This window comes from Lolium perenne, chromosome 5 (assembly GCF_019359855.2).
Source record: "Lolium perenne isolate Kyuss_39 chromosome 5, Kyuss_2.0, whole genome shotgun sequence".
In the NCBI taxonomy this organism is placed as follows: Eukaryota; Viridiplantae; Streptophyta; class Magnoliopsida; order Poales; family Poaceae; genus Lolium; species Lolium perenne.
Window position 1 is genome coordinate 252,850,363 of NC_067248.2, and position 71,586 is coordinate 252,921,948.

Consider the following 71,586-nt stretch of genomic DNA (forward strand, 5'->3'; position numbering starts at 1 on the left):
CGATCCCACTCTTTTTACTAAGAAGGTCAATGGGGAGCTTTTCGTATGCCAACTCTATGTAGATGACATCATATTTGGCTCTACTAACACAAAATTCAATGATGAGTTTGCTATGTTGATGACAAATAGGTTTGAGATGTCAATGATGGGTGAACTCAAGTACTTTCTTGGGTTCGAGATCAAGCAAATGCGACAAGGCACCTTCATCAATCAAGCGAAGTACCTCCAAGACATGCTCAAGCGCTTTGATATGAAGGATGCAAAGGGGATTGGAACTCCGATGCAACTCAAGTGTCAACTCACCCTTGATGAGGCCGGCAAGGCGGTGGATACCAAGCTCTATCGTTCGATGATAGGTTCGCTTCTTTACCTTTGTGCCTCTCGCCCGGATATAATGTTAAGCGTTGGTATGTGTGCACGGTTTCAAGCAAGTCCGAAAGAAAGCCACCTTGTGGCGGTCAAAGGGATCCTTCGATATTTAATTGATACCCCACACTTCGGACTATGGTACCCAAGGGACACGGATTTTGCTTTGGTTGGTTTCACCGACTCCGATTGGGCGGGCGACAAGATTGATAGGAAGTCTACCTCCGGAGCATGTCACTTTCTTGGAAGATCTTTGGTGTGTTGGTCCTCGAAGAAGCAAAATTGTGTCTCCGTCTCCACCGCGGAAGCCGAGTATATTGCCGCGGCAAGTAGTTGTGCTCAAATCTTATGGATGAGGCAAACCTTGCGGGATTATGGACTCGAGTATAGCAAGGTGCCTCTTTTGTGTGACAATGAGAGCGCAATCAAGATCGCCTACAATCCGGTTCTTCATGGCAAGACGAAGCACATTGAGATACGGAACCACTTCATCCGGGATCACATTGCTCGTGGAGATATTGTACTATCCTATATTGGCACCAAGGAGCAATTGGCGGACATCTTCACGAAGCCCTTGGATGAGAAGCGCTTTATTGAGTTGAGGCATGAGCTAAATATCATTGATCCATCGAACTTTGCTTGACCGTCGTGCGCACACACCAATCTTACCGTCATATCTAGATGAAAGGCACGCATAGACATAGGGGGAGTGCGGTTTAAATCCATTGAGCTATCCCTCCCCCCATAATGCATAAAGAAATCCAAAACATTTGCTATTTGTCAACTAAGTGACTTATGAGCTTCATGTTGAGTTGTAGTCCGTGAGTCCTAGATACATCTACGCGACCTCACAACTACTATACTCTTACACGGTGGCTTCGGCCACCAACAACCCCTCTTTGAGGTTTTTCGGTTCTTCGTGACCTTGTTTTGTCTTTCTTCTTTGCTTTCTTCTTCTTGTTTTTGAGAACCTCTTTCAAGCTTGTTTTTCTCGTGTTTTTTGCAAGCTTGGTTGTATGTTCTTTTTCTCCATCTCTCTAGTTTCTTTACCCTCCTTTTTGGTGTTCTGATGCCAAAGGGGGAGAAGTTCCTAGGTAGATGGAGAACTTTGTTGTGTGTAGCCGTTTGGTTCTAGTTGCTTATGTTGTCTTATGGCTACATCAACAACCCTATGGAGGCATCTTATAGTGAGTTTGGGTATTTTCAAGGCTATGGTATGATAACTTCACCCAAATCTCTATGCATGACCTTATGTTGCCTCCATTTTGTGCATGTGCTACTTGAACATGTCATCTATCTATGTTGCATATGTGCTTGGTTTGTAAAAACTAGGGGGAGCGTTGTCTCTATAACATGTGTATTTGTATTCAATCACATACTCATGATATGCACATGTGTAGGGGGAGCTCCATCGCGTTTTTGCAAATCTAATGATCTCATCATAATATCATATGTTATTGTCAACTCTTGTGTTGTCATCAAACACCAAAAAGGGGGAGATTGTAACAGCAAAATTCACACCCCAAGTTTTGTGTGTTTGATGACAACACTTGAGTAATCTCACCGTGTGCCTTGAGTATCATTGTTAGATTTGCAAGTATACGGTGACCTCGCCGGACGCGTCAAGATCAGAAGACTGAAGCGTAGTTGATAGGTTTTCTGGTTTTGTGTGTGTTTAGCGAGGTAACATGGTTGGAGAGAAAAAGGGAAGAAAACCAGATTTAGCCAGGCCGGTACTACCGGTACCTGTAGCGGTAGTACCGCTACCCCTATAGGTACCGCCCTCGGTACCGCTCTGAGTCTGAGCTGAATTCGTCCCCCAGAACTCGTTGCGGTACCCTTGCAGTACCTGGGGCGGTAGTACCGCTCACGAGCGGTAGTACCGCTCACGGTACCGCTTAGGTACCGTAACTGAGTTACGGTCGTACCGCCCTGGTACCGCTTCGAGTCCAGTAAGGTTTGCACCCTGTTGCGGTACCTCGAGCGGTACCTCGAGCGGTACCTCGAGCGGTAGTACTGCTCTACGTCCTTTTACCAGATCTGGGAGGATTTCGAACTCAGAGCGGTAGTACCGCTTGCCCCAAGCGGTAGTACCACTTAGGCCAAATCTGGACATAACGGTTGGATTTGGAGGAGCCTATTTAAGGGCCCCTTCTTCCCCAACACGATTTTATCTCTTCCCCTTCTCTCTCCTCCATTGTTGCTGAGCTTAATTCTTGTGGATCTCCTTCCCCATCCAACCAATCTTGTCCAAACTTTGAGGATAGGTGGAGGAGACCCCGATCTATAGTTCTACCAAGAGAGATTTCACCAATACTATCTATTCCTTAGTGGATCTTGGTGGTAGGGTTCCTTTGGTGGATCTTGGAGAAGAGTTCCTTTGGTGGAGCATTGGAAGAGTTCCTTGGTGGGGCATTGGAGAAGAGTTCCTTTGGTGGAGCATTGGGAGAGTTCATTTGGTGGAGCATTGGTGATGGGTTCCTATGGTGGAGCATTGGAGATGTGCAGCTATGGAGTCTAGCTTGGTGTTGTACTAGATCCATAGGGTGTTGGGAGCATCCTTGTGTGTGGAGCTCACCCCAACCTTGTGAAGGAATCACCGCCTCGACCGGTGCCTTAGTGGAAGAGGGAGAGCACCTTCGTGGAGCTCTCTCGAGGAAGAAGGTGAGGCTTTCCTTCGTGGTGTGGCCGCCTAGTCTCTTGTGTGAGACTAGCACCTCCTCAACGCAGACGTACTTCCTTTAGTGGAAGGAATTGCGGGAAACAAACCTCGACTCGCCTCGCGCCCCCCGGTTGTCCCGCTCCTTACTCTCTTTATCTTGTTGATTCCTTTACTTGTTGCACTCGCCCAATATTCATTGTAGGATCACCCCTATTGCTAAAGCTCACACCTTTACCTTCCGTTGCATAAAAAATTGGAAAAGACTAAAACTTGCCGTAGCGCCATTCACCCCCCCTCTTGTTCGCTACGATCCATTCACCTTTTCTCCCAACCTTGCGATGAATCTGCTCAAAGCTACTACTCGCCTAGTCAGTTGCTGTATTTCCTTGAGCTTAGTTGGTTTCCTCATCGCCACGATGGATTGTATTTTTTTCTGGGTTGGCCTCGATTCCCCTGGCTGATACCAAGTATCCGAGAAGTTCTCCCACAGGGACTCCAAAGGAACATTTCGTCGGGTTTAGCTTGAGCCGGAATTTGTCTAGGTTGTCGAAGGTTTCTCGCAGGTCATCGATGAGAGAGGACCCTGTATTTGTTGTGATGACGATGTCGTCGATGTATACTTAAACGTTCTTCCCATTCTGCGTGGCGAGACATTTCTGCATCATCCTATGATATGTGGCTCCCGCATTTTTCAACCCGAAGGGCATTGTCCTGTAGCATAACACGCCATAAGGGGTTATGAAAACTGTTTTGACTTCATCTTCTTCTTTTAAGCGAATCTGATTGTAACCAGAATATGCGTCCAGGAAGGAAAGATGTTCATAACCCGCTCTGGAGTCGAGATAACTTGATTGATCCTCGGGAGGGGAAAGTGATCCTTTGGACAATGTTTATTGAGACACGTGAAGTCGACGCACATGCGAAGGACCTCAGCGTTTTTCTTCGGGACCAGCACTGGGTTGGCAACCCATATGGCCTCGGTGTGTAGCTCCTTGATGAAACCCGCTTCTTTGAGTCGACGGATCTCAGATAGCATAGCTTTGCCGTTTGGCTCGAAAAACGCCGCAAAGGTTGTCAAATTGGTCTGGCTCTTGGATCCAGATTAAGTGGGTACTCGGCAAGTTCCCTGGGTACTCCTGGCATGTCAGCTGGACACCATGCAAAGATTTCCCAGCGCTCACAGAGGAACTCGATGAGCGCGCTTTCCTATGCGCTTTCCTTAGAGTTCTTGGAGGTGTCGAAAGCTTGCTCCTACAAGGATATTCCTCCGTCAGGTAACACGTAATAGTTGGTGGTGAGCTTGGATGCTTCGTACTCAGCCTGCATCTCGAAGGTCTCGGAGAGCCTATGGAAATCCTTCTCGCATTTATCTGCCAGCACAAAGCTTCTTTTCACCGTGATTGGGCCCTTGGGTCCAGGGATCCTCCATAACATGTATGTATAATGCGGCACGGCCATGAATCTGGCATACGTGGGTCGTCCCAAGAGAGCATGGTACTGTGATGGAAAATCAATATCTTCAAACTCCAGCTTCTCCCTTCTGAAATTTTCTCAAGTTCCAAACTGTATGTCGAGATTGATCTTTCCCAGAGGATAGTTCGGCTTCTTAGGTGTAATGCCATGGAAACGCGTGTCCGTTGGTGTCAAGTTTGCCAGAGAAATATTCATCTTCCTCAACGTATCCGCGTACATGAGGTTCAGACTGCTTCCACCGTCGATGAATATATGCGAGACCTCGAATCCCGCAATCATTGCTGGTAAAATCATAACTGATTGTCCTGGTCGTGGAACTTGAGGCGGGTGGTCCGCTTGAGTGAATCCTATGTCCTGTGCTGACCAATTAAGGTACTCGATGGTTGGTGGAGGCATCTTCTCTGCCATGTATACTTGTCGCGAAATTAACTTCTGAGCCCTATTCGAGGGTCTGCCTTTCTGAATCATCGACACCGTCCCTGTGTCAATGTAGTCGCCATTGTTGACTAGAGGTGCCGCCAATTGCAACTGATGTTGGTTTGCATTGGTAATCGCGGGTGGTGGTGGCAGGTGAATTTCGCTCCTTGGCCCCTGTACATTCCCCCTGTTTACCGCTTGTGTATTGGCGCTCTCCGCATATCTGTGCAAAGCTTGGAAAGTTCGACAGTCCTTCTGAAGATGGCCTGACTGTCTTTTCCCCTCGCTGTCGAGGAAGAAATGCATCTGACACGTCCCATTCAGAAGATCTTCGAGTGATATATTGTGCGGCCTCGGAAACCGTGGTCGATTATTTTGTCTGATGGAGCCAGGCGCATCTCTATGATCATTGCGCTGGTCATTGCCTCTCTGATAGTCATCTCGATGATTTCCCCCACTATTTCCGCGGAAGCCAGCCGCCACTTGGCTGGGACCGTCATTATTTGAAAAGTGGCGATAATGCCGCCTATTTTGATTGTTGTTTCTGTTCCGATCCTCTTCGGGTGATCTCTGTCATTTGTTTTGAATAGCGTCTTTGCCATCCGCCCATCGATTCGCTATCTCCATGAGTTCCGCTATTGTCCTCGGGTTGGATCTACCCAAGTCCTTGATCAAATGTCTTCTTCGGATCCCTGCGACATATGCATCGATTGCCCTTTCATCGGATACATTTTCTACTGAGTTTTTTATGATGCTCCATCGCTGGATATATGCCCTCATCGACTCATCATACTTCTGCTTGCAGGCCCTTAGCTGCTCTATTGATGCAGGCTTCTTGAAAGTGGAACGGAAATTTTTCACGAACATGTCCTCAAAAGTCTCCCAGGTGTTGATGGATCCTCCTGGTAACTTCTTCATCCAAGATCTTGCGGCTCCACTAAGGTGAACTTGGATGCTTTGCATGGCTGTCGCCCTAGTTCCGCCCATCAACTTCACTGTTTCCAGGTAGTCGACCAACCAGTCCTCTGGATCTTGCAATCCATCGAACTTTTTGTAATTATCGGGTAGCTTGAAGCCAGAGGGAACCCGAGTTTTGCGAACCCGTCAGGGTAAAGCAAGGGGGTCCACACATGTCTTCCTCGCTAACTTCTGGCGAGTGCCGTCACTCTCTTCTATTTTCACGGCCCCTTTCATGTCATGCTCTATCGACTCGTGCTTGCGTCACTGTATTTATTGTGTCACCATCTCGCGGAGGGTCTCGCGCCGCTGTAGTTGGTCGAGGACTATTTTGTCTTGGAGCGCTCTCGGGTTGCGGCGTACCTGATCCTTGTAGTGCTGTCCCCGTGATTCCTACTCCTGCCATGGCCATATTATAAAATGCTTCCCTGGGATCTCCCGCAGGTGGTTTGGATGCTAGCATGAAAGCATGTGTCGCAAAATATCCTGCTTCCGGCATTTTTGGGATGATGTGCCCCCTCGTGTCTATTGACATAAAGGACATGTCGAGGTTCTGAATCAGGTTCTCTCTTTCATGTTCAGGCACGTTTGCTAACCGAGCTCTTCCTCTTGCACAGCCGTCTCTATGATTGTCTCCCGGCGTTCCTGATTGTCGGCTCAGTTCTGCCCTACACGCACTTGACGCAGAAGCTGCGGCTTTCCTTGCTTCGAGTACTCTTCTTTGTTTCTCTAACTCTCATTCGGGGCGTGAACGAGTTTATATTGGTATGCTTGCAATACTTCTGGTGCAGCCGTGGTGGTCATCGGCTCCGTGCCATCCATAGCCGTCTAAGCTCTATCCCAAGCTGCTTGCGACAGCTGTACCTTCTCTCGCGGCGTGGGGCCGATGTATTTGGGGCATGTTTCGCGCGTAAGATCTGCAGGGTCGATGTACGGGTTGCCCAAGTCATCGAAATCTTCCGACGCTTCGTCCTCTGGTCGGCTTGATTCCCCGATTACGTAGACTTGATGGTATATTGCAATTGTATTTTCATCATCTTCAGCATCGGTGACACCGTCGTATCGATCGGCGAAGACCTCCCGAATAGAAGTAGATCTGTTGATGAAGTCGAAGTTGTCGACGCTGTCCGAGTCCCTACTCAGATAGGAGCCCGTGAGCGACCCGAAAGACATGCTGCCGAGCAGATCGGCCAGTTCTCCGCCGATGGTGGGCTTGATGAAGCTTGGCGGCGAAACCTCCTCGTCGCCTGACTCGATTGATGATGATGATGATCCCGAGAAATCGGAATCGGCCGCTAACGGTCCCGAAAAAATCGGTGCCGCCAGGCGATGCGATCCTTCTTTCCCGACGCGCAAGTGGAAACTCCCGAATGTCATCTCCATCGATTCCTCCAGATCGGCATATGCATGCAAACGGGCGGGAGGGTGAGGAACAAAATCGATGAGATTAGGTTTGGCATGTTTACCTCCGTCCATCACATTGCTTGTTGTCGACGATGTTGACGATGCCATCGAGATCACCTCCTTGTCGTCTCTAATTCCCACAGACGGCGCCAATTGACAAGGGATTAACTTGTCAATGCCTACAGATTGTAGACTTGGGTTTTCGCATAAAGTAGAGGGCAAGTAGATCTCGAAGGTTCAACCGAAAAAGGTGCTCGACTATGAAAAACTAGGGTTCTGTTGACAATGGATTCGATCCTTTTCTTTCACAAGTTACAAACTCCGAGGGACTATCAAAGTCCTTCCCGTACAATTACATGACTCCTTATTCCTAATCTAGCTCTATCTTCCATATCGACAATTATTGGGCTTCCGGGCCTTGAAAGCTTCGGGTCATAGGCCTCCAAACATCCTCGGGTACCTTATTCGGCAGGCCCATTTGGGGATGCCTATGTCACCGGTAGGCCAACCGGCTCTACCGGCCGGCCTTTCTTGTCCAGCATCCCACCTGCCCCGCTCCTCCCCTGCTCCGCTCTGGGCCGCCGCCCGCAGAGCCCAACGGTGTCCCAGGTCGGCCTGCCCCGCGCGGCTGCAAGGCCACCTCACCCGCTGCCAGCCCAGTTCTCCAGGTCGCCTGGCCCAGCTCGCCGCCATCCCGCCCCACACGCGCTGCGGCCTTGCTCGCGAGGAGAGCAAGAGCTCGACGCGCTCTTCCCAGCCACACGTGCCCCCTCGCTATGTCATCCTTGCGGGCATCACCTCGTCGATATGCGCTCGGATGGCGGGGACGATCGTGGCGCCATTTGCGATCCCATGCGTTACCAAGCTGCAGGAGTGCGGCGTTACGATCATGGAGAAGGAGTCGCCGGCGAGCCAGATCCATGTGACCTTAAGGAGCGGCACAATGGAGATCCCGCTCCTGGTCATCAACGACGGTACAAAAACTCTCAGGCGTGCTCTCTTTGCAGCCCCGGTCTCTCACCAGGATGCTCTTCAGTCTCTCGAGAATGGACTCTTCGTCAGGTTGATGTGAGTAATGCATTTCTTCACGGTTTTTTGTCAGAGGATGTCTATATGGAGCAACCTCCTGGTTTTGAGGATGCTAGGTATCCTACACATGTCTGCAAGTTGCAGCGTGCTATCTACGTATCTACGTTCTTAAGAAGTCTCCTCGAGCTTGGTATGCTCGCTTGAGTGCTGAGTTGCTTCAGCTTGGTTTTGTTCCTTCCAAAGCTGATACGTCCCTGTTCACCTTCAATCAGACTAGTGTCTAAGTGTTCATGTTGGTCTATGTGGACGACATAGCTATTGCTGGCTCTACTTCGGTGGCAGTTGAGGGTTTGGTTCGATCTCTCTCGAACACTTTTCCTATCAAGGATTTGGGTACTCTGGAATATTTTCTCGTCGTACAATTCACGGGGCATGAAACTTATGCACCGAAAATATGTGCTTGATTTGTTACATCGGGTAAACATGGAGAATTGTAACACCACTTCCACTCCTATGGTCCCCACCGAGCGGCTTGCTCGAGATACAGGTGCCCTTCTCGGAACAGAAGATTCTTTCTGGTATTGCAGTGTTGTTGGTAGCCTGCATTATTTGACCCTCACTCGTCCGGATATTTTCTTTGCGGTGAATAAGGTGTGGTAATTTCTCTCTCAACCAATTGAAGTTTATTGGGAGGCTGTCAAACGTATTATGTGTTATGTGAAAGGAACATTGAATACTAGTCTGCGTATTCGCAAGTCACCGCAGCAGTATATTAGTATATTCACCGATGCAGATTGGGCTGGACGCGTTGATGATAGACGCTCTACTATTGGTTTTCCAGGTTTTTTTGGGTCCGAATCTTATTTCACGGAGTTCGAAGAAGCAGCCCACGGTTTTAAGATCCAGCACCGAGGCAAAATACAACACACTCGCAAACGGAGCAGCTGAAGCTACGTGGGTAGTTCTTTGCTTACATAACTAGGTGTTTCAAAATAGCATAGTCCAGTTTTACGCTCGAACTAAGTACATTAAGATTGGTTTTCATTTGATGCGAGAACAAGTTGCTGATGGTGCTTTGGAGGTGAGATTTATTCTTCTAGTGATCTGTTGGCTGATGTCTTCACCAAGTTAGCTACACACGATAGATGTTAGACCGGTTTAATTAGAACCAATCTAATAGCGGTTTAGATTGAGAGGGAGTGTAAAGAATCCGTCACCGTGTTGTATACGTGTTGTATTGTGTAACGTATACACACCTGTATGTGTACATATGCCAAGTGTGAACCGAGGCATAGCCTGGATGGTTGCCGGGTGCTGATACCTGTGCTACCCGTGAGATCTCGAGTTCGAGTGCTAGCGCCCGCTCTCTCATTGTACACACCAATATATCATCTATTGAATTGTTTGGAGGGCTTCTTACCCCCAAATCGTATTTTTTTTTGTACATATGCCAAGTATATAGTAGAAGAGGTGCCACGAAAACCCTAATCGCTGTTTTAACTTGCTGAACGATGATGAGGCATCCCATACTCCTGGTACTGGGCAACATTATGTTACGTATATCACCACTCCATGTAGGTAATCAGTTTGAGCAGGCCCGCTCCAAAATAAGTAAGCAACATCTGAGTAGTACCGTGCAGGTTATACACAGAAATCATGTGAAAATGTACAAATGTATCCTGATTTGATCAGGAGCAACCGTGTCGATAACGGCAGATGGTGTAACCGGCCGACAAAACCGAAACGCCGAGCAACATCGCTGCCACGAGGAGGTTGATGATGGAGCACGGTGACCGGAGGTGGTCGCGTTTGAACAAGCCGACGTATCGGTTCCAGCGGGAATCGCAGTATTCATTTGTGTCCTTAAACAGCCGCGCGTAGCGGTGCGTCTTGGGGTCGAAGAGTGCGCAGTCGCCGAGCCGGTTGAAGAACGCCGCCGCGTCGTCGTCGCTGGAGAGCATGTTGTCGAAGATGCCGTGGCGCCGGAGCAGAGCGACATCGGCGGCCGTGCTAACCAGCGCGTTCATCAGCACGACGTATCCTGTGACGACGCCCTCCTTCCAGTTCTTGGTCTGCTCCAGCGCAAACACGTTCGCCATAAGGATCCTCGTGCCGGCGTTGATGGCCTGGCGCGGGATGACTATCGTGCCGTCCTGGAACGTCACGTCGAACTGGCCCGCCGGCGAGGCATTCTCCCTGAACGTGACGCCGAGCTCCATCAGCGCGGTTGCACAAGGGATCGCCAGCGGCGTCGTGGTGGCCATCCCGACCATCCGGGCGCGTATGGACGAGAAGATGCGGGAGAGGGTCGCGCTCATCTGCCTCGTTAGCTGTGCGCTCTGGCCAAGCTTCGGCCGCTCCGGGGGCATGACCATCCTCTGGTGCTGGAGATGGAGGAGGTGGTAGATAACGGTGAACTGGCCCGGAGCCGGATCCTGGCCCGGAGGATCGTGCAGGGAGAAGAACTTGAAGATGAGACGAAGAAGCCGCCGCCGATCCACAGCAGCGTCGACGGTCCCCATGGAAAGGCTGAACAGCTTGGCGAGGACGAAGAATGGCAGCTGGTTTTCCACGAGAAGCAGGTCGTAGTAGATGTAAATCCATACCCACTGCATGTACGCGTCGAGCACCGCTGCGTCGTACTTGAGCATGAACTCCAGGATGAAGCACCCGTCGAGCACCAACATCTGTACGAAGTCGTCGCTCCCGAGCTGATCCAGGGGCTCGCCGTAGCAGCGCCGCGCACGCGCCTCCACCTTGCGAACCTCCCGGATGTAGACGGCGAGCCGCGCGAGGCGGCGGCCTTCAGCGCCGTCGCGGTGGTGGTCCCCCCGGAGCAAGAAGTCGCGGAGGAAGCGCCACTTGTGGACCTGCATGGCGCGGGTGCTGGCTCTGGAGGAATGGTAAGGGCCGATGGAGACGAGGCGCGGCTCGTAGAGGCCCTTGTTGGTCTCGTGGATGTGGGACGGCAGGCGCACAATGGTGAAGGCCTCATCTTCCCTGCCGGCGCCGCCGCCTGCCGGAAGCAATGGGTTGTTAATCCCTTTCTCCATCCGAGAAAGCAGGACCTCATCGCTCATGGTCGGCATCATGGCGTCCATGTATACGGAGTACGAGCTAGCCGGTTTTATAGCGACTTTTGTTGTCTTTCCGGGCATGCATGCGCCAACGTGGCGGCTCTTCGTTTCATGAATGGGACGTAGTAGCTCCCCGCCATGGTCATGCTCAACGATGAGGCATCTCATACTACTGGTAATGGCAAGATCCTGCTCCTGCACGGTATTAAAAGTGCAAATAATAATAACCTACTAAAAGATAACATTGATAACAGGACTAAGATTCCAATTTTTCTTCAACGTCTTGTATTTTCTAATTAGTGAGCAAGGCGGTAAAATAATGAAAACCAGAATCTTCAACGCGTTGGCCGAGAAGCGCCAATCCTGGTCGTAGAGATTCGCTGCCGGATACTCCGATCCGTACTTTTTTTGTTACAGAAATGGCAGCCAGTGCATGTACGTATAGCCGGCATCATACGTGGCACCTACATGTGGGGGTCCAGTTTGCGGGATGGCACCCCTAGTGTATGGGTATGAGTAGAGTAATAATTTTATATCGTACTCGTCACCTTCAATCTTACCCATTATCCGAACCCATATCCGTTAAAGGGTATAAATTTTTCTCATATCTATCATCCGGCATGATAAATAGATACCCGCAGGTAAAAGCATTCGCGCTTACAACAAATCGAATTGATCAAAAAATATGAAATAAGGTGAAGTTATTCTAAATAGGGGACTAATCCTCACTAACCTACCAGCAATTGTGAGACCGTAAAGCGTGAAGTTCAACCTAGCAACATAAAGGTGTTATTAGGAGAAAATTAAGTATTTTAAACGCCTACTTGGCAAATTTAGATGAGTACATGTGTATGTGGGTATGAATGAGTTCTATGATCTCATACCCATACTTGCCATAGCCGATGGCTATGATATTTTCCATTTACGAACCCATGGGCAATATTACTACGCCTTCCCCGTTGAGGTGACCACCCCTCCCCAGCAAGAAGTCATAAGAGGAAGCGCCACTTGTGGACTTGCATGGCGCGGGTGCTAGCGCTGGAGAAATGGTAAGGGCCGACGGAGACGAGGCGTGGCTCATACCATGGTGTGGGACGACAGGCGCACAATGGTGAAGGTCTCATGATCATGCTTGCAGCTTGCCGCCGCACGCCGGAGGCCAATGGATGTTAATCCCTTCCTTCATGCGAATAAGGAGCACCACATCATCCATGGGCGGCATGATGCATGGGGTAGATCTTCTTATGTAGCTTGAGCGATTCAGTTTTATGGTGGAGTGTGTCTAGAGAGTTTGTCTTCTTTTTTTCTTTTAATAGAGATTTGCTAGTTAAGTTCGTGCTTAGTTAATTCCTACATCGTTTGATTACATCGTGATTCGTGCATATAGGTCGTAAGTTGGAGTGATGCAACTAAAAAGTTACCGATATGTGAATTTGATAATTATCTGGCAGTGTAGTTGACTAAAGAATAATCACATGTTTTTTACAAGATGGGTTAAGGTAGAGAGTTGTCTCTTCAGGATGTGCATGCGCCAAGGTTGGGACGCAGGTTTTTATTTCCCTTTTTGGGTTCATGAATAGGCATAGTACTTCTCTGCCACAGCCATGCCGATGATAATACATCTTATATACAGTACTATGCTATTAGTACTACTAGCTAGCTGTAAAACAAAATACTAGTACTATCTAGCTCGCTAGATCCTGCACGGCAACTAAAAGTGCCGGTATGATAGTACTAGCATGTTAAAAATATAACATTGACAACATGAACTATGCTTCCAAGTTCCAACTTCCCTTCAAGGTCTTGTATTTTCTAATGGATTAATGGAAAGCACCTGAAATAACAAATGAGAATCTTCAACGCTTTGGCTGCGTAGCGCCAATCTTGTTGCGGATACCCACCTGGACTGTAATACTGTATGTAGGAAGATCAACGCAAAGATGGAGCTATGGAAGCTTGCCAAGTTGTGCGGGGATGGGTTGTTCTTAGAGTGCAATGGTATTGACTGCTGCGTGTTTGCGGGAAGATGGTGAAAGATCCAGCCGCTTGAAGGGTGGGATGGCACTGGCCTCGGATCCAGCGTTGAAGAGGCTTGGAGGGTTCTTCTGTTTTTTATCGAGCTAGATCCAATTTAACGGGGCTGGTGGCTATCGCGGCTCGTTAATGCTTTATGGCTAGGAGTTTCTTCAGCGTCAAAGTATGGACCAACTGCTGGTGCTCTTCTTCTCCGGCGACGGCGAAGGACGTGCGTGCTTGGTAGTTGCGGCGACGACAGTTTGCAACAGTACAACCGTTTGTATCCTTCACGTGCTATGTTGCTCGTATACATACCAACTTTGTATCGTTATGTCTATGAATACAAGTATTGTGCGGGCCATCGAGAGGAATAAAGTAGAATTTCTTTTTCTCGTGGTCGTGGGACTTCTCTAGTTATAGCTTATCATTTGGATTTTTTTACGGAACCTCGTCAGAGGTTGGGGAGCTCCGACATTGCATTATCAGAAGAGAAAAAATGATCCAGTTAATAAGAGCAACCGGACCCAAAGACCATGCATGCACGATTAATAAAGAAAAACCGGCTAAAACTGCACGCTACAATAAGGATTTTTGGTGAGTGTTTTTCTATCATTTTAATAACATTAAGAGGAGCTTGTTGAAAAAAAATCAAGGAAGCACTACACACAATTTTGTGCACTGTCTGAAATTTCATACATAACAAATACCTTTTTTAAACAGTACATTAGTGCAGGTATTTATTTTAAAATGTAACGAAGAACTTTCTGTGCACGTTGTCCCATTTTTTTCATAAAAACCCGAAGAATGATTATTCGCGGAAGGCTATTGGCCCTTGTTCGCTCGGTGGGTTGCTCTGTAATGAGATGCGTGCTTGCGTATGCTATGACAGTACGCGGTGTGTTGTCCAGCCAGACACTAACCCCACGTCGAGGCTATGAGTCAGATAGGCAGACACCAACCCCCTGTGGAACACCGATAACCTATATCTTCCACATGATACGAACAGTTCCGAGTGATGAATATACTGATACTAACTTCAAGATGTTCCTATATATACGGCAGGAAAAGGAGAATTGGTGTCTATCTTTGTTTTCCAAGGGAAAAAAGAAAGGTTTGACAATGCACATTAGTATTCGACAAATGATCTACATAATAGCTTGACGAGGTTTCGTTGGTTTTTTTATTAGATTGACCAGGGTTTCAGGACTAGGGAGTGGACTATACGGAACAAACACTGCTTCAACACTCATCACGGCTGCCGGGTCCATCCTAGTGCGGCATACAGCTTTGATTTCGATATTCCAACCACTTTGATTTGTTCAGAGGCTTCTTGATCTCGTCTTCAGGTTTTTTAGCCGGTGGGTGTGGTCTACCACCACCTGCTCTATCTCCATTACCAGAGGATCGAGCGGCGCAAACTCATCCGGCATCTCTCCGGGCATCACCTCGTCCGCCTGGTCATCAAAGGTGGTACCACTACCCTCTTGGCGAACCTGTTCGCGCTTGAGGAGGCCCAGGACTGCAATGAGTGCACCGTCCCGGACTAGCTTCTGCTGATGAAGCACACGAGCGTGGACGTTGCCGTGCTCCGGCGCCGCGGTGTCCTCGACAACTTGCTCTCAAACGACGACGAGGCGGCGACCTTCTTCAACCAGCTCGGCGGCATCGCGCTCTTCAGGGACACCAACGAGTACTGCAACTGCCGGTGGAACCGGTACATGGCACTGTTCAAGCGCGACCACCTCCGGACCCCATGCTCCATCATCAAACTCATCGTTGCGTCTATTCTGCTATGTGCTTCCGTCATGTCCGTCTGCTACATCATTTGCCGTTATCACCATGCTTGCTCCTGATCAAAGCTGGTGTTTCCACACGGTACAAACAAGGGTTCTTCTATTCCCTGGCGGCCTGGGGTTCTTTTCTAGTACTACCTCTGTTCTTGTTTAATCGGCGCGGAGTAAAGCTAGCTTGTAGAGCTTGTATGCATGTCCGGCATCAATTAAACACGAACAGAGGAAGTGCACGGTTAAAACTAGATCTAGAGACCCAAATCAGATACTCCAGAATGCTGCTGTTGTGAACCGGACTTTTAATTTGGTCATTTCTGTAGTCTTGGAATTTTTTTAAAAAAATATCTACTTGCCTTCAAAATGTTTACAAAGCGAGGCTTTGGTTTATCATGTCTTTTGGCCTCTAAGATGTACAGAGTTGGTCTTTGTTTACTACATTTTGGGCTTTGTGTGTTAGATTGTGAAGTGATATATTTCCAAGTCACCCATAGTGTTAAGGCTGGTGCCAACCCAACGCCCCACTCCCGCCCCGCCACGTCAGCTTTTGGGCCACTCTCACCCCACTCTCACCCCACTCTCACCACACGGTGCCAATGCATGGGCTATAGTCCCCACTCTCACTTCTCTCCCCTCCACATCACCATTTCTTTTCCACATTAAGTTATTTCACTCGATTTTGTTTAGACTCTCACCCCACTCCCGCCCCACTCCCGCCCTGCTCCCGCCCGCTCCCGCCCGCCTCCAGCCCGCCTCCCGCCCGCCTCCAGCCCGCCTCCCGCCCGCCTACCGCCCGCCTGCCTCCCGCCCGGCCCGCCAACGCGCCGCCCGCCTCCCGCCCCGCTCCCGCCTCCATCTCGCCGCCTACGCGGGCGACACCCGGGCGGTAGCGGGCGCTACCGCCGGGCGAGCCAGCCGGCGCCCGCCGCTCCACTCCCGCCCGCCTACCGCCCCTCTCCCGCCCCATCGCCGCCGCTACCGCCTCCCCTCCAGCCTGCGCTGGCACCGGCCTAAGAAGAAGGACAAGTAACCTACTCACTCTGTACCGAACTACTTGTCACATATTTCACGTGTTTTAGTATATAGATAGATACATGCGAATCTATACAAATCTATGACATCTATTTGGGGAAAGAGGGAGTATTTCAGATTGGATTGAGTTGACTCTGTAAGTTTCTTTCCATTTTGAACTCTCGGTTCCTCTTATGTATAGCCATGTAAATAACTCTCTTTAGAATAGAAAATGTACTTAGGGGATTGCCCTACTGTCCCCTCTAGAGGATTGCGCTAGAGGAAAAAAACGTGTCAATTTGTACTTCATAATGGGCAATGCTGTTCTGTTTGAATCTGCACTATGAAGATAACCACATGCTCTCAGGAAAAATTACCCATGCTCGTATGTGTCATACTGTACTTAATAACTCAGCTACCACTACTTGCTGAAAGAAAAACAAATTGTCTGATAGCGGCTGCTCACTATATATATTATAGCAATCAGAGGTAAAAATAGAAAACAAGGTAGATGCATAGAACGTGATATTTATGCGTATAATCAGCAACATCAATGGTACAACCCAGCGATTTCGTAAGTTTGGGATAAGCTCAACAACAGATCAGCTTCACAGTGTACAAGTAGGAAGGCAGATTTCATAAGATGTCCATAAGCATGAAAGACATTAATCAGAAACCCCAGTACTACGCAAACAAGAAATTACAAGTTTAGAACTGAAACCAACAACAAGGAATAGCAAACAGTATATTCATGACATTATGACATCACCAATCAATAAAAGTCAGGTTTCTAATTAATATACAGCTTAAGACAGATCTTGAATTGCGAGGATTGATTGCGCTTATGCAGCAAGTAGATTAGTGACACAGTGTACTAAGCCAGCACAATTAAGTCAAATGTATTGTCTAATAGGTTTAGTGTTACGAAATCTCAAGCAGACAGGTGCAGAAGACAATATCAGCTAAAGCTTAACAACAGATTAGCAATAACAGTGTACAAATAAGAAGTCAGATTTCATGAGATGCCAATAAAACTGGAAGACATTAATCAAAAAAGCCTTTCCCAGGACTACAAAGGCAAGCAATTACAAGTTCAAAGCTGAAGCCTACACCAGGGAATATCAAACATTAAGTTCATGACATCCACTATCAATAAAAGAAGCCAGGTTTCTGATTAATACAGCTTATAAGACGCATCTTGAACTATCAGGGCTGATTACACTTATGACATACAGCAAGTTGATTAGCAACATAGTGTACAACAGCAGCACGTTTTCAAGTCAAATGTAGTGTTGAATAGATTTAGTGTTACAAAATCTCAAACAGTCAGTCGCAGAAGACAACATTAGCTAAAGCTTACAACATGCAATTCTTGCTATTGCATAAACTGGATACACATGGAAACACAGGAACGATGGGATGGGCAACTTACAAAAGCATTAATCCTCATCATCTTCGTCTGAGCTCCCAACATCGCTACTGTACTCATCGCTGCTAGAACTATTTGCAATGTCAAGGCTCACAGCTGCCACCTGTATTGGCTGGTCCCTTGGCAGCATTGGCCAAACAGGCATTGGCACACCTAGTCGTGGTTCATCAGGCTTGACACCAGGCAAAATCCCACCCGGCAGTAGCTCGATCGGGTCCCCGGGCTTCCATCCAGGCGGCGGCAATGGAATGTCAGGAAGCAGATCTTTAGGCAACCCTTTCGACCACCCTGCTGGAACAGTAATTGGGAGCATAGATGGCCGAGGCTCATCCGGCGGTGGCACGAACAGCGGTGCAGACTCCGTCTCGGCTGTGCCCCCCTCCTTCGATTCAAGAAGCTTCTTGGGCACTCCAACATCCAAATCAGCAAACTGATACAGCTGCGACATCCGCATCTCGTTATCCTGCGGCGCAGGCGGCAGCGCACCACGCAGAGGCAGCCCAGCACCATGCTCCGGCGGCGCAAAGGTCGTGTAGCTTATGCGATGCGCATAGGTCAGGATGTCATCCAGCTTGAGCTTGGAGTGGAGGGACGCACCGAAGTCCCCGTTTGACGCCGGCTCGGGCTCGTCGACCGCGGCGGCACCGCGTGGGCGCTTGGCATCGCGGCGGTAGTCGTCGTAGTCGTCGACGAGGCGGTCGAGCACGTGGTGGGCCTCGCGCAGCTTCTTGGCGAAGGCGAGGAGCGCCGCGTCCTTGGCGCGCGCCTCCCGGGCGAGGCGGGTGCGCGCGTCCTGCAGGTCGAGCGTCTCCTTCAGCTCGGCGACGGTCTCGAAGAGCTGCGTCTGGAGCGAGGTGAGCATGGACATCGCCTCCTTGGTGGTGGAGACCGGCGCCGGGAGCGGCGGAGGCGGCGCTGTGGCCGACGACGGCGCGAGGAAGTTGGGGAGCGATCCCCGGTACGCCGAGATCCAGGCGGCGCGGTTGGGCGAGAGCTCGAAGAGGTTGGAGGCGAGGGAGGACATGAGGTGGAGCAGCGACTGCGCGCGCGGTAGCGGCGGCAGGAGCGGCAGCAGCGACGCCGAGGTGGTTAGGGTTGGCGCCGCGGCTCCGGATGCCGCTGCGGCAGCGCTGGAGGGCGGGTTGTTGGCTTGCGGCGGCGAGGAGGTGGGGTTCGCCGGGGACTGGTTGGGCGGGAGCGACGGCGACGAGACGGTCATCCCCAGCCTCGCCGGCGACGGCATGTGCGACTGCATCATCCCGGCGGCGGATTGGGGAATCGCGGCGAGTAGCTTGTTTTTTTTTCAGAGAGAGGAGTGAGGCGAGTAGCTGGTGGACTGGCCGAACTATTAGGCGTGTGCCCTCTCTTCATGGGCTCATGGGCCCATTGTTTATATGGGCTGGGCTTTCTACGAAGCGTAGGGGCCTACTACAGGCCCAACAAGCCCATAAAATCCGCCTTAAAGTCTGACCTCGCAGCTCCCTGTGTTCCTCACCTATCATTTTGGCGGGAGACGAGCAGTTCGGCGCCTCCAATTCCCGCGCAGAGTAAATCAGCCATGGACGGCGGCTCCTCCTTCCCGGCCGCCGCCGCCGCCGCCGCGATGGAGACGGAGGAGCACCTGAACTGGAAGAAGAACGCGCCGGTGCTCTACGACCTCGTCATCTCCCACCCGCTGGAGTGGCCCTCGCTCACCGTCCAGTGGCTCCCGTCGGGGTCCCCGGCCGCCGCCCGCTCTCACCAGCTCGTCCTCGGCACCCACGCCGAAGACGCCCCCAACCACCTCATGCTCGTGGACGCCGTCCTCCCGCTTCCTCCGCGCCTGGCCGCGGCGGCGGCCGCCGAGGGCGCCACGCTCCCGGCCCCCTCCGTGTCCATCTTCCGCTCGGCGCCGCACCAGGGCGAGGTCAACCGCGCCCGTTGCATGCCGCAGAGGCCGTATACCGTGGCCACCAAGACCTGCGTCGATGAGGTGCACGTGTACCACCTCGCCGACGACGGCCACAAGGTCGGCGCCGATGTCGTGCTCAGGGGCCATGGCGCCGAGGGGTACGGGCTGGCGTGGAGCCCGATGAAGGAGGGGTGGCTGCTGAGCGGCTCGTACGATAAGAAGATCTGCCTGTGGGATCTCAAGTCCGGGAGTGGAGCCCCGGTTCTGGATGCGCAACAGGTGTTTGAGGTAATGTCCTGCCAGATGCTCCTGTGTTGTTTTTTATTTTTTTTTCATATATCATTGTGTCATGTGTGTTAGCTCTGCAGTCTTTCAATATTGTGTAGGACAATTCTAGATGACACGTTTGATGCACATGTAACTGGTTGATACTAGAAGCAACCGTGTTATGTTTCTTCTTGCTCCCATTTATCTTGTTTTTCGTCTATCACTGTATTATGCGTCGTAGATTTGCAATTGTTGAATATTACTCAGCTATGATGCTAGCAGCTATGGTTGAAGCAAAACTAGTTAACACTACTGCTTCTGTCTTCAGACGACCTGCTTATACAATAATCACTCCAAAATGTTGTTTTCTCGCAACATACTGCATCATGTAGAACTCATAGTCATAGCAATGCCAAGAAACCAATCGCAAATGATGTCATCCTTCTTTTCGCATTAACCAGATCATAACATGTGAAGAGATAATTATAATGAAGCATAACCAAATGTCCCCGAAAGGACGAACTCATTTAGGCTATGTCACCACTTCATTCACTGTTTTATTCAGTATCTGCAAACCTGGTATACTGAAACCTTTAACCTGATCAGCTCAACTCTTCCATATCTGCTTCTGGTGGCTAGGCTAACCGGGCTAGACACTTAAATATTGCACCAGAAACTTGTATGTCATTAGTTGAACCGGTACCCAGCGGAAACAATCAGAAGGCGGCGCAAGAAGCTACAAAACCCATCTAGGGTTCCGTCCTCCTCGCCGGCGATACCGCTGGTCCGCTCCACCTCCGGTGGCCTTGGGGCCTTGGAGGTGTGGTGGATTACGGTCCCTCGCCGGCGGGGAGTTTTCGTCCTTAATTTAGTTTGCTTTTCAGTCTCTTTTTTGGGATGGTGAGGCGGCGGCTACATCCTGAAGTCAGAATAAGGTCCTCCCCGCCCTATCCTCGCTCCGGTGGTGCATCTAGCGCTGACGGAGGGCGCGTGGAGTTGTGTGCCCGTCGGATCTCCTGGGATCCGGTCGGTTTTCGTGTTAGTTGGTGTGGTTTCATGTCAGTCTCTTCCGATCTATGGTTGTCATCATTGGCGATGGTTACTGCTCTGGTGTGCTGGTCCTTTGGGACCTTAGCACGACGACTTCCCGTCTGTCTACTACAACAAGCTCTACTACGACAAGCTTTGCCTGACTCCGGCGATGGAGGGGCGAGGACAGCGGCGCGCCTTCGGCTCGTGCTAGTGTCTGTAGTCGTCGCTAGGTGGTCCGAGTACCAATTTGTAATTTCTTTTACTTTTTGGGCTATTTGTACTACTGTTGATGATTATTAATAGATCGGTGGATTTCTCGCAAAAAAAAAAAAAAAAAAAAGAAACTTGTATGTCATTGTTCTTCAATTTTCAGGCAATTTGAGAACGATGTTGCTCGTTTATATTGCTAAAATAGTAATTTGCTTCTGACAGTAAATATCCTCTTCCTGTTATCACTCATTACGTCAAATTCATTTGGAAGTCAAGAAGTGTTGTGTTCACATCAGATTAACCAACCACTTCGATAACATAAGAACACGGGATAACAACATAAATCTCATGGTCTTTAAACAACGAAAACAAGATACCACCAACTTGGTTATGTATAGTATGGTGCTTTAAATTGAAGCTTGTACTAGAGCTAAATTTTCTGTTTGCATTGGTTTCTTATACTGGGAAAAAAACTGTTCAACTGGATGGTGAAAACCATTTTTTTCCTATTATTTGTAGACACTTAATGAGTCGAATACCTGCCTTTAAAGTTTTTAGGCTGGTGAGTACTGCATCATTTACCTAGCATGCTAATATGCTATAGTGATACCATTTTAACAACCCTTCAACTTGTTGTGTAAAAAACATACTTCTATCACATGACCTCTACCAGAAACGTGGCTTGTGTTTATGTATGATTCCATACTAACAGTTTAAGGATGAACTGTCATACTTTCATAAGCCATATCGTTACTTCTGTTCTTATGTTACTTTATCAGAACTCAGAAATCCTAAATTTTAAATTGCATGAGCACTGTTTTACATTCACATAAGAGAATGTATGAGAGATGGTTTTCAGTATGGAAGCTAGGTTGGCAATTATTAACATCTAGTTCTTACTGTTCTGTATTCAGAACAGATCTCAAGTTTATGATTTTGCAGGCTCACGAGGATATGGTTGAAGATGTAGCTTGGCACCTGAAAGACGACAACCTATTTGGTTCTGTTGGCGATGACTGCAAGCTCATGATTTGGGACTTGCGTACGAACAAAGCAGAACAATCTGTAGTAGCACACCAGAAGGAAGTAAGCATGCTTGATTCGAGTGTTGCTGAGCTAAATGTTTATCTCTGTTTAGAGACAGCTGAAGTCCTACAGTTAGTTCTGTGCTCTGTACTGAATTCTAGAGCGCAAGACCTTTTCTTTATATACCTAGGAGTAGCACGTGGAGCATGTTTTCTAATGTTGCAAGGATATACTCCTGATATCTGGTTTCTTTCAGTAGTTATCTCCACCAAATGTTTATTTTTAGTTTGGAAATTATTAGTTTACAGTTCCTACTGTTCTGAAGTTTGCTTTTCTGACTGTTTTGTTCTGTGGGTTTTGACTTAGACTATCACAAACGTTAGTAATATGTAGGTGTGCATTGTGAATAGACATCACCTGTGTTTATACTGGCCCTACAGTTTGCTCTGTCAAAAATATATGTTTGGTTGCTCGAAAGAAAAAGGTTCCTTATTCTTTCTTGTCATGATGTCTGCTCATAATGTACATCTTCACTTTATCAAGTTAGCTCTTTGTCCTTCTGGTTGGTCATGATTTTGTGATACTTAGGAAAGCAGCTGTCATTGGATTAACTGAATAAGAAGAGAGCATTGACCAGAAAATTAGTTAGGTACTATAAATTCACCTCTCCTGCAATAACGAAGTTTGCTTGTATGGCAATTTGAAGTTTGTGAACTTTGAGCTAAGAGTATTCTCACATAAGAAGATAGCTAAAGAGTATAAAATGATTCAGTAATATGTGACTCCATTGTGAATAGACAATACTGACGTCATCGAAAAGAAGGATAAGACTGATGTTTATGCTGGCACTACAGTTTGCTTCTGTGAAAGTATATGTTCTTAATTTCAGTCTTCTCGTTTCTGTTCATAATGTAATGATCACTTTGGCAGGTTAACTCCTTGTCCTTCAATCCATTTAACGAATGGATCTTGGCTACAGCATCTGGCGATGCAACTATTAAGCTGTTTGACTTGCGAAAGCTATCAAGAAGCTTGCATACATTCGACAGCCATGAGTATGTATTACCTATTGCTTTTGTCAGTTTTTCTCTTTTATCTTGCTGCAGTTTTCTGTTTCGATGGGTCAGTTCAGCCTACCTGCAATTTAGCTGCTATGCTGTTTCACATCTGATATTTTTGCTGTGCAATTGTCACCTGCAGGGGGGAGGTTTTCCAGGTTGAGTGGAATCCGAACTTGGAGACTGTATTGGCTTCCCATGCTGCAGACAAAAGGGTGATGATATGGGACGTTAGCAGGTAAGCCTAGTCAAATCTGCTCCCATATATCCTATGGTTGCAGTTGGCATCTCATTTTCATTCCTGCCACATCGCTGTTTACTGGTGAATCAGTCCGAATGGAAACAGAAAACTAAGAAATGAGATTGAACCGATGCAACATCTTCGACGATATCTGTCAGTAAATAAATAGCTAACACATCTACATTTTACTGCTTGCACAAAAGATGAATACCTAGTTGTTCTGTGGACTACATTTTATAGCTGTACCAGATGAGATGATTCGCTTCTTTTGTTTTTGTTTTAATTTTGTCGGTGCTGTCTCGCGTTCTGCAGGATCGGAGATGAGCAGGCGGAGGAAGATGCAAGCGATGGACCACCGGAGCTGCTCTTCGTCCACGGTGGTCACACAGCGAAGATCTCGGAACTGTCCTGGAACCCTAGCGAGAAATGGGTTGTGGCCAGCGTGGCGGAGGATAACGTGCTGCAGATCTGGGAGATGGCAGAGAGCATATACTCCGATGACAGCAACGCCTCTTCCCTGTCCACATAAGAGATCCTTACAGTGTGTGGTTAGGTTGCATGCGGTTGAACTTGTAGGGTTTGATATCCCTTCATCACCAGTTAATTAGCTATCTGTTGCCTCCGTGGATTTAATATCTTCGAGAAGTGACTCTGAAAATTTCCTGCCATACCTCCGTTTACTTGGACTCCTGTCTCTTATTGAGCATTCGCGGTGAGCACTTGCTTATTGAGCATTCGCAGTGAGCCCTTTTTTAGGCTAGTCAGAGGCCGACATTATACGCAGCCTGCAGCCTCCAAGCTGAACGGGTTAGCAGCCTCTCCAACCTAAGTGGCGGCCTCTAAGCATAAAAGATTCAAGCAGTCCACATTTCAGCTCAGTTACTTTGTGTCACACGCTTGCATAGTGAGTACGATGGAAAAACGTACACTGCAGTGTTTTGAGCAAAGTTTGGAGGCTTTGCTTGGACCCTAGCTTACACTACGTCACGTACGGTAATTTGCGGCACTTTGATGCAGGCACTTTTGTAATGTGCCGTTAACGATAGGTTTAGGCGGCATATATTCTCAATAGTGCCACTGATGATCATTTGATTACCGGCTATTAGAAAAATGTGCCGCCAATGCTGGGGCAGCACAGGCAGAAGTGAAAGTGCCGCTAATTTTTTGCTGATTAACGGCAGCATCTAAAAAGTGCCGCAAAAGCTAGCAGGATTAGCGGCAGTTTCAATCTGCCTTTGTTGTATGGTACGTAGATGGGTGGACTGGGTCAAATCTCTCGCGAAAAGTCAACAGCCTGACCCCTTCTCTAACGGGGAATTTTACTTTTTGCCCTGTTTTACTTTGCCACTCTATAATTTGCCCCTGTTTACATTTACCTCTACTTTTTACCACTCTTTACATTTACCTCTCCTCCTCCGCCTCCTCCACCTCCGCCTCCGACGACGACGCCCCGCGCCGCAGCAGCAGGCGCGCCGCCGCCTACGATGCCGCCGCGCTCGACCTCTGGACCTCGCAGCCGGCGCCCATCCAGGAGCGCCGCCACCGCCTGCTCCACCTCATGGGCCTCGCCGGGGACCCCGCCCTCGCGCGATTCGCCCCCGCCGCCTCCTCCCACGGTTCCAGATCGGACCCTCCCGCGACCCTCTCCGACGCCGCCACGCCGGAGGAGGACCCGAGCTGCCTGATCAGGAACCTGGACGACGGCACGCAGTTCGCGGTGCGGGAGGAGGCCGGGCTCCGGGAGGTCGGCACCGGGCGGCAGCTCACCGTGGAGGAGTTCGAGCTCTTCATCGGCCGCTCCCCGCTCGTGCAGGAGCTCATGCGCCGCCAGAGCGCCATCACCAACTGCAACTCCGCCCCCAACTCCGCCCCCAACTCCAACTCCCAGAGCGGCGCCTCCACCCCGATGGAGCGGTCCAGCTCCGGGTCCAGCAACGGCGGGGCGCGCTCCAGGCGCCGCGGCAGCGGCTGGCTCCGCACCATCCGCTGCGTGGCCGCCTACGACGCGTCCTCCGACAAGGGCGGCCGCCGCTCCAGCTCCGCCACGGACGACAGCCAGGAGGGCGCCGCGCGCCACGGCCCCGACCGCGTCAAGGTGCGCCCCTACGGCAAGTCCGGCAAGGACTTCGGGGGCCTCTTCATGAACCAGGAGATTCACGGCCACAGAGGCTCCATCTGGACCATCAAGTTCAGCACCGACGGGCGCTACCTTGCGACTGCTGGGGAGGACTGCGTGATCCATGTCTGGGAGGTGCTGCAGTCCGGGAGGATGAGCCAGCTCGAACATAATGGGACCTGCAATCCGTTTGCTACCATGGTATGCGATGATGAAGGAGAGGGCAGCCATTTGGAAAAGAAGCTGCCAGCACAGGCTCTGAACACTGGGAGATCGGCGAGCTCAGAACAATTGAGGGTGCCAGCCCATGTGTTTGCATTGTCGGAGAAGCCTGTGATAACTTTTGCTGGGCATTCAGACGATGTGCTTGATCTCTGCTGGTCCAAATCTCAGGTAATGCTCACATTTGGTTCTAGTCTTCCTTCAATACCTATGTGTGCAAATACTCCATACTAGTTTTCAGTTTAATCTCAACATCATGCAAACTGTGCTGCAAGTGGAATAGAATTCGGAAGGAATAACAGTCCCAGTGTTTAGTTCGTTATTAAATTTGTAATTAGAAATGAAAAACTAGGCATAGTCATCAGATTATGGACACCACCTTGTGTAACCTTGTCAAGCTGGCATCCTGATCTGGTATACTGCAACACACTGATACTGAAAATGTAAAACTAGCTGGTTTAGGATTGAACATTGGGCAATATGATGTTGAAGCAAAAGAATTATGAACTATGGCTTTGGAGAGAGGTACAAGTTGTGCTGTTTTCTTGCTGGAATTCAATGGGTACACAATAGGTTCATTATATAGGACGTGTCACTTGATCCACAAGGCGGATAGGACTTGCATTCTCAATCTTGTTCTTACCATATATGTATTATTTGGGTTCTTTCTAATTTAAAATACAGTTTACATGAGTACTGTTTTTGGATTACACACACGACATTATCTTGAAATGCTTTCATCTCCTTTCGAATAGGATGGCCCATCCTGGAGGACCACTAACTACAAACAAGGCTGCCGTGTTAGCGAAGTTCCTCGAGAGAAAACTTCAGCAACCTGATGGGTTGGAGTCTCTGAATCCTGATCTTGTAAATTTGGCTGTGAAAAATGCGAAGGAAACTATTAAGGCTAGCAAGGGTACGAGTTGTCACTTCACCCATCTGTAGTCCTTGAAATGCATGTACCGCATGAGTTTTATCATTTATGAAAGCTTCTTTAGCAACGAAATGAGTAGTGATATAGATTTCCTTATAGGTGCCATTTGGTACTTCTATTTTATACCATTTCACTAAGTCTTGCCTGTTTTTGCCATATAACATGTGAAAAAATTCGAAGGATAGTGCCATCTGTTTTAGGACCATGCAGTTTCTAGCTATAGATTGATTGAGGCACTAATGATAACTTTAGTAGTGGATTTTTTGTATGCTGGTTGATTCTACTCATTCCATTAATGTCTGGGCTTTGCCTGATTACTGAACTAGCTATACATATATTGTTGTGGTTGAGCTTTGCTGCTGTTTTTGTTATTGTTGATGTTGACAATTTTACTCTTTATATATCTTTGAACTAGCAGATTCGACCTACATCCCCATCCCCTAGAAACCTATTTTTACCTACATCTCTTCCAGACCAGACCAAATTTGACCTACATTGTCCTGCCAATGTAGGTCAAATCATCAACTTCTGGGAGAGTAGTACGGCATGTTCCATCATTTGAGGATTCCTCTGAGGTTTCTGATCAAGAGGAGCAGAGGAAGGCAAAGAAGAAAAAGAAGAACAAGAGAAAAACAAAGGTAATACTATCTTAGTAGTATTACTGAAACATAGGTAATACTATAGTGTAGTGGATGCCTTGGTTCCGTTTGTCCTTTTCCAAAGGAATTATTGGGTAAGATACTAGATAATATGACAGAAATGCGTTCAACAATCCTCATCCCTAAAAGTTTTTTAAAAACTAAAGCCGTTATGCAATCTAGGCAGTCACCTTTGTTCACAGCATAAAACCTGATATTAATGGTCCATGATCTCCTTGCAGTGTTTTTACATGATATATTTATGTTACCTAAATTGTGTTTCAACATCTTCGTCTACCACCCATATGGAATATCCATGTTTTTTTTCTAGTCGTCACACGGACCATACCTGTACTACAGATAGGCCTTCCTATATCTGATGAATGATTTCCTCATGCAGGCTGCGAAAGAGTCCAAGCTCAACAAAACATCAAAGAAGAAAAAGTTATCACTATGATTCTCGAATCTTGCTGCATTAGGGAGCTAAAAGCAGGCAGTTGTCGATACCTTTTGCGTTTCTTATATCTCTTGATTCCGCAGAACCTCCTTCGGTACTGTAAACCTAGCTGTGATCCATATATCCTGAAGGGGGCCCCTCACAGTGAACAAGAACACTTGGGAGATCCCCAGGGGCAAAACAGAATTCAGTCGGTCTGGTCTAGCGGTCTGCTTTTGCCATTAGATTTACTCGCGAAAGTTCCATGTATTCTGCACTTTATTGCTGTTGCCAAATGCTATATATATACACTGAAGCGCAATGATGCAGAGATGTTCAACTTGATCATCAGCCTTCACGTGGTGCCTAAACCTAGATTGCTTGGAAATATTGGTTTTAAACATTGCTTGACTTCTTGAGTGCGATGTATGCTTGATTGTAGATTGCTTGAATGTTTGCAGGCAGTATAGCAACTTTAAAAATGCCTAAGAAAATAATCAGCGGCACCGGAATTAAAAGCCTGAAAAAGTAATTGTAGGCATCCTTTAAAAGTGCCGGCAAAAAGTTTAGATGGTATCCCTAGAAAAGTGTCAGTAAAAAGATTTCGTGACATTTTTCGAAAAGTGCCGGCAAAAAGATTCTATGGCATTTTTGGAAAGTGCCAGCAAAAAGATTCCATGGCATCTTCCAAAAGTGCCGGCAATACTAACTAGCGGTATTTTTGGAAGTGCCTTAAAATATAATTAACGGCACTTTTCTAAAAATGCCGGCAAAGACCTACCTCGACTGGAATAAACGCAGCACCTTTTTTTGTGCCTTGAAAAATCTTTGCCGGCACTTTTGGTGCTTTTATCGGCACTTTTTTGTGCCGGCAATTTGGGTACCTGATGCAGTGTTAAAGGCAACCGAGCCTCTAAATACTGTGGCTGCCTAATAAAAAATGCTAAACTTACTGACAGAATCCTACGGGATTTCTTCTACGCACAGATGTGTCACTCGTGCAACTGCTGCGTAGATTTTTCAGCAACCACTCGAGGTGTTTCTTCCAATCCCTGCTCTCCACGATGAGTCCGTACGGGATTTCTTCTACGAACATACGTACTAGAGTCGTGGAGAAATTATCACCGGCCTCAGATGGGACCTCTCATTTGTGTACCTATTTGTCAGACTCATTTTTCTTTCCATTCTATGTTTGCAACATATTTGGCTGCACATATAAGTTCGAAGCCGATTCAAATAGTAAAACGATATAATTTAAAATACATGGTTTGTTCTAGACTCATTTTTCTTTCCAATCTATATTTGCTACATATTTGGTTGCACATATATAAGTTCAAAGCCAATTCAAATAGTGAAGGATATAATTTGAAATACATGATTTGAATAATGGATTGTGCGTATAACCATTTACCCCAAACTTGAACACATCAAGGATTTCCACTGGAGCGTGGTCACGACCTTCAACAAGATGAAGGACACAAGCACCCCAAAGCGCAGGGATCACGAGTGCTTTCCAGACGAGAACATTCTCACGCGTCAACAGCTGAGTGAGAGGAGCTCCAAGGGCTGCAGCGACCACCGTGGCTGAACAGGAAGCAATCGACGCAGAGGTGGTTTGACGATCTTAGGGTTTTGGCGGCGGTGGCAAGGAGATTCCAACGGCGACTGATTTCTTGTCTTGGGAGTTTTGGCTTTGGTTTTGATCTAGGGTTTTATGGCGACGGCAACTTGAGAGGCAGCGGCGACAGGTTTTGGCTTGTCTTGACTTCATCTTGGTCTGTGCGGTGGCGACGGCAGGAATTTGCACGGCGACAATGGGAATTGATGCGGCGGCAGCGGCTGAATACAGCGGCGGCGGCGTGATCTTGGCAGCTAGGTCACGGAAGAGAGGGGCTCTGGTACCATGACAAAGTTAGGGCGTGAAATGTACCTTGGACTCGGTACGGTTTCATGTTAATATAGGGATAGAATTGTACAGGGTTTGATATACACAAGTCATAGGATATACAGAAAGGTATAAGGAAAACCTATACATATATCTAACAGCCCACCGTTTAATGGAGCTTCTCAGCCCTTCGGGGCCTTCCCTGTTAAAAAAAACAGAATATGTAATAAGTTGGGTGAAAAAAATGGATTAATAATTTTACAAGATGCATACACTGCCATGGGTATGCGTCAATTTTTTTTTATTATATATAAGAGGACTTACACAATATTCTAGGCGGTTAAAATTAATTGATTGAAAAGATGGAACTTGTAATATATGTATTGTACTCTACAACAAATGTAGAAAAGTCTGATTGATTATTTTTTGTTGTATAGTAATTTGCCCGTGCGTTGCTACGGGAAAACAAAAATATATTACTGCTTTCCAATTCACCAGGAGGTTGCGCCGCTCGCAAACTCTGGGTAGAGCATTGTTGGATGGCTCCTAATCATGTGGAGGTTGCACCTTCCCTTCCCTACGCCACATCACTCTATCGCCGTGACAAAAAAGAAAGGAACGTAGGGGGAGGGTAGGTCCTTCGACACGAGCCACGCACTGCCACGGGGACATCGTGCACCGCCACTACAGTCGGATGTCTGCCCGTTCATGCTCTACCATGCTCCACCTCTGCTGGAGCCATCCGTTCTATCGGGGGTGGACAAGATGCAATTCGAGGAGGGGCTTGGAGCTGCATACTTTGGGTTGCGGTGCTACGAGTCATCAGCGGCGAAGTTGCGAAGGGAGGATGGCGGTGATACGTTGGTCTTCTCCCTCATCTACCTAACAACCAACACATGCCCAATTGTTATCTTTATAATTTATATTTACACCATAGATTAATTATATTTTATTAATAATTATTTATTGCACTCTTTTCAAAAAGTGTAGTTGAGTCCAAAAACATATCGCCACCAGACACTCAAATAGCAAGTCATTTGACCAGTAGATAGATTTAGGAGCAAAAGCTGCAAACTCCTGTTAGATGGAATGGATTTATCATGATATGGGATGATACAAATGTTCCTCAAGGTGCAAAGCATTGCTAAAGACTTGCACTTTCAAACACACTATTTCAGTTTAAGGATCTCACATTATAAACAATGCGCCCATGCCAAACATTGAAATAGCAAGTCATTTAATCAACAGATAGATTTAGGAGCAAAAGCTACAAACTCCTGTTAGAAAGAATGGATTTAACATGATCTAGGACGATACAAATCTTTCTCAAGATGCAAAGCACTGCTAAATACATCACTTCTCTACACATTGTTTCAGTTTTAGAATAACTAAACAGTATCTACAAGATATTGATCCATTGCTTCAGTTTCAGTCCATAGGTTTCAATCTGCTCAAGATCTCTCGGATGAAACATATTAGCATGCTAACTGTGTACCTGGAGATCTTGAACCAGCAGAACTTAATGCAGCAGTAGCCGGTGGCGTGTGTTTTCCCTTGAGGCTGGAAGAGTATGCTACAATCTTAACTATGTTTCGAAGAATTCTACTATTTTTACCTAGGTGTTTCCCAAGATCTTCTTAAGCACCCCAACAGGACCACCAAGGTCTCTTTCTATTAATATGTTTGCTTGAAAGATGATAGTTCTAAGACAACACACATATATTAGGATTGAAAAATAATGGACCAGCAATACTTTTTGCAAGACAAGAATGGTATCTTCTTTCACAATTACCAATCCTCAAACAAGAAAAAATGGTGGCAATGAGATAATGATTATTATGGAAATTTCAGATTCATGTAAATAAACACCTAATCTGTCGATGTGGAAATTTTAGATTCAGGTAAATAAACATCAAATCTCAGTCAGGAATGCTTATGTACCCATTGCAAAGAATTATTCACACAAAATAATTGTGTTTCAACGAGTGAAGATATTTCTTGAACATATGCTTTAATTATCCAAAGTTCCCGCAAAATTAAAACTTGCACACTCTTTAATTACATTCTTTCCATTGAACCATTGCACTATGCTCCCATTAAAATTATTAGACGCATCAGACCAAACTAACTTTTAGTTTCAGTGATATGGATAGATTAGCTTCCTACTGAGCTGCAAGTAGTCCATCTGCTTCTACTTACCTCCAAGTATCCTTGTTCACTTTCCTTAGCAGAGGGATACGGCCGGCTGGCCCAATCATGTCACCACTGGAATAACAACACTTGATCAACAAAACAAGCAATCTTGAGGTGACCTCCTTGCAATAATAAAATGTGCGATTGCCGTTAAAGGAGTGTGCGTTGCTACAGTCCATCAAGTTTATTTCTTCCAATAAAAATAATATCCATGGGAAATCCATGTTCACAGCAAGTTATACAGATAGCTACATGAACATAAAAGAAATCTATTTCGAAATTAGTACGTAACCTGATAATTCACTGCCCTTCATCATTGGTCTGCATATTTCGAACTTCTACCTCTAATTCTAAAGCCAGCCTAGGGCTCTCTGCTACCGCGGCAGCTGCGTTATGCTTCCCTTCTTTACGCCAACGACTCACCAAACCACGGGACGACGTCTCCCTGCAGTGCCCCGTCGCTGCCATTTACTGCTCTGTTGCTCCTGCGCTACGTCCTTGTTGCCATCGTTGTGGACTCATCGCGGCAGCGCGTCCGCATGGCCATGTGATCCTAACGATGAGGACCTCCATAACGCGCCCGTCCGGGCACAACGGTGTCCTCCACCCGTTGTCATCCATTTCCCACTTCAATTAACCACTGCCGCCGCTGGGTACAAACAGCGAGGTACTTGGGTTGTTCCCAAATCTCAATCGGCATTCTCTTTAGGTGCATGGTCACTAAATCAAAATCTATGCAACATGAGCATATTCATTTCTAGTGTGATAAGCATTAGTAAGGGAACAAATAGGCTCTGATTAAAAAATGCACTAAATAATGTATATTGGCCAAGTAACAGTTTCCTTCTCTAGGATTTTTTTAATTTAGTTAGCTAGAACAATCATGCAAAAAAGAGTGTCCCCTATACATTAGGTTTAGCTTCTCCATGTCAAAAAAATATCAGTGTGCATAATTTCAAATGTCACTTGGAGCAAAAAAAAAGGACAAGTAATTAATATTCAGAAAGAAATAGTGGTTGAAAAATTTATGTTACCTATTCCCTTTTATTAAAGGTAAGTATTTAATTATACAGAAAGAAACTTATTGGACAATGACAACAATGTAAATCTAACTCTGTAGTCTTAGTACTTGGCACCGACATTGTTTCAAAAAAAATGAGAGAATCATAATCATGCAACAACAACAAGACCTAATGAAAGAAACACTCGCTTAGCATCTTAAAATTGCCCAGCAATGCACAAATCTACGGCAAAAATATGAGAGAAGCAAGTGCAAAAAGAAGTACATTCTCCATCTGGTCCCAAATCCTATTACAGCAAGCAAGCATTCATCTTAGAAAGATGCAAATATGTATGAAAAGGCTACATTTTTGTAATTATCCTTCCAACTGATGTGTCATAGTCAGTTGAACTAAGTAACCAGACAAAAATTAATTGGACAAATCAAATCACTGATCTCTTCCTTTTGTAATAATAACATTAATGAGATAAAATCTATTGTTACGTTATTTATCCCTCTTTCCTAGAATAGGTCCTACATAAACCGAATTGAGGTCAGTTAAAAGCGACCATAGGGAGATAGCTTAGATTCTCCACGGAACCACACATCCCTGTCCATGATCATGCTCTGCCAAATAACTTCCCAAAGCTGAACTGCAGTACTCCACACACACATATCTAAAACTTGGCACTCAACTGATCATCTGAGTTTGTTATCGCAATTACATCAATTCCTTGCAGTTAAATTTTGATTTAAGTGGTTCGGAAGCAAACATTCAACTTCAACTTAGAAGGATATCATCATGTCTTCTTGCAGCTCCCAACGGTTAACATGACACCACAAGAATAATTTCAAATCCTAATTTACCCCATTCTTTTTGTTATTTGTCCATTTTTTCACAATACTTTAATTTGAAATTATAAGAAAAAAAGTATCACAAAGAGACTGGCAGAAAGAAAACTGGAAGATTCTCGCTTTTTTCCTACAAAACTGGAACATGGGACTGAAATACCATGACACTACTTGAGCATTGCAAACATTGACTCCCCGTTTGCCTTCCGCTTCTCCATATCATCCAGCTCATCCACTCGTTAAGAAGCCTCTCAAAGAAATTTTGAAGAGAAGTTCATATAAGGCGCCGTGCCCAGACATCTTCTAGAAACTACAAAAATTATTATAAATATAGCAGTTGATCATAAATTTAATAAAAATCATAATTGATCAATATAGCATTTGCAAATATTTATTTGAAGTAGACACTTCCGCAATTATTATTATTCTTTACATTTCATGTCACATTGAGAAGAGAAGCTCCCTAAAAATAGAAAAAACAAAAAATGTCGCATTCAATAATCTTGAGAGGCTATGACCTTCCGGTCTCGCCAAGATTTTTACTCTTTATAATTTGGGAGTCCTGTTTGTGCCACGCTAGAGAAACAGACACATTAGGCCTAATTAAAACGACGACAATATAAAAATGTACATTGTCACTTCACTTCAACAGGAACTTTTCAATCATAGTCTGAATGTAGAAATGATGAAATGTAAGAGCATACAAAGATAAAATCAATGTAAAAGGAATGTGTTCCAAAATTTTACCTCTGTTATATACATAACAACAGCCGCGTACTGGTTGTGCAGGACACCCCTTTAGTACTTTTTGTGCCTTTATCTGTGTGGACGGTAAAAGAATGTGAGAAGATTTACTGGTTATAGAATACAATGGATTCAACAAATCAATCTCAATATGCACAACCAAGATATATAAGCTTCATAGAGAGGATCAAGTAAGCTGCAGGTTGAAATAAAATGCAGCAGTACATCAACAATTTTTTACCTTTTCAAGATGCAGATTGTTCCAATGCTCAAGAAAAATTCTGAAAAAGCAGAGCAAACTTACTTCTATGAAATCAATTCCATCATGTCCTTGCAGTCACAGTAAGTAAGCATTCAACTTAAAACGACAATTAACCACCGCATGTAGTGCATCATACAAAGCTAGCAACACACGGGCAAATTACAGCTGGTAAGCATTCAAAGAAACTGATCTGTGCATCACGTATTCATACACTCACATATTCAAGCAAGTCTCGATCTAACAAGATAATTAACCACCGCATGTAGTGCAGCATGGATCTACTAAATAAAATGTTCACTCATGCCTCTAATTAATCTAATCAAACAAAAAGAGAAATTAGACACTTACGTGAGGTTGGTCTTCTTCATAGCACGGATGGCAGGGGACCCAAGATCTGTAGCAGCAAGAACTCTGCTTGATGTAGTGGCGGCACGGAGTGGTGGGCGTCCATCCAGAACGCGCCTACGGATTAGGCCGCTCACTTTTAGATTAGGGAGGGCGACTGAGCCGCCGACGGACTTGGCTCCAGCCAGGCTCCCTGGATGCTGGAGGTCGAAGACCACTCCCTCAGTGGCGTCTCCTCCGGCCTGGCTCCCTGGATGCTGAACGCCCCATTACCGAGCTCTCTGTGGCCTCTGCTCCGCCTTGTGGCAGCTGGTTTTCGAGGGCGACGGACTGCATCTCGCCGGGCGTCCTCGAGATGGGAAATATACAATTCAATTACCTGCAAGAAGAGAAAGTGCGGAACTACGATAGTCAGTCCAGTACAACTAAACAGTGATTCATCCAATTCAATTAAGGTGTTTTAGAATCTACAATCAATATTTCGTGCCAAATTACCGAGATCGAATCATGCATGTGGCCTTGCACATGAGTGTATTGAAAAAGGATTTGGCAGGATGGCCTAGGTAGCACGGTAGCAAGACAAATTCATGTACGTACTAAAGAAGAACATGAAACTTTGCTATCTCCAAAAAAGAAACAGCAGGCATGTATGTACTGGATAGTCATTACAAATAATTAATCCAAATCAATCAAGGATTGCAGAGTGCAGGAGCTTCCTTGAGACCTGGATTCCGACGACCGGCACTGGTTCCCGGCGGCCCAGCCACACCCGCCGCCCCAGGCCAGCAAAACCAATCTACGAGAGGACAAGAAGAAGCGAGCGATTGAGATGGGAAGAGGGGAAACTGACCTGGAGTCCTGTGCGAGGCAGTGGCGGACGGCGGAGGTATCCGACCCCCGATGCATAAACTTTGAGTTGTATTTGTGCAACCTACGCGTGGGGCAGTGGGGCACTACTCCTCATCCTCTTTTTCTTTGGAGCCGTCCGTCGCGGGCAGAGTTAGTGAAGAGGAGGAGCTCCAGAGTGGGGAGTGGCCTTGCGAATTGGATGATGGTGTTTAGCAGAAGAATAGATCGCGAACAGAGATGGGCACGGCCGGGATCGCGAGAGGGGAATGGAGGAGGAAAGAATGTTAGGGCATGTTTGGTTCCAGCCACAGTTTGCCAAGCCTAACTTTGGCAAGTGTGGCAGCCACAAAAGTGTGGCTAGGATTTTGGAAGCCACAAAGTGTGGCAAAAGTTGGCAAAAAATTCACTCTATGACAAGTGGGTCATATGATTAGTGAATTGTGGTAGCTCTAAAGTGTGGCAAGAACCAAACACATGCCAAATTGCCAAACTTTGGCTTGGCAAAGTGTGGCTAGGAACCAAACAGGCCCTTAGAGGAACAGTGGCCTGCCATCTCCGCCGTCCTCGTTCGGCTCCATCCCTGGCAGGGGCGGCGGCGGTGTTGGGGATCAGGGCGCGGTGGAGATAGGGATCGAGGGGGAGATAGGGTTTGGGTTCCCTCGGGACCAACCGAGAGACGGCTGAACGGGCGAAAGAGTATGTGGATTTTGTTGGGCTTTGGCCCACGTGCGTGCTCGCGCGTCGAACGAAGCCAGGCGACGAAACTGTTGACCTATTGGCAGAATAGGGAACATGTTCCTCCTTTTTAAGTAGTATAGATGTGTAAATTAATGATATATTATTGAATAACCACGTTCTGTGCACTTTGGTATGAAAAAACATGTGGTTAGGCAAATGATTCTTACTATACCAAAGTGCAGATACTATCAGAGGTTACTAGAGGTTTTGGCAACGGAAATTCAATTCGGGACATGGGAGCATATGCTCCTGCCACCGGAAAAATATTTTGAAATGTTCAAAAAATTCGAACAAAAATTTTCTCGCTTATGTATCAACATTTTACGTGCGCACATCAAGTCGAAAAACCAATATTTTTTGTGACTTGTGTGAAAAAGACAAACAAAACGTCTCGTACACAACCTTTTTTTACAGAAAAAATTGTCTTTTTTACAGATGACACTTAAAATGTCGGTTTTCTGTGAAATCACTTTCTGAACGCGTAGAATTTCGAGATGTATCCACTAAATTTTGTGTTCAAATTTTTCAAAATTTTAAAAGTGCATTTAAAAAGAAATTTTAAAACCGGGAGCATATGCTCCCGGGTGCCAAAACGCCACTCCCGGTTGGCAAAAACTGACGAAACTTAATAATTGGCACTCGGTATGCACAAGGATATGGCTAGGTTTTTCAACGTACACCACAGGATCTAAAGCACGGAGCATGCAGTAAATGTGGACCGTTGGATTCGCGGTGGGCCATTGAATCCGCGAGAGCTGGTTCCGGATGCACCAAAAAGACTAGTCAAGTCTACCCCTCGTCCTTCTCTATTTAAGCATACCTTGGCCAAACGAGAGCAGTGATGTCTACGCCCCCTCCTTTTCCTGTAGACAGTGTTGGGCCTCTAAGAGCAGAGGTTTGTAGAACAGCAGCAAGTTTCCCTTAAGTGGATCACCCAAGGTTTATCGAACTCAGGGAGGAAGAGGTCAAAGATATCCCTCTCATGCAACCCTGCAACCACAAAGCAAGAAGTCTCTTGTGTCCCCAACACACCTAATAGGTGCACTAGTTCGGCGAAGAGATAGTGAAATACAGGTGGTATAAATAAGTAGTAGCAACGGCACCAGAAAAGTGCTTTGCCCAGGGACAAGAAACAAGCAAAGAGTAACGAAAGAGTAACGCAAAGAAAAACAAGAAACAAGCGACGATAGCGATATTTAGGAACAAGGCCTAGGGATTAGACTTTCACTAGTGGACACTCTCAACATTGATCACATAACAGAATAGATAAATGCATACTCTACACTCTTGTTGGATGATGAACACCATTGCGTAGGATTACACGAACCCTCAATGCCGGAGTTAACAAGCTCCACAATTCAATGTTCATATTTAAATAACCTTAGAGTGCATGAAAGATCAACACGACTAAACCAAGTACTAACATAGCATGCACACTGTCACCTTCACACTATGTAGGAGGAATAGATCACATCAATACCATCATAGCAATAGTTAACTTCATAATCTACAAGAGATCATAATCATAGCCTACGCCAAGTACTAACACGGATGCACACACTGTCACCATTACACCGTGCAGGAGGAATAGAATACTTTAATAACATCACTAGAGTAGCACATAGATGAATAGTGATACAAAACTCATATGAATCTCAATCATGTAAAGCAGCTCATGAGATTATTGTATTGAGGTACATGGGAGAGAGATGAACCACATAGCTACAACGGAGCCCTCAGCCTCGGGGGTGGATTACTCCCTCCTCATCATGGAGCGGCGATGGCGGTGAAGATGGCGGTGAAGACGGCGGTGGAGATGGCTCGGGGCAATTCCCCGTCCGGCGAGTGCGGAACAGAGAGTTGTCCCCCGAATTGGAGTTTCGCGACGGTGGCGGCGCCCGGAGTCTTTCCGGAGTTTCGTCAATTGGTACTGCGTTTTTAGGTCGAAAGGGGTTTTATAGGCGAAGAGGCGGCGCGGGGAGGGTCCGACAGGTGGCCTCACCCTAGGCCGGCGCGGTCCGAGCCCGCGCGGCCCTATGGTGTGGGGCCCCCGGCTCTCCTCCGACTCTCCTTCTGTCGGAGCCTTCCGGAAAAATAGGAGGTTTGGCGTTGATTTCGTCCAATTAGAGAATATTGCCCGAAACGACCTTTCTGGAACCAAAAACAAAGAAAACAACAACCGGCCTTTCGGCATCTCGTCAATAGGTTAGTTAGGAAAACGCATAATAATGACATAAAGTGTGAACAAAACATGTCGGTATTGTCATAAAACAAGCATGGAACATCGTAAATTATAGATACGTTGGAGACGTATCAGCATCCCCAAGCTTAGTTCCTACTCGTCCTCGAGTAGGTAAACGATAAAAGATAATTTCTGAGGTGACATGCTACCAACATAATCCTAATCATACTATTGTAAAGCATATGAGATGAATGCAGCGATTCGAAACAATGTAAATGCAATGAGTAAACAATTGAATCATATAGCAAAGACTTTTCATGAATAGTACTTTCAAGACAAGCATCAATAAGTCTTGCATAAGAGTTACTCATAAAGCAATAAATTCTTAGTAAAGGTATTGAAGCAACACAATGGAAGATTAAGTTTCAGCGGTTGCTTTCAACTTGTAACATGTATATCTCATGGATAGTTGTCAATGCAAAGCAATATAACAAATGCAATATGCAAATATGTAGGAATCAATGCACAGTTCACACAAGTGTTTGCTTCTTGAGATGGAGAGAAATAGGTGAACTGACTCAACAATAAAAGTAAAAGAATGGTCCTTCAAAGAGGAAAGCATCGATTGCTATATTTGTGCTAGAGCTTCTATTTTGAAAACATAAAGAGAGCATAAAAATAAAGTTTTGAGAGGTGTATGTTGTTGTCAACGAATGGTAGCGGGTACTCTAACCCCGTTGCCAGGCAAACCTTCAAAGAGCGGCTCCCATTTTATTTTATTTTTGGGTGGCACTCCTTCCAACCTTTCTTTCACAAACCATGGCTAACCGAATTCTCGGGTGCCTGCCAACAATCTCATACCATGAAGGAGTGCCTTTTTATTTTAGTTTTATTATGATGACACTCTTCCCAACCTTTGCTTACACAAGCCATGGCTAACCGAATCCTTCGGGTGCCGTCCAACAATCACATACCATGGAGGAGTATCTATTTTTGTTAATTAATTTGGGACTGGGAATCCCATTGCCAGCTCTTTTTGCAAAATTATTGGATAAACGGATGAAGCCACTAGTCCATTGGTGAAAGTTGCCCAACAAGATTGAAAGATAAACACCACATACTTCCTCATGAGCTATAAAACATTGACACAAATCAGAGGTGATAAATTTTGAATTGTTTAAAGGTAGCACTCAAGCAATTTACTTTGGAATGGCGGAGAAATACCATGCAGTAGGTAGGTATGGTGGACACAAATGGCATAGTGGTTGGCTCAAGGGTTTTGGATGCATGAGAAGTATTCCCTCTCGATACAAGGTTTAGGCTAGCAAGGCTTATTTGAAACAAACACAAGGATGAACCGGTGCAGCAAAACTCACATAAAATACACATTGTAAATATTATAAGACTCTACACCGTCTTCCTTGTTGTTCAAACTCAATACTAGAAATTATCTAGACCTTAGAGAGACCAAATATGCAAACCAAATTTTAGCATGCTCTATGTATTTCTTCACTAATAGGTGCAAAGTATATGATGCAAGAGCTTAAACATGAGCACAACAATTGCCAAGTATCACATTATCCAAGACATTATAGCAATTACTACATGTATCATTTTCCAATTCCAACCATATAACAATTTAACGAAGAAGAAACTTCGCCATGAATATTATGAGTAAAGTCTAAGGACATATTTCCATATGCAACAGCGGAGCGTGTCTCTCTCCCACAAAATGAATGCTAGGATCCATTTTATTCAAACAAAACAAAAACAAAAACAAACCGACGCTCCAAGCAAAGCACATAAGCTGTGATGGAATAAAAATATAGTTTCAGGGGAGGAACCTGATAATGTTGTCGATGAAGAAGGGGATGCCTTGGGCATCCCCAAGCTTAGACGCTTGAGTCTTCTTGATATATGCAGGGGTGAACCACCGGGGCATCCCCAAGCTTAGAGCTTTCACTCTCCTTGATCATATTGTATCATCCTCCTCTCTTGACCCTTGAAAACTTCCTCCACACCAAACTCGAAACAAACTCATTAGAGGGTTAGTGCATAATCAAAAACTCACATATTCAGAGGTGACACAATCATTCTTAACACTTCTGGACATTGCCCAAAGCTACTGGAAGTTAATGGAACAAAGAAATCCATCCCACATAGCAAAAGAGGCAATGCGAAATAAAAGGCAGAATCTGTCAAAACAGAACAGTCCGTAAAGACGAATTTTATTGAGGCACCAGACTTGCTCAAATGAAAATGGTCAAATTGAATGAAAGTTGCGTACATATCTGAGGATCAATCATGTAAATTGGCATAATTTTCTGAGTTACCTACAGAGAATTGTGCCCAGATTCGTGACAGCAAAGAAATCTGTTTCTGCGCAGTAATCCAAATCTAGTATGAACCTTGCTATCAAAGACTTTACTTGGCACAACAAAACACAAAACTAAGATAAGGAGAGGTTGCTACAGTAGTAAACAACTTCCAAGACACAAATATAAAACAAAATACTGTAGCAAAATAACACATGGGTTATCTCCCAAGAAGTTCTTTCTTTATAGCCATTAAGATGGGCTCAGCAGTTTTAATGATCCACTCATAGAAATAGTATTTGAAGCAAAAAGAGAGCTTCAAGAGGCAAATTCAAAACAAATTTAAGTCTAACATGCTTCCTATGAAGAGGAATCTTGTACACAAATGAATTCATGAAGAACAAAGTGACAAGCATAAGCGGATAAAACACGAGTAACTTCAAGATTCTCAACATAAAGAGGGGAAACTTAATATTATTAAGATGCATACGACCATATTTCCCTCTCTCATAATAACTTTCAGTAGCATCATTGATGAAATCCACAATATACCCATCACTTAAAACATTCTTATCATGGTTCATATGCATAGAAGTATCATTAAATTTGGCATAAGAAGAGTTATTCTCATTAATAGTAATTTGAGCAAGATTATTATCAAGAATTTGAACATGGTAAACAAGTTGCATATTAAGAGAATTGTTTTTGGTAATCCAATCATGACTATGACAAGCCTCATAAGGATAGTTATAACCTATATCATAGCATTCTTTATAATAATTATCAAAGATCGGAGGCACAGTGTCATCATAAGAAATAGAATAGTTATCTTTCACAGTCGGTTTATCTGTGTCCACACCATCGTTGTTATTAGAAGGAGATGTATCAAGAACATAATGATCAGTAGCAAAAGGATTTTCAAACACCTCTTCCCCAAGCTTAGAGCTTTCTATATCATTATGGGAGGAAGCATGGATAGCATCGACACTATGGCAATTATTATCATCATCATTTTCAGAATTAGTTTCCCAGAGATTTGCAATATCAAAAGTAGTGTGCTCATTCAAATCATGATTGCTAATGTATGTAAAGGGCATAGGAAGATCATCGTATTCAGATTCATTATCACAATAATCATTAGGAGCAACATACTTACGGTTACCTAGCGTTATCTCATTCACGCGGGGATACGCCGTTACCTCTTTCTTTTTATTCTCCTTCTCCTTCTTCTTCTTCGTTCCCTTTTTCTTCTTCTTCTTCTCTTCCTTCTCCTCGTTCCCTTTTTTAGGAGGAAGAGGCTTGAAGGGTGGCTTGTCCGCATAACCTGATTTACTTTCAGAAACAATAGAAGAAACTTGGCAGGATCCCTCCTTTTCATTAATTAGTTGAAAACACACAGCGGTCCTATCATATTTTGGCAAGGTGTCATCTTCTAAAATATTTTGTATGTAAGTATTTGTATGGCTATTATCAATGCAATAAGAAAAACACCCATGCAGGACATCATCAATATCAAGATCACTCATATGTAACAAAGAGATTTTTCTCGACAGTTCTTCACACCCCAAAAAATAAAGTAAGTTCATCATGCTGATTAAAAGTAATTTTATCATCACAATACAAATTTCAGCACTCATTGGGTTCAAATTATCATTGGAGGAGCATTGAAAATTAAAATGACCCACTTCATGGCAAACTTCACAAATAAAAGGATAGAGGGCACAAACTTTTTTACCAAGATCATCTAAAGCCCTAAACCACTTTCTAGTTTTTTCATTAGCATGATGGATACAATATTCATCTTTGATTTGATTAATTCCACAAGGTCTATGTATTCCACAAAAATTAACATGCTTATAAGAAATAGCATTCTTAGGAGTTTGAGCATGCTTATTGCAATAATTAACAACAATTTCATTCTTCATGCAAGCCTCTTTAAAAGGTTCATGATACTTATCAAAATTCTTTTTAGGCAATTCAAAATGAGAAGCAAAGGCTTTATAAAGATTTGCAGCAACTTGAGAGTCAAGACCATAAGTAGCACTCATATTTCGAAATTTATCGGTATCCATAAAAGCTTCAATGCATTCATAATCATAATTTATACCTGACTCTTTACCTTTGTCGTTCTCCCATCCTTCAGCGTTCTCCTCAATCCGATCAAGAAGATCCCACCTAGCTTCAACCTCCTTGCTTGTGAAAGATCCCTCCGAACAGGCATCCAGATAGTCCTTGTGTTGTCCTGAAAGCCTCGCATAAAAATTGTTAACAATAACATTACGGGGGAGCTCATGAATGGGACATTTGAGCATTAGTGACTTCAATCTCCCCCACGCTTGAGAAATACTCTCTCCATCACGAGGATAAAAGTTATAAATATAATTCCTATCAATATGCACTTCATGAGGAGGATAAAATTTAGAATGAAAGAGAGATGCAATTTCCTCCCAACCAAGAGAATGACTATTCTCCAACAGTTTATACCAATGCGCCGCTTTACCAGACAAATAAAGAGAATAGCTTCTTCTTCACTTCATCCATAGAGATACTGCACACTTGAATAACCCGCATAATTCATGCAAAAACGATAAATGATCTTTAGGATGGACAGTTCCATCCCCTTCATAGCGGTTATCCATAACACGTTCAATAATTTTCATGGGTATCTTGAAAGAAGTACTTGCAGTAGGTGGATTTAAAATATCACAAGCATTATTAGAGTTATCGCATATGGGAGATAAAGCATTATCAGAACAAATTTTCTCCCCTAAAGATGGGAAGCCAAAAAGATCATAGAAACTAGCTTCCCCAAGCTTAGACTTATTCATAGCATTAGCAGTGATTGCGTTCATACCAATAATATTGCTACTAGCGTGCAAATGAGGTTCCATAGGTTCTTTAATTTTCTCATCACACAATTCATGTCTTAGCTTAGGAAATAAATTAAGAAGCTCATAGTTATATTCCATTATGCCTAACTAGTGTAAAACAAGAAACAAAAAGATGCAATTGCAGGATCTAAAGGAAATATCTTCGAGCACAAACACAATGGCGCGAGAAAAGTTACACACTGGAACCGAGTATGAGTGCCTTTTACCTTTCCTCCCGGCAATGGCACCGAAAATAGCTTGATGTCTACGCCCCTCCTTTTCCTGTAGGCGGTGTTGGGCCTCTAAGAGCGAGAGGTTTGTAGAACGACAAGTTTCCCTTAAGTGGATCACCCAAGGTTTATCGAACTCGGGAGGAAGAGGTCAAAGATATCCCTCTCATGCAACCACTGCAACCACAAAGCAAGAAGTCTCTTGTGTCCCCAACACACCTAATAGGTGCACTAGTTCGGCGAAGAGATAGTGAAATACGGTGGTATAAATAAGTAGTAGCAACGGCACCGAGAAAAGTGCTTTGCCCAGGACAAGAAACAAGCGGTAGTAACGCGGTAGTAACGCAAGAAACGATAAACAAGCAGCGATAGCAGTATTTAGGAACAAGGCCTAGGGATTAGACTTTCACTAGTGGACACTCTCAACATTGATCACATAACAGAATAGATAAATGCATACTCTACACTCTTGTTGGATGATGAACACCATTGCGTAGGATTACACGAACCCTCAATGCCGGAGTTAACAAGCTCCACAATTCAATGTTCATATTTAAATAACCTTAGAGTGCATGAAAGATCAACACGACTAAACCAAGTACTAACATAGCATGCACACTGTCACCTTCACACTATGTAGGAGGAATAGATCACATCAATACCATCATAGCAATAGTTAACTTCATAATCTACAAGAGATCATAATCATAGCCTACGCCAAGTACTAACACGGATGCACACACTGTCACCATTACACCGTGTAGGAGGAATAGAATACTTTAATAACATCACTAGAGTAGCACATAGATGAATAGTGATACAAAACTCATATGAATCTCAATCATGTAAAGCAGCTCATGAGATTATTGTATTGAGGTACATGGGAGAGAGATGAACCACATAGCTACAGCGGAGCCCTCAGCCTCGGGGGTGGATTACTCCCTCCTCATCATGGAGGCAGCGATGGCGGTGAAGATGGCGGTAAAGACGGCGGTGGAGATGGCTCCGGGGGCAATTCCCCGTCCGAGGTGCTGCGAACAGAGTTCGTCCCCGGGTGGAGTTTCGCGACGGTGGCGGCGCCCCGGAGTCTTTCTCGAGTTTCGTCAATTGGTTCTGCGTTTTTGGGTCGAAAGGGGTTTTATAGGCGAAGAGGCGGCGCAGAGGGTCGACAGGGGTGGCTCACCCTAGGCCGGCGCGGCCGTGGTCCGGCCCGCGCGGCCCTATGGTGTGGGGCCCCCTAGCTCTCCTCCGACTCTCCTTCGGTGTTCTGGAGCCTTCCGGGAAAAATAGGAGGTTTGGCGTTGATTTCGTCCAATTCCGAGAATATTGCCCGAACAGCCTTTCTGGAACCAAAAACAGCAGAAAACAACAAGTGGGCTTTCGGCATCTCGTCAATAGGTTAGTTCCGGAAAACGCATAATAATGACATAAAGTGTGAACAAAACATGTCGGTATTGTCATAAAACAAGCATGGAACATCAGAAATTATAGATACGTTGGAGACGTATCAAGCAGCACCTCAAGCAAGAACACAAGAAGTAACTAGTGCTATTCGAGCGCAGCCACAGTCTCTCCTTCTTCCTCCCCGTCCATCTGAAAAAAGAAGCTTCCCCTACTCAGACCACCATGGCCGACCACCACCATAACAACTACCAGCAGTAGTAACTCCACATCCCCAACCGCATCTCAGTCCGCAACACCAACGTGGTCCGCATCATTGGCACAAGGGAGTCCGCCCTCCTCTTCTCAAAGGCATACTCCTTCCTTAGGGCTGGCTATGGAGGGTCACACCCGTTCAGCCTCATGCTGGGGCCTGGACGCATCCTCTATGCTGCCCTGAACACTGTGCGTGACGCAGAGATGCTGGACCATCGCATCTACCTCGTCGATGGCGCGGTGATGGGTTTCGTGGTGGTGGATACTAGTGCTCCGCTCAAGCCTCCAACCGTGCCCTGCTACATCCGTCTGTACTAGGCGGCTCGTGAGTATTCTACAACGACAAGATATGGCCAAGGAAGTTGTGAGCTGAGGCAGAAAGGGACGTCAAGATTACCTAGCTATTCGTGTGTGTTTGTGTTTATGTTGATGTTATTACCCTTCTAGCTAGCCCTAAGGAAGGAGTATGCCTTGGAGAAGAGGAGTATCTAGCCCTAAGGAAGGAGTATGCCTTCGAGAAGAGGAGTATGTTATTCCACACTAGCTAGAAGGGTAATAACATCAACATAAACACAAACACACACGAATAGCTAGGTAATCTTGACACCCCTTTCTGCCTCAGCTCACAGCTTCCTTGGCCATATCTTGTCGTTGCAGAATCCTCATGATCCGCCTAGTACAGACGGATGTAGCAGTGCACGGTTGGAGGCTCGAGCGGAGCACCAGCATCCACCGCCACGAAACCCATCACCGCGCCATCGACGAGGTAGATGCGACGGTCCAGCATCTCCGCGTCACGCGCAGTGTTTAGGGCGGCATAGAGGACGCGTCCAGGCCCCAACATGAGGCTGAACGGGTGTGACCCTCCATAGCCAGCCCTAAGGAAGGAGTATGCCTTCGAGAAGAGGAGGGTGTACTCCCTTGTGCCAATGATGCGGACCACGTTGGTGTTGCGGGCTGAGATGCGGTTGGGGATGTGGATGTGGAGGTACTGCTGCTGGTAGTTGTTATGGTGCTGGTTGGCCATGGTGGTTTGAGTAGGGGAAGCTTCTTTTTTCAGATGGGCAGGGAGGAAGAAGGAGAGACTGTGGCTGCGCTCGAATAGCACTAGTTACTTCTTGTGTTCTTGCTTGAGGTGCTGCTCTCGTTTGGCCAAGGTATGCTTAAATAGAGAAGGACGAGGGGTAGACTTGACCAGTCTTTTTGGTGCATCCGGAACCAGCTCTCGCGGATTCAGTGGCCCACCGCGAATCCATCGGTCCACATTTACTGCATGCTCAGTGATTTAGATCCTGTGGTGTACGTTGAAAAACCTAGCCATATCCTTGTGCATACCGAGTGCCAATTATAAGTTTCGTCAGTTTTTGCCAAAACCTCTAGTTATTATAACCTATATAAAAGCTAGCTGATTTAGAGCGTTCCCCTTACCTTGGCTACTGTTCACGAGCTATTTATCTCCAATTGGCTATAGACACGTACGCCCTCTTCTTCTCTTTCTTATTTGATCCAACGCAGGTTTACTTTCTGCTTCCTTTTTTTTGCGTGGTGGACGACCGATTACCGGTTTCTCTCCTTCTTTCCTGCATATATGATGTGGTTGCTCCTGGTAATTGAGGTTTCCCAATTTTCTTGGTCAAAGCGGTGCTGCTGGCCCACCTTCACCGCTTGGTTTCACAGATAAAAAGCACAAACCTTCACGATGCGCTGCAAACCAGAGATATCGGCAACCCAAACCGACCACGTCTCTTTTTCTTCTCTTCCTCCCATCGCAGTCGCCCGCTCCCATCTTCTCCCTCACAAAACATTGTTGCGGCACAACGGTGGCGAGCAGATCCATGGCCCTGGCGAGCCGCCAGGGTTGCAGCGGCAGTAGTTGAAGGGCTCCTTGCTGCCGTCGAGGACGGTGGAGGAGGAAGAGGCTGACGCCGGGAACTATGTGAGGATATGGGATCCTGCCCCCTGACTCCGACGATGGCCGGCTCGGATTGTTGCAGCAGGCAGCCACGGGCTCGCCATCGGACTTGTGCCCTAGCTGGGGTCACCCCTCCGTGAAGAAAAAATAGCGCTGGTGCCCACTCCATCGCTGCGGGGGCACGTGCACGGGCCTTCTCGGCCATCATCGACCAGCACGGCGTCCTGGGACGCAAGACCCTTCTCCAGTTCGCCATTCGCCTCCGCCGCGTCGTCGAAGCCAACATGCTAATGGCTGCGACGTCCATCTCTCCCTCCCTACTTGGCTACCGGCACGGAGAGGACCTCGGAAACTCTCCATCCTGAGGAGGCACAATTTGGGAGGAGCCGATGCCGGCTGTTGCTCTCTTCTGTATGCAACCCTGCTTGGGGCATCGCCATTCTCATGGTGCGCCTTTCCTCTGTGTATCTCAATATGTTGGTGAGCCTTTTCTATGTATATCTCAATCTCTCAATCAAAGTATCAAACAACACAAGGGAGGGACCATGGTTGCAGGAGAGTTCAATTGGAAATTTTCTTTTTTTCTTTCATGTTGGCTGATCTGGCCACAGGAATTCAAGAAGAACCAGGAATTCATGAAGAACCAGAAGAGAAAAAATATAAAGGTGCACTTCTACTCTAACTCAGTTTCTTTTTCTAACTGGGTATCTTGCTGTAACCAATAGATTGTTATTGGTTCACTGAATTTTTCGTTGCATAACACCTCCTGTTTTGTACCAGTAAAACCAGTTTGTAGACAAAGGTATATGTAATCCCATCATTATCTTTGTTTGCTGCATGATCATCATAATTTGGTAGTATGGTGATGTACTTCAGATTGTGTTTATTTTTCACAGTATGAAGAAGAATATTACTTTGGAGTCACCGTTCTTTGCTGGACAATCATGAAAACAGGTTTGTCACATGGATCCCTACTTCAAGGTGCATGATTGAGAACATGGCCTGGGACTCATGAATTCCTATTTGTTCTAGCATGAGCATGATGGCCTCCCAACATTTTTTGATCCCGACTCCCGAGTCCGGGCTCCCAAATTGTAGGCTAGCATGAACATGATGGCCTGGGACTCATGAATTCCTATGTTGTTCTAGCATATGGGGGTTGTTATATTGTGATCCAAATTCATATACTAAAGGGAGGCTAACTTCTGACGAGCGGAGCGAGGCCCGTCGCCGGAGGCTTGGGCCGTCTATATATATTCCCTGTAAGCGGCCGCTAGGGTTTTATCGCATCATTGTACACCCACGGCGTTTGTAAACACCACCGAAATAGTGAAGTTTTGCTGGCTGGCGCCCGTGGTTTTTCCCTTGTGTGTTGCAAGGGTTTTCCACGTTAAAATCTCGTGTCCCCTGCAGTGTTTTACTTTTCGTTCTTTATTTATTGTGCATCTCGATTATAACAAGGGTAATTTTCCATGTCATGTGCAGCAGCTGGATGTTTTCCAAGCAAGAAGAATATTCCATGCATTTTCTCTATTTTCGTTGCAGCTTAATCTAGAGAGCCAGACGAGTCTCACCAATGCTTCAGACAAACAAACAAGCACCTGAACTTTGTGGCGCAGGCCAGGGAGCACCAGAGATTCACCAAGGCAACCTCTATCATGGAACTACTGGACGATTATCTTTACTATGAAGTTACCGATCATGGGCCTTTGTTCCTATTTTACAGCTCTAATGGATTGTTGATACTGTATTTTGCAATAGAAATTTCCTTCTCAAGCTTACAGTTTTACAACTCACTTTGTTACCTAGCTAAAATGTATGGTTATAGGCACTAAATGTTCTTACAACAGTGTGTATTTTCTTATATAATATTTTCCGTGAAATCTTCATGTGACAGCTAATTATTACATGGTCATGTGACAGCTAATTAAGTCTATGAATCATCATTTTTATGTAACATCATTCGTCTAATTCAGTAGCAGCACCCTTTAAGTGAATCATAGGACATGACCATGTGTATATTCAGTTATTCACCAAGGGAATCCATCAACTCCCCAGCTCAGAAATCACTATAATAAGCCATTGGAATGAAACAAAGGAGCATGTAAGGGATGACTTCAGTAAATAACACAACAAATACAACAGTTCTGATGGGCGGCGCTTCAGAAAGCATGAATTGCTTAAGGATAACTGATTTAGCAATAAGGACACACATTCAAGCACACGAACATCAATTTAATCATGTCCAATTGACTGAATCGTCACTCCCAATATTCAGTACAATCTAAATTAACCTTTGAAACCACAAATCAGATGCTGAAAGAATCTCACTAAAAGCATATTCCGACCAACATAAAACTAAACGCAATGTAAAATTGACACAGCAACAGGGAAAAACAAATAGTAAATGATTTAAACCTGATCCTTATCCGAAACACGCACCTCATGAAATGAACTTGATAATGTTCAGGTCATAAATGGGATGGATGCACAGGACGGAATCGAGACTGACCTGCCTGCTGCTGGGGTGCGACAGCTGCCACCGGATCCTCATCAACAGGTTGATCTGCTCCGTCGACTGCAGTTCGGCCAAGTTGGATGGGCAGCTCATCCTCGAAAGCGTTCAGCGCCTGCTGATCCGACACCAAGACCTGCTGATCTTGCATCTCCTGGATTGGCCCACATATACCATATTAATTGGAAACGCTGTGAAATTACTAGCTTTTTCACGAATTGGAGTAGAACTTATCAACCTATCATACGGAACACGAATATTATTTCTTGAAACGATACGACGCGTGGAGCAGAGAGGCACGGCCGAAACAATGCGGGATGGGGAGCGAGGCTAACCATGCCTCTGCTTTGGCGGGAGAACTGCCGCCGGATCCACATCAACTCCATCCAGAGGTGGATCTGCTCTATGGACGGCCACTGGTCCAAGCGGGAGTCCGCGTCGTCGTCCACCGGGAAGGCTCGGAGGAGCGGGATCCCCATGGCTGCAGCGGTGGTGATTCGAGGACCGAAGGCAGGAAAGTGGGTCGCTCAGAGTATGAGAAAGAGTGGGAAGGGGACCGCCGCCATCCAAAGGTGGTGCCGGCAGCGGACGGCAACCAGGGCTCGCCGGAATCGAGGTGGAAAGGATGGCCTGTGAGCGGAGTGAGCTGAGAGAGAGGAGTGAGGACAGCGGTCGGTGGGTCCGTTGTTCCTCTCGGTCGTTGCCCGCTGCTGACTAACTTCGTGACAGTATTACATTTTCCAGTGTTTAAATAATTAGCAATAATTCAAACTTAACAAGTCACGGGCGCGGCGTGCGCCGCGCCACCGCGTGCTAGTAACCTCTGATAGTATCTGCACTTTGGTATAGCAAGAATCATTTGCGTAACCACATATTTTTTCATAGCAAAGTGCACAGAACGTGGTTATTCAATAATATATCATTAATTTACACATACAACAAAAAATAATCAATCAGACTTTTCTACATTTGTTGTAGAGTACAATACATATATTACAAGTTCCATCTTTTCAATCAATTAATTTTAACCGCCTAGAATATTGTGTAAGTCCTCTTATATATAATAAAAAAAATTGACGCATACCCATTGCAGTGTATGCATCTTGTAAAATTATTAGTCCATTTTTTTCACCCAACTTATTACCTATTCTTTTTTTTTTTTTTTGAACAGGGAAGGCCCCGAAGGGCCGAGAAGCTCCATTAAAGGATAGGCTGTTAGATATATGTATAGGTTTTCCTTATACCTTTCTGTATATCCTATGACTTGTGTATATCAAACCTTGTACAATTCTATCCCTATATTAACATGAAACCGTACCGAGTCAAAGGTACATTCCACGCCCTAACTTTGTCATGGTATCAGAGCCCCTCTCTTCCGTGACCTAGCTAGCTGCCAAGATCACGCCGCCACCGCCGCTGTATTCAGCCGCCGCCACATCAATTCCCGTTGTCGTCGTGCAAATTCCTGCCATCGCCACCGCACAGACCAAGATGAAGTCAAGACAAGTCAAAACCTGTCGCCGCTGCCTCTCAAGCTGCCGCCGCCATAAAACCCTAGATCAAAACCAAAGCCAAAACTCCCAAGACAAGAAATCAGTCGCCGCTGGAATCTCCTTGCCGCCACCGCCAAAACCCTAAGATCGTCAAACCACCTCTTCGTCGATTGCTTCTTGTTCAGCCGCGGTGATCGCTGCAGCCCTTGGAGCTCCTCTCACTCAGCTGTTGACGCGGGAGAATGTTCTCGTCTGGAAAGCACTCGTGATCCCTGCGCTCTGGGGTGCTTGTGTCCTTCATCTTGTTGAAGGTCGTGACCACGCTCCAGTGGAAACCCTTGATGTCGAAGATGCTAACAAGCTTCATACCCCTTCGTAATTTAGCTTATGAAGGGATACAAAACAATCTCAGCCCTTGAAGCAAGCCCACTTGAACAATATAACTTAAACGTAAGGGTAAAAAAAACAAGTTAAACGACAAAGTTCAAACGATATAGTTGAAGTAGCTAGATAGCTTGATCGCGATATATTTTGTGTGTGTCCGGAATGTCAATATCTTTGCTCCTCCTAGGGACGTGATGATATCTTCCCAGTATCGGGGTCCTTCCAATGCGTCCAAAGACCTGCTCACCGGCGTCGTCAATCACGATAACACCCTTGCTATTGTCTATTTTCCTCGACATCACCATGTGCTTCAATCTCGTCCCTAATGCATCCCACTCTAAGCCTAGTCTATTCGTGGGGATTATCCTCCCCAAACTCTAAATACCCATTGCTAAAAGCATGTTTTGTTCTAGTGTACTGGGATAATTTAATTTTCACTTGTCCCCACTTTTCTAGTGTATTTACGTTTGGGAGGAGCCCTCCACTCACACCGAGCCGTGTCAGATCCTCTTCCACAAGTTGAGAAAAACCGGGAGATGCCTTTCCAAGTGGGAAAAGGGAATATACTCCAACACAAAGGTCTTAATGCATGCGTCCCTCCTTGTCATCCTTCACTTCGACATGGCCCAAGATAATAGGCGGTTGTACCCCGAGGAACTTGACATCCGTGCTAGATGGAAGAGAAAATTCATTGCCCTTGCGGTGGTGGAGAGGGCTAGAAAGAAGCAATGTGTGTGTGTGGCAAACATCAAGGAAGGGGATGTGAATACCAAATTCTTCCATATGCGGGTCAATGCTAGGCGGAGAAAGAACCACATTCACCTATTAAAGAAAAATCAAGGGTGGGTTACCGATCATGACGCCAAGGAAAATATCATTTTTGAACATTTCCAATCGGTTATGGGAAGAGGGGAGCCAAGTGCCCGCTATTTCAATTGGGACGAGCTTAGTTTTGACAATCCAGAGTTGCATATGTAGGGATTCGTTGCATAGAAAACAAAAAATTTCCTACCGCGAGAACGCAATCCAAGCCAAGATGCAATCTAGAAGACGGGAGCAACGAGGGGATGAACGAGACTCACCCTTGAAGATTTCCAAAGCCTACAAGATGAGGCTCTTGTTGCTGCGGTAGACGATCACTTGCCGCTTTCAAAAGCGCGTAGAAGATCTTGACGGTGCCACAATCGGGCAGCACCTCCGTACTCGGTCACACGTTCGGTGTTGATGAAGACGACGTCCTTCTCCCCGTTCCAGCGGGCAGCGGAAGTAGTAGCTCCTCCTTGAATCCGGCAGTACGACGGCGTGGTGGCGGTGGCAATGGAGATCTCCGGCGGAGCTTCGCTAAGCGTTGCGGGAGAGGGGGAGGAGTGGGGCGGCTAGGGTTTGGGGAGAGGGGGTGGCTGGCCTCCTTGGGGTGCGGCCAAGGTGGTGGTGTTGTGGTGGTCGGCCCCCTCCCCTTGGCCCCTCATTATATAGGTGGAACCCCCAAGTGTTGGACTACAAGTCTTCGAATAAGACCCCAACCCAAAACCTTCCATGTTGTAGGGAAACCTACCCAAGGTGGGACTCCCACCTCAAGTGGGATTCCCACCCTTCCATGAGGGGGGGTGGCCGGCCCCCTTGGTGGAGTCCACTTGGGACTCCACCCCTCTAGGGTTGGCCGGCCATGGGTGGTGGAGTCTCTCCGGGACTCCGCCTTCCGAAGTGAATTCTTCCGGACTTTTCTAGAACCTTCTATAAATTCACCAGATCATTTTCAAACTTATAAAATGACTTCCTATATATGAATCTTATTCTCCGGACCATTCCGGAACTCCTCGTGATGTCTGGGATCCCATCCGAGACTCCGAACAAAACTTCGAACTCCATTCCATATTCAAGTTCTACTATTACAACATCAAACCTTAAGTGTGTCACCCTACGGTTCGCGAACTATGTGGACATGGTTGAGAACTCTCTCCGACCAATAACCAATAGCGGGATCTGGAGATCCATAACGGCTCCCACATATTCAATGATGACTTAGTGATCGAATGAACCATTCACATACGATACCAATTCCCTTTGTCACGCGATATTTTACTTGTCCGAGGTTTGATCATCGGTATCTCTCTATACCTTGTTCAACCTCGTCTCCTGACAAGTACTCTTTACTCGTACCGTGGTATGTGGTCTCTTATGAACTATTCATATGCTTGCAAGCTATTTAGACGACATTCCACCGAGAGGGCCCATAGTATATCTATCCGTCATCGGGATGGACAAATCCCACTGTTGATCCATATGCCTCAACTCATACTTTCAGGATACTTAATCCCACCTTTATAACCACCCATTTACGCAGTGGCGTTTGATGTAATCAAAGTACCTTTCTGGTATAAGTGATTTACATGATCTCATTGTCGAAAGGACTAGGTAACTATGTATGGAAAGAGTATAGAAAATAACTTAATGACGTGATCTTATGCTACGCTTAATTGGGTGTGTCCATTACATAATTCATATAATGATATAGCCTTGTTATTAATAACATCCAATGTTCATGATTATGAAACTAATCATCGATTAATCAACAAGCTAGTTAAGAGGCTTACTAGGGACTCATTGTTGTTTACATAACACACATGTATCAATGTTTAGGTTAATACAATTATAGCATGGTACATAAACATTTTGTAGGATAACGTTGCATAGAAAACAAAAAATTTCCTACCGCAAACACGCAATCCAAGCCAAGATGCAATCTAGAAGACGGTAGCAACGAGGGGGTATCGAGTCTCACCCTTGAAGAGATTCCAAAACCTACAAGAGGAGGCTCTTGTTGCTGCGGTAGACGTTCACTTGCCGCTTGCAAAAGCGCGTAGAAGATCTTGATCACGATCGGTTCCGGCGCCACGAATGGGCAGCACCTCCGTACTCGGTCACACGTTCGGTTGTTGATGAAGACGACGTCCACCTCCCGTTCCAGCGGGCAGCGGAAGTAGTAGCTCCTCTTGAATCCGACAGCACGATGGCGTGGTGTCGGTGGTGGTGGAGAAGTCCGGCGGAGCTTCGCTAAAGCTACGCAGGAGTTATGGAGGAGAGGGGGGCGGCTAGGGTTTTGGAGGGGGTGGCCGGCCACTTCAAGGGGGGCGGCCAGCTTGTGGTCTTGGGGTGGCCGGCCCCCTCCCTTGGCCCCTCATTATATAGGTGTATCCCCAAGAGTTGGTCTCCAAGTCTTCGAATAAGACCCGAACCAAAAACCTTCCATATGGAGGGGAAACCTAGCCAAGCTAGGACTCCCACTAGAGGTGGGAGTTCCACCTCCCATATGGGCGGGTGGCCGGCCCCCTAAGGGGGAGTCCACTTGGGACTCCTCCCCCACTAGGTTTGGCCGGCCATGGAGGTGGAGTCCCATGTGGACTCCACCTTCCTTGGTGGTTTCTTCCGGACTTTTCTAGAACCTTCTAGAACCTTCCATAGAACCTTCCGCGACATTTTAATTCACATAAAATGACATCCTATATATGAATCTTATTCTCCGGACCATTCCGGAACTCCTCGTGATGTCCGGGATCTTATCCGGGACTCCGAACAAATATTCGAACTCCATTCCATATTCAAGTTCTACCATTTCAACATCCAACTTTAAGTGTGTCACCCTACGGTTCGTGAACTATGCGGACATGGTTGAGTACTTACTTCGACCAATAACCAATAGCGGGATCTGGAGATCCATAATGGCTCCCACATATTCAACGATGACTTTTAGTGATCGAATGAACCATTCACATACAATACCAATTCCCTTTGTCACGCGATATTTTACTTGTCCGAGGTTTGATCTTCGGTATCGCTCTATACCTTGTTCAACCTCGTCTCCTGACAAGTACTCTTTACTCGTACCGTGGTATGTGGTCTCTTATGAACTCATTCATATGCTTGCAAGACATTAGACGACATTCCACCGAGAGGGCCCAGAGTATATCTATCCGTCATCGGGATGGACAAATCCCACTTTGTTGATCCATATGCCTCAACTCATACTTTAGGATACTTAATCCCACCTTTATAGCCACCCATTTACGCGGTGGTGTGTGGTGTAATCAAAGTACCTTTCCGTTATAAGTGATTTACATGATCTCATGGTCATAAGGACTAGGTAACTATGTATCGAAAGCTTATAGCAAATAACTTAATGACGAGATCTTATGCTACACTTAATTGGGTGTGTCCATTACATCATTCATATAATGATATAACCTTGTTATTAATAACATCCAATGTTCATGATTATGAAACTAATCATCCATTAATCAACAAGCTAGTTTAAGAGGCATACTAGGGACTTCTTGTTGTCTACATATCACACATGTACTAATGTTTCGGTTAATACAATTATAGCATGATATATAAACATTTATCATAAACATAAAGATATAAATAATAACCACTTTATTATTGCCTCTAGGGCATATCTCCTTCAGTCTCCCACTTGCACTAGAGTCAATAATCTAGATTACATTGTAATATACCTAACACCCATGGCATTCTGGTGTTGGTCATGCTTTGCCCTAGGGAGAGCTTTAGTCAACGGATCTGCTACATTCGGATCGGTGTGTACTTTGCAAATCTTTACTTCTCCATCTTCGATGTACTCGTGAATCGAGTGGTAACGCAGCTTGATATGCTTCAGCCTCTTGTGTGACCTTGGCTCTTGTGCATTGGCGATGGCACCCATGTTATCACAGTAAATGATTAATGGGTCCAATGCACTAGGAACCACACCGAGCTCTACAATGAACCTCTTCATCCATACCGCTTCGATGAAGCCTCTGAAGCCGCTATGTACTCGATTCCGTTGAAGACTTCGCCACCGTGCCTTTGCTTCGAGCTTGCCCGACTTCTCGCAGCACCATTCAATATAAACACGTACCCAGATTGTGATTTAGAGTCATCGGGATCGGTGTTCCAACTTGCATCGGTGTAACCATTTACAACGAGCTCTTGGTCACCTCCATAACAAAGAAACATATCCTTAGTTCTTTTCAAGTACTTCGGGATATTCTTGACCGCTGTCCGAGTGTTCCATTCCTGGATCACTTTGATATCTGCTAGTCAAACTAACGACATGTGCTATATCCGGTCTAGTACATAGCATGGCATACATGATAGATCCTATCGCCGAGGCATAGGGGATTTTACTCATCCTTTCTCTTTCTTCTGCCGTAGCCGGTCCTTGAGTCTTACTCAAGACTTTGCACAGTAACATAGGTAAGAACTCTTTCTTACTTTCGTCCATTCTAAACTTCTTTAGAATCTTGTCCAGATATGTACTCTGTGATAGCCCTATTAGGCGTCTTGATCTATCTCTATAGATCTTGATGCCTAATATATATGATGCTTCACCAAGGTCTTACATTGAAAAACTATTATTCAAATAACCTTTAACATCGCTTAATAGTTCTATATCATTCCCGATCAATAATATGTCATCTACATATAATATCAGGAATGCTACAGAGCTCCCACTCACTTTCTTGTAAATATAGGCCTCTCCATGACACTGTATAAACCCGAAGTCTTTGATCACCTTATCAAAGCGTCGGTTCCAACTTCTCGATGCTTGCTTCAGTCCATAGATTGAACGCTGAAGTTTGCATACTTTGTCAGCATTTTTAGGATCGACAAAACCTTTGGGTTGTACCATATACAACTCTTCCTCAATGTCTCCATTAAGGAACGCCGTTTTGACATCCATCCGCCAAATCTCATAATCGAAAAATGCAGCTATTGCTAACAAAATCCTCACAGATTTTAGCTTCGCTACGGGTGAGAAAGTCTCATCGTAGTCAACTCCTTGAATTTGTCGGAAACCCTTTGCGACAAGTCGAGCTTTATAGACGATAATATTACCATCGACATCTGTTTTTCTCTTGAAGATCCATTTATTTTCGACAGCCTTTCGGCTATCAGGTAAATCTACCAAAGTCCATACTTTGTTATCATACATGGATCCCATTTCGGATTTCATGGCTTCTTGCCATTTGTTGGAATCTGGGCTCATCATCGCTTCTTCATACGTCGCAGGGTCCTCATCATTGTTATCCACAATCATGACATTTAGACAAGGATCATACCAATCAGGAGTGGTACGTTCCCTTGTCGATCTGCGAGGTTCGATAGTTTCCTCGTTCGAAGTTTCATGATCATTATCATTAGCTTCCTCTGTTGCCGGTGTAGGCGATCTTGGTACAACTTCGATCTTGCGCTACTCTGATCAACGAGTATAGATTCATCAATCTCATCGAGTTCTACTTTTCTTCCAGTCACTTCTTTAGTGAGAAATTCTTTTTCAAGAAAGGTTCCGTTCTTAGCAACAAAGATTTTGCCTTCGGATTTGTGATAGAAAGTATACCCTATAGTTTCCTTAGGATATCCTATGAAGACGCATTTCTCCGCTTTGGGTTCTAGCTTGTCCGGTTGTAACTTCTTTACATAGGCTTCGCAACCCCAAACTTTCAGGAACGACAGCTTAGGTTTCTTATTAAACCATAATTCATACGGTTTCGTTTCTACGGATTTTGATGGTGTTCTATTTAAAGTGAATGCGGCTGTCTCTAATGCATAACTCCAAAATGATAACGGCAAATCAGTAAGAGACATCATAGAACGAACCATATCTAAGAGAGTTCGATTACGACGTTCGGACACACCGTTACGTTGAGGTGTTCCCGGCGGTGTCAATTGTGAAAGTATTCCGCATTTCTTTAAATGCATGCCAAACTCATAACTCAGATATTCACCTCCACGATCAGATCGTAGAAATTTAATCTTCTTGTTACGTTGATTTTCTACTTCACTTTGAAATTCCTTAAACTTCTCGAAAGTTTTGGATTTATGTTTCATGAAATAGATATACCCATATCTACTCAGATCATCTGTGAAGGTTAGAACATAACGATAACCACCGCGCGATGCTACGCTCATTGGTCCGCACACATCGGTATGTATGATTTCCAATAAGTCAGTAGCTCGCTCCATCATACCAGAAAATGGAGTCTTAGTCATTTTACCCATTAGACATGCTTCGCATCTATCAAGTGACTCAAAGTCAAGTGATTCAAGTAATCCATCAGTATGGAGTTTCTTTCATGCGTTTCACTCCAATATGACCAAGACGACAGTGCCACATATAAGTAGAATTATCATTCAATTTAAATCGCTTAGCATCAATGTTATGTATATGCGTATCACTACTATCGAGATCTAACAGAAATAAGCCATTCTTCTGTGGTGCTCGACCATAAAAGATATTATTCATAAAAATAGAACAACCATTATTCTCAGACTTGAATGAATAACCGTCTCGCATTAAACAAGATCCAGATATAATGTTCATGCTCAACGCAGGTACATAATAACAATTATTTAGGCTTAAAACTAATCCCGAAGGTAGATGTAGAGGAAGTGTGCCGACTGCGATCACATTGACCTTGGATCCGTTTCCAACACGCATCGTCACTTCATCTTTCAGCAGTTGTCGTTTATTCTTTAGTTCCTGTTTCGAGTTACAAATATGAGCAACCGAACCAGTATCAAATACCCAGGTACTAGAACGAGAACCAGTGAAATGAACATCTATAACATGTATATCAGATATACCTTCTTTCTTCTTCTTGACAAGGCCGCTCTTCAGATCAGCCAGATACTTGGAGCAATTACGCTTCCAGTGTCCCTTCTCCTTGCGATAATAGCACTCGGCATCGGGCTTAGGGCCGTTCTTAGGTTTCACGGGAGGTGTGGCAGCTTTCTTGCCACCCTTCTTGAATTTTCCTTTAGACTTGCCCTGTTTCTTGAAAGCGGTGGTCTTGTTGACCATCAACACTTGGTGCTCTTTCTTGATCTCAATCTCGGCAGCTTTTAGCATGCCAAAGAGTTCGAGTAACTCCTTGTTCATGTTACGCATATTGTAGTTCATCACGAAGTTCTTGTAACTTGGTGGCGGTGATTGAAGGACACGATTAATCCCCGATCTGTTAGGAATCACTATTCCCAAGTCATCGAGTTTCTTCGCATGCCCGGTCATGGCGAGCATGTGCTCACTAACGGAGCTGCCTTCTTCCATCATGCGGTGAAGAATTGTTTCGATGCTTCATAGCATTCCACGGCAGCATTTGTCTCAAAAATAGCTTTCAGCTCTTTCATCAACTCATGAGGATCGTGGTGCTCAAAACGTTTTTGAAGATCGGATTCAGTGCATAGGATGGCACACCGAACTTGAGAGTACCGTATTTTCCGAGTCTCGTAAACAGCTTTTACTTCATCGGTTTCAGTTTCTGCAGGAGGGTCACTTAGCGGTGCATCAAGCACATATTGCAGATTTCCGCCAGAGAGGAAGATCCTCACATGACGGAACCAGTCGGTGAAGTTGCTACCGTTGCTCTTAAGTTTCTCTTTCTCTAGGAACTGATTAAAATTGATTGGGGACGCCATCTCTACAACATATATTTGCAAAAGTTTAGACTAAGTTTATGACAAATTGAGTTCAAATTTTAATTCAACATAATTAAAAATCTAAGTTAAATCCCACTCAAAACAATATCCTCGCATTGTCTTAGTGATCACACGAACCAAATCCACCGCACCTAAACCCGATCATCACGAGAAAAGGTGTGATTTCAATGGCGAACACTCAAAGTGTTCATCATATCAACCATATGATTCATGCTCTACCTTTCGGTATCACGTGTTCGAGACCATGTACGTACATGCTAGGCTCGTCAAGGCCACCTTAGTATCCGCATGTGCAAAACTGTCTTGCACCCGTTGTATGTACTTATTGAATCTATCACACCCGATCATCACGAGATGCTTCGAAACGACAAGACTTGGTAACGGTGCTACTAAGGATGAACACTTTATTATCTTGAGATTTTAGTGAGGGATCATCTTATAATGCTACCGTCGCGATCTAAGCAAAATAAGATGCATAAAAGGATTAACATCACATGCAGTTCATATGTGATATGATATGGCCCTTTTGTCTTTGCGCCTTTGATCTTCATCTCCAAAGCACGGACATGATCTCCATTATCTTCGGGCATGATCTCCATCATCGTCGGCGTAGCGTCAAGGTCAATGGCGCCGTCTTCATGATTGTCCTCCATGTAGCAACTATTACAACTACTTTGAAATACTACTCAACATGAATTTTAAAGACAACCATAAGGCTCCTGCCGGTTGCCACAATACAATAATGATCATCTCATACATATTCATCATCACATTATGGCCATATCACATCACCAAACCCTGCAAAAACAAGTTAGACGTCTCTAATTTGGTTTGCATATTTTACGTGGTTTAGGGTTTTCGAGAGAGATCTAATCTACCTACGAACATGAACCACAACGTTGATACTAATGTTTTCAATAGAAGAGTAAATTGAATCTTCACTATAGTAGGAGAGACAGACACCCGCAAAGCCTCTTATGCAATACAAGTTGCATGTCGAACGAGGAACAAGTCTCATGAACGCGGTCATGTAAAGTTAGTCCGAGCCGCTTCATCCCACTATGCCACAAAGATGCAAAGTACTCAAACTAAAGATAACAAGAGCATCAACGCCCACAAAACCATTGTGTTCTACTCGTGCAACCATCTATGCATAGACACGGCTCTGATACCACTGTAGGATAACGTTGCATAGAAAACAAAAAATTTCCTACCGCAAACACGCAATCCAAGCCAAGATGCAATCTAGAAGACGGTAGCAACGAGGGGGTATCGAGTCTCACCCTTGAAGAGATTCGAAAACTTACAAGAGGAGGCTCTTGTTGCTGCGGTAGACGTTCACTTGCCGCTTGCAAAAGCGCGTAGAAGATCTTGATCACGATCGGTTCCGGCGCCACGAACGGGCAGCACCTCCGTACTCGGTCACACGTTCGGTTGTTGATGAAGACGACGTCCACCTACCGTTCCAGCGGGCAGCGGAAGTAGTAGCTCCTCTTGAATCCGACAGCACGACGGCGTGGTGTCGGTGGTGGTGGAGAAGTCCGGCGGAGCTTCGCTAAAGCTACGCGGGAGTTATGGAGGAGAGGGGGGCGGCTAGGGTTTGGGAGGGGGTGGCCGGCCACTTCAAGGGGGGCGGCCAGCTTGTGGTCTTGGGGTGGCCGGCCCCCTCCCTTGGCCCCTCATTATATAGGTGGATCCCCAAGAGTTGGTCTCCAAGTCTTCGAATAAGACCCGAACCAAAAACCTTCCATATGGAGGGGAAACCTAGCCAAGCTAGGACTCCCACTAGAGGTGGGAGTTCCACCTCCCATATGGGGGGGTGGCCGGCCCCCTAAGGGGAAGTCCACTTGGGACTCCTCCCCCACTAGGTTTGGCCGGCCATGGAGATGTGGACTCCACCTTCCTTGGTGGTTTCTTCCGGACTTTTCTAGAACCTTCTAGAACCTTCCATAGAACCTTCCGCGACATTTTAATTCACATAAAATGACATCCTATATATGAATCTTATTCTCCGGACCATTCCGGAACTCCTCGTGATGTCCGGGATCTTATCCGGGACTCCGAACAAATATTCGAACTCCATTCCATATTCAAGTTCTACCATTTCAACATCCAACTTTAAGTGTGTCACCCTACGGTTCGTGAACTATGCGGACATGGTTGAGTACTTACTTCGACCAATAACCAATAGCGGGATCTGGAGATCCATAATGGCTCCCACATATTCAACGATGACTTTTAGTGATCGAATGAACCATTCACATACAATACCAATTCCCTTTGTCACGCGATATTTTACTTGTCCGAGGTTTGATCTTCGGTATCGCTCTATACCTTGTTCAACCTCGTCTCCTGACAAGTACTCTTTACTCGTACCGTGGTATGTGGTCTCTTATGAACTCATTCATATGCTTGCAAGACATTAGACGACATTCCACCGAGAGGGCCCAGAGTATATCTATCCGTCATCGGGATGGACAAATCCCACTGTTGATCCATATGCCTCAACTCATACTTTCCGGATACTTAATCCCACCTTTATAGCCACCCATTTACGCAGTGGTGTTTGGTGTAATCAAAGTACCTTTCCGTTATAAGTGATTTACATGATCTCATGGTCATAAGGACTAGGTAACTATGTATCGAAAGCTTATAGCAAATAACTTAATGACGAGATCTTATGCTACGCTTAATTGGGTGTGTCCATTACATCATTCATATAATGATATAACCTTGTTATTAATAACATCCAATGTTCATGATTATGAAACTAATCATCCATTAATCAACAAGCTAGTTTAAGAGGCATACTAGGGACTTCTTGTTGTCTACATATCACACATGTACTAATGTTTCGGTTAATACAATTATAGCATGATATATAAACATTTATCATAAACATAAAGATATAAATAATAACCACTTTATTATTGCCTCTAGGGCATATCTCCTTCACAGTTATCATAAACACAAAGATATAAAATAACCACTTTTTATTATTGCCTCTTGGGCATATCTCCAACAGTCTCCCACTTGCACTAGAGTCAGTAATCTAGATTACATTGTAAGGTACCTAACACCCATAGCATTCTGGTGTTGGTCATGCTTTGCCCTAGGGAGAGCTTTAGTCAACGGATATGCTACATTCAGATCAGTGTGTACTTTGCAAATCTTTACTTCTCCATCTTCGATGTACTCGCGAATCGAATGATAACGCAGCTTGATATGCTTCAGCCTCTTGTGTGACCTTGGTTCTTGTGCATTGGCGATGGCACCCATGTTGTCACAGTAGATGACTAGTGGGTCCAATGCACTAGAAACCACACCGAGCTCTACAATGAACCTCTTCATCCATACCGCTTCTGATGAAGCCTCTGAAGCCGCTATGCACTCCGATTCTGTTGAAGACTTCGCCACCGTGCACTGCTTCGAGCTTGCCCAGCTTACTGCAGCACCATTCAATATAAACACGTACCCAGACTGAGACTTAGAGTCATCAGGATCAGTGTTCCAACTTGCATTGGTGTAACTTGTTACAACGAGCTCTTGGTCACCTCCATAATAAAGAAACATATCCTTAGTTCTTTTCAAGTACTCCAGGATATTCTTGACCGCTGTCTAGTGTTCCATTCCTGGATCACTTTGATATCTGCTAGTCAAACTAACAGCATGTGCTATATCCGGTCTAGTACATAGCATGACATACATGATAGAGCCTACTGCCGAGGCATAGGGGATCTGACTCATCTTTTCTCTTTCTTCTACCGTAGCCGGACCTTGAGTCTTACTCAAGACCTTGCCTGGTAACATAGGTAAGAACCCTTTCTTACTTTCGTCCATTCTAAACTTCTTTAGAATCTTATCCAGGTATGTACTCTGTGATAGCCCTATTAGGCGTCTTGATCTATCTCTATAAATCTTGATGCCTAATATATACGATACTTCACCAAGGTCTTTCATTGAAAAACTATTATTCAAATAACCTTTTACACTGCTTAATAGTTCTATATCATTCCCAATCAATAATATGTCATCTACATATAATATCAGGAACGCTACAGAGCTCCCACTCACTTTCTTGTAAATACAGGCCTCTCCATGACACTGTATAAACCCGAAGTCTTTGATCACCTTATCAAAGCGTCGGTTCCAACTTCTCGATGCTTGCTTCAGTCCATAAATTGAACGCTGAAGTTTGCATACTTTGTCAGCATTTTTAGGATCGACAAAACCTTCGGGTTGTACCATATACAACTCTTCCTCAATGTCTCCATTAAGGAACGCCGTTTTGACATCCATCTGCCAAATCTCATAATCGAAAAATGCAGCTATTGCTAACAAAATCCTCACAGATTTTAGCTTCGCTACAGGTGAGAAAGTCTCATCGTAGTCAACACCTTGAATTTGTCAGAAACCCTTTGCGACAAGTCGAGCTTTATAGACAGTAATATTACCATCAACATCTGTTTTTCTCTTGAAGATCCATTTATTCTCGACAGCCTTGCGGCTATCAGGTAAGTCTACCAAAGTCCACACTTTGTTATCATACATGGATCCCATTTCGGATTTCATGGCTTCTTGCCATTTGTTGGAATCTTGGCTCATCATCGCTTCTTCATACGTCGCAGGGTCTTCATCATTGTTGTCCACAATCATGACATTTAGACAAGGATCATACCAATCAGGAGTGGCACGTTCCCTTGTCGATCTGCGAGGTTCAGTAGCTATCTCGTTCGAAATTTCATGATCATTATCATTAGCTTCCTCTGTTGCCGGTGTAGGCGGCACAGGAACAACTTCCAGTACTGCGCTACTCTGATCAACGAGTGAAGATTCAGTAATCTCGTCGAGTTCTACTTTTCTTCCAGTCACTTATTTAGTGAGAAATCTTTCTCAAGAAAGGTTCCGTTCTTAGCAACAAAGATTTTGCCTTCGGATCTGTGATAGAAAGTGTACCCTATAGTTTCCTTAGGGTATCCTATGAAGACGCATTTCTCCGCTTTGGGTTCTAGCTTGTCCGGTTGTAACTTTTTTACATAGGCTTCGCAACCCCAAACTTTAAGGAATGACAGCTTAGGTTTCTTATTAAACCATAATTCATACGGTGTCGTTTCAACGGATTTTGATGGTGCTCTATTTAAAGTGAATGCGGCTGTCTCTAATGCATAGCTCCAAAATGATAACGGTAAATCAGTAAGAGACATCATAGAACGAACCATATCTAAGAGAGTTTGATTACGATGTTCGGACACACTGTTTCGTTGTGGTGTTCCCGGCGGTGTCAATTGTGAAAGTATTCTGCATTTATTTAAATGCATGCCAAACTCATAACTCAGATATTCACCTCCGCGATCAGATCGTAGAAATTAAATCTTCTTGTTACGTTGATTTTCTACTTCACTTTGGAATTCCTTAAACTTCTCGAAAGTTTCAGATTTATGTTTCATGAAATAGATATACCCATATCTACTCAGATCATCCGTGAAGGTTAGAACATAACGATAACCACCGCGCGATGCTACACTCATTGGTCCGCACACATCGGTATGTATGATTTCCAAGAAGTCAGTAGCTCGCTCCATAATACCAGAGAATGGAGTCTTAGTCATTTTTCCCATTAGACATGCTTCGCATTTATCAAGTGACTCAAAGTCAAGTGATTCAAGTAATCCATCGGTATGGAGTTTCTTCATGCGTTTCACTCCAATATGACCAAGACGACAGTGCCACATATAAGTAGAATTATCATTCAATTTAATTCGCTTAGCATCAATGTTATGAATATGTGTATCACTACTATCGAGATCTAACAGAAATAAACCATTCTTTTCAGGTGCTCGACCATAAAAGATATTATTCATAAAAATAGAACAACCATTATTCTCAGACTTGAATGAATAACCGTCTTGCATTAAACAAGATCCAGATATAATGTTCATGCTCAACACGGGTACAAAATAACAATTATTGACGTTTAAAACTAATCCCGAAGGTAGATGTAGAGGAATTGTGCCGACAGCGATCATATCGACTTTGGATCCATTTCTAACGCGCATCGTCACTTCATCCTTCAATAGTCTTCGTTTATTCTTTAGTTCCTGTTTCGAGTTACAAATATGAGCAACCGAACCAGTATCAAATACCCAGGTACTAGTACGAGAACCAGTAAGATAAACATCTATAACATGTATATCAAATATACCTTCTTTCGTCTTCTTGACAAGGCCGCTCTTCAGATCAGCCAAATACTTGGAGCAATTACGCTTCCAGTGTCCCTTCTCCTTGCAGTAATAGCACTCAGCATCAGGCTTAGGGCCGTTCTTAGGTTTCATAGGAGGCGTGGCAGCTTTCTTGCCACCCTTCTTGAATTTTCCCTTAGACTTGCCCTGTTTCTTGAAACTGGTGGTCTTGTTGACCATCAACACTTGGTGCTCTTTCTTGATCTCAATCTCAGCAGATTTTAGCATGGCGAAGAGTTCATGTAACTCTTTGTTCATGTTCTTCATATTGTAGTTCATCACAAAGTTCTTGTAACTAGGTGGCAGTGATTGAAGGACACGATTAATCCCCAGTCTGTTAGGAATCACTATTCCCAAGTCACTGAGTTTCTTCGCATGCCCGGTCATTGCGAGCATGTGCTCACTAACGGAGCTGCCTTCTTCCATCATGCAGCTGAAGAAGTGTTTCGATGCTTCATAGCATTCCACGGCCGCATGAGTTTCAAAGATAGCTTTCAGCTCATTGACCAACTCATGAGGATCGTGGTGCTCAAAATGTTTTTGAAGATCGGCTTCCACTGCATAGGATGGCACACTGAACTTGAGAGTACCGAGTTTTCCGAGTCGCGTAAACATTCTTTACTTCATCGGTTTCAGTTTCTGCAGGAGGGTCACCTAGAGGTGCATCAAGCACATATTGAAGGTTTCCACCAGCGAGGAAAATCCTCACATGACGGAACCAGTCGGTGAAGTTGCTACCGTTGCTCTTAAGCTTTTCTTTCTCTAGGAACTGGTTAAAATTGATTGGGGACGCCATATCTACAACCAATATTTGCAATAGTTTAGACTAAGTTTATGACAAATTGAGTTCAAATTTTAATTCAACATAATTAAAAACTAGGTGAACTCCCACTCAAAACAATATCCCTCGAATTGTCTCAGTGATCACACGAACCAAATCCACCACACCAAGTCCGATCATCACGAGACAAGATGTAACTTCAATGGCGAACATTCAAAGTGTTCATCATATCAATCATCTGATTCATGCTCTACCTTTCGGTATCACGTGTTCCGAGACCATGTCTGTACATGCTAGGCTCGTCAAGGCCACCTTAGTATCCGCATGTGCAAAACTGGCTTGCACCCGTTGTATGCACTTGTTGAGTCTATCACACCCGATCATCACGAGATGCTTCGAAACGACAAGTCTTGGCAACGGTACTACTAAGGATGAACACTTTATTATATTGATATTTTAGTGAGAGGGATCATCTTATAATGCTACCGTCGCGATCTAAGCAAAATAAGATGCATAAAAGGATTAACATCACATGCAGTTCATATGTGATATGATATGGCCCTTTTGTCTTTGCGCCTTTGATCTTCATCTCCAAAGCACGGACATGATCTCCATCATCAACGGGCATGATCTCCATCATCGTCGGCGTAGCGTCAAGGTCAATGGCGCCGTCTTCATGATTGTTCTCCCATGTAGTAACTATTACAACTACTTTGAAATACTACTCAACATGAAATTTAAAGACAACCATAAGGCTCCTGCCGGTTGCCACGATACAATAATGATCATCTCATACATATTCATCATCATATTATGGCCATATCACATCACCAAACCCTGCAAAAACAAGTTAGACGTCTCTAATTTGGTTTGCATATTTTACGTGGTTTAGGGTTTTCGAGTAAGATCTAATCTACCTACGAACATGAACCACAACGGTGATACTAGTGTTGTCAATAGAAGAGTAAATTGAATCTTCACTATAGTAGGAGAGACAGACACCCGCAAAGCCACTTATGCAATACAAGTTGCATGTCGAGCGTGGAGCAAATCTCATGAACGCGGTCATGTAAAGTTAGCCCGAGCCGCTTCATTCCACTATGCCACAAAGATGCAAAGTACTCAAACTAAAGACAACATAAGCATCAACGCCCACAAAACCATTGTGTTCTACTTGTGCAACCATCTATGCATAGACACGGCTCTGATACCACTGTAGGGATTCGTTGCATAGAAAACAAAAAAATTCCTACCGCGAGAACGCAATCCAAGCCAAGATGCAATCTAGAAGATGGGAGCAACGAGGGGATGAACGAGACTCACCATTGAAGATTTCCAAAGCCTACAAGATGAGGCTCTTGTTGCTGCGGTAGACGATCACTTGCCACTTTCAAAAGCGCGTAGAAGATCTTGACGGTGCCACAATCGGGCAGCACCTCCGTACTCGGTCACACGTTCGGTGTTGATGAAGATGACGTCCTTCTCCTCGTTCCAGCGGGCAGCGGAAGTAGTAGTTCCTCCTTGAATCCGGCAGCACGACGGCGTGGTGGCGGTAGTGATGGAGATCTCCGGCGGAGCTTCGCTAAGCGTTGCGGGAGAGGGGGAGGAGTGGGGCGACTAGGGTTTGGGGAGAGGGGGTGGCCGGCCTCCTTGGGGTGCAGCCAAGGTGGTGGTGTTGTGGTGGCCGGCCCCCTCCCCTTGGCCCCTCATTATATAGGTGGAACCCCCAAGTGTTGGACTACAAGTGTTCGAATAAGACCCCAACCCAAAACCTTCCATGTTGTAGGGAAACCTACCCAAGGTGGGACTCCCACCTCAAGTGGGATTCCCACCCTTCCATGAGGGGGGGTGGCCGGCCCCCTTGGTGGAGTCCACTTGGGACTCCATCCCTCTAGGGTTGGCCGGCCATGGGTGGTGGAGTCCCTCCGGGACTCCGCCTTCCAAAGTGAATTCTTTCGGACTTTTCTAGAACCTTCTATAAATTCACCGGATCATTTTCAAACTTATAAAATGACTTCCTATATATGAATCTTATTCTCCGGACCATTCCGGAACTCCTCGTGATGTCCGGGATCCCATCCGAGACTCCGAACAAAACTTCGAACTCCATTCCATATTCAAGTTCTACTATTACAACATCAAACCTTAAGTGTGTCACCCTACGATTCGCGAACTATGTGGACATGGTTGAGAACTCTCTCCGACCAACAACCAATAGCGGGATCTGGAGATCCATAACGGCTCCCACATATTCAACGATGACTTAGTGATCGAATGAACCATTCACATACGATACCAATTCCCTTTGTCACGCGATATTTTACTTGTCCGAGGTTTGATCATCGGTATCTCTCTATACCTTGTTCAACCTCGTCTCCTGGCAAGTACTCTTTACTCGTAACGTGGTATGTGGTCTCTTATGAACTATTCGTATGCTTGCAAGCTATTTAGACGACATTCCACCGAGAGGGCCCAGAGTATATCTATCCGTCATCGGGATGGACAAATCCCACTGTTGATCCATATGCCTCAACTCATACTTTCCGGATACTTAATCCCACCTTTATAACCACCCATTTACGCAGTGGCGTTTGATGTAATCAAAGTACCTTTCCGGTATAAGTGATTTACATGATCTCATGGTCGAAAGGACTAGGTAACTATGTATCGAAAGCTTATAGCAAATAACTTAATGACGTGATCTTATGCTACGCTTAATTGGGTGTGTCCATTACATCATTCATATAATGATATAACCTTGTTATTAATAACATCCAATGTTCATGATTATGAAACTAATCATCTATTAATCAACAAGCAAGTTAAGAGGCTTACTAGGGACTCATTGTTGTTTACATAACACACATGTATCAATGTTTCGGTTAATACAATTATAGCATGGTATATAAACATTTATCATAAACACAAAGATATATAAAAACCACTTTTATTATTGCCTCTTGGGCATATCTCCAACAGCATACTGATGTCTACTTCCCCCTCCTTTTCCTGTAGACAGTGTTGGGCCTCCAAGAGCAGAGGTTTGTAGAACATCAGCAAGTTTTCCCTTAAGTGGATCACCCAAGGTTTATCGAACTCAGGGAGGAAGAGGTCAAAGATATCCCTCTCATGCAACCCTGCAACCACAAAGCAAGAAGTCTCTTGTGTCCCCAACACACCTAATAGGTGCACTAGTTCGGCGAAGAGATAGTGAAATACAGGTGGTATGAATAAGTAGCAACGGTGCCAGAAAATAGCTTGCTGGCGTATAGTTGATGGTGGTAGTATTGCAGCAGTAGTAACGCAGTAAAACAGTAAACAAGCAGCGATAACAGTATTTAGGAACAAGGCCTAGGGATTACACTTTCACTAGTGGACACTCTCAATATTGATCACATAACAGAATAGATAAATGCATACTCTACACTCTTGTTGGATGATGAACACATTGCGTAGGATTACACGAACCCTCAATGCCGGAGTTAACAAGCTCCACAATTCAATGTTCATATTTAAGTAACCTTAGAGTGTAAGATAGATCAAAAGACTAAACCAAGTACTAACATAGCATGCACACTGTCACCTTCATGCTTATGTAGGAGGAATAGATCACATCAATACTATCATAGCAATAGTTAACTTCGCAATCTACAAGAGATCATGATCATAGCATAAACCAAGTACTAACATGGATGCGCACACTGTCACCATTACATCGTGCAGGAGGAATAAAACTACTTTAATAACATTGCTAGAGTAGCACATAGATAAATTGTGATACAAAACACATTGCAATCATAAAGAGATATAAATAAGCACCTCACTATGCCATTCAACAGTGAATAAGTATTCTGTGAAATATAGCCTAAGAGACCCACACGGTGCACACACTGTCACCTTTACACACGTGGGACAAGGAGTCTCCGGAGATCACATAAGTAAAACT

At 45.2% G+C, this 71,586-nt stretch overlaps 5 protein-coding genes and 1 long non-coding RNA gene across 8 annotated transcripts; 2 read left to right on the top strand and 4 right to left on the bottom strand.

The window, feature by feature from the left end:
• Positions 1-9,996: 9,996 nt before the first annotated feature.
• LOC127304335 (UPF0481 protein At3g47200-like) lies at positions 9,997-11,409 on the bottom strand. The gene has a single exon (XM_051335025.1). The coding sequence runs from the start codon at positions 11,407-11,409 to the stop codon at positions 9,997-9,999; it is 1,413 nt and encodes a 470-aa protein (XP_051190985.1).
• Positions 11,410-17,318: 5,909 nt separating this feature from the next.
• On the bottom strand, positions 17,319-18,960 carry LOC127302721 (mediator of RNA polymerase II transcription subunit 4). The gene has a single exon (XM_051333260.1). It carries the CDS (start codon positions 18,884-18,886, stop codon positions 17,639-17,641), a length of 1,248 nt encoding a protein of 415 aa, XP_051189220.1. The 5' UTR covers positions 18,887-18,960; the 3' UTR covers positions 17,319-17,638.
• Positions 18,961-19,110: 150 nt separating this feature from the next.
• LOC127304336 (histone-binding protein MSI1) lies at positions 19,111-24,080 on the top strand. Its single transcript, XM_071820456.1, has 5 exons — positions 19,111-19,807; positions 21,971-22,114; positions 22,985-23,109; positions 23,255-23,350; positions 23,666-24,080. The coding sequence occupies exons 1-5, from the start codon at positions 19,187-19,189 to the stop codon at positions 23,880-23,882; spliced, it is 1,203 nt and encodes a 400-aa protein (XP_071676557.1). The 5' UTR covers positions 19,111-19,186; the 3' UTR covers positions 23,883-24,080.
• A 186-nt stretch (positions 24,081-24,266) lies between these two features.
• On the top strand, positions 24,267-28,044 carry LOC139831814 (uncharacterized). The gene is made up of 5 exons (XM_071821151.1): positions 24,267-24,276; positions 24,607-25,862; positions 26,447-26,607; positions 27,044-27,263; positions 27,664-28,044. The coding sequence occupies exons 1-3, from the start codon at positions 24,267-24,269 to the stop codon at positions 26,528-26,530; spliced, it is 1,350 nt and encodes a 449-aa protein (XP_071677252.1). The 3' UTR covers positions 26,531-26,607; positions 27,044-27,263; positions 27,664-28,044.
• A 1,574-nt stretch (positions 28,045-29,618) lies between these two features.
• On the bottom strand, positions 29,619-50,966 carry LOC127302723 (uncharacterized). Of its 2 annotated transcripts, XM_051333262.2 has the most exons (3): positions 50,583-50,966; positions 50,245-50,401; positions 29,619-29,786 (listed from the first exon to the last, which is right to left on the bottom strand). In XM_051333262.2, exons 1-3 carry the CDS (start codon positions 50,724-50,726, stop codon positions 29,767-29,769), a joined length of 321 nt encoding a protein of 106 aa, XP_051189222.1. In that variant the 5' UTR covers positions 50,727-50,966; the 3' UTR covers positions 29,619-29,766. The 2 variants fall into 2 exon arrangements, with proteins under 2 accessions (XP_051189222.1, XP_051189221.1); XM_051333261.2 differs by lacking the exon at positions 29,619-29,786 and having other exon boundaries at positions 49,947-50,401.
• Positions 31,901-36,111, bottom strand: LOC127302724 (uncharacterized). 2 transcript variants are annotated; one of them, XR_007853086.2, is made up of 5 exons: positions 35,831-36,111; positions 34,984-35,359; positions 34,615-34,654; positions 34,377-34,449; positions 31,901-33,939 (listed from the first exon to the last, which is right to left on the bottom strand). It is a non-coding gene; the product is annotated as an uncharacterized lncRNA (long non-coding RNA). The 2 variants fall into 2 exon arrangements; XR_007853085.2 differs by lacking the exon at positions 34,615-34,654.
• Positions 50,967-71,586: the final 20,620 nt, after the last annotated feature.

Coding starts and splice junctions, on each gene's coding strand:
- LOC127304335 (XM_051335025.1), bottom strand. CDS start 11,409: ATGGACGCCATGATGCCGACCATGAGCGATGAGGTCCTGCTTTCTCGG.
- LOC127302721 (XM_051333260.1), bottom strand. CDS start 18,886: ATGATGCAGTCGCACATGCCGTCGCCGGCGAGGCTGGGGATGACCGTC.
- LOC127304336 (XM_071820456.1), top strand. CDS start 19,187: ATGGACGGCGGCTCCTCCTTCCCGGCCGCCGCCGCCGCCGCCGCGATG. Junction 23,110..23,254: donor CATACATTCGACAGCCATGA/GTATGTATTACC, acceptor TGTCACCTGCAG/GGGGGAGGTTTTCCAGGTTG. Junction 23,351..23,665: donor ATGATATGGGACGTTAGCAG/GTAAGCCTAGTC, acceptor CGCGTTCTGCAG/GATCGGAGATGAGCAGGCGG.
- LOC139831814 (XM_071821151.1), top strand. Junction 25,863..26,446: donor TCTGCTGGTCCAAATCTCAG/GTAATGCTCACA, acceptor CCTTTCGAATAG/GATGGCCCATCCTGGAGGAC.
- LOC127302723 (XM_051333261.2), bottom strand. CDS start 50,726: ATGGGGATCCCGCTCCTCCGAGCCTTCCCGGTGGACGACGACGCGGAC. Junction 50,402..50,582: donor CCCGCCAAAGCAGAGGCATG/GTTAGCCTCGCT, acceptor GGGCCAATCCAG/GAGATGCAAGATCAGCAGGT.